Source organism: Semicossyphus pulcher, unplaced genomic scaffold (assembly GCF_022749685.1).
Source record: "Semicossyphus pulcher isolate SPU_LCO1_2020_fin unplaced genomic scaffold, fSemPul1.0.p SCAF_11, whole genome shotgun sequence".
In the NCBI taxonomy this organism is placed as follows: domain Eukaryota; kingdom Metazoa; phylum Chordata; class Actinopteri; order Labriformes; family Labridae; genus Semicossyphus; species Semicossyphus pulcher.
In genome coordinates, this window is record NW_027211615.1 from 12,667,361 (window position 1) to 12,730,333 (window position 62,973).

Consider the following 62,973-nt stretch of genomic DNA (forward strand, 5'->3'; position numbering starts at 1 on the left):
ATGGAGGATCTGCTGAATGAAATAAGCTTATTAATGTCCATTCTCACACATATCGGTCTGTCTGGACAACGTGTACACTCCAGGGACAGTGTCTCCATTGTCACTTATGCCAATTTGGAGCTCCTATCTAAATGCATGAATCATAGCCCATTATTGTGATGAATTTTAGAACTTCGTCACTCAGAGTGAGATGCATCACTTTGTTCTGTCGTTACACAGAGAGAAAGAAAAGACAGGTTGGATCCATCCCTTTACAAAGCCCCCTTTAGTCCACTTTTTGTCCAAATCATCTTGCTGACACGTAATAGCTTTGTAATCTCTGAATAAAGAAACACATTGTTGATTCCTCGACTGCATAGCATATACTTACTCTTTGACTTGATGACCATCTCGGTCCTGTTCACGCTATGACTCATCTGTCCTTATAGAGAGAGAGGAGGGGGTGTTGGAAGGTTGATGCAGAACGTCCCCATGAGTCCCAGTGGGAGGTTTTAGTAGCACTGCAGGTGGCGAGTCATGTAGAGGACCCTAAGGTCATGTGTACGTGTTCTTACAGAGGCTCCATGCCTTCTTTCATGCATTTGAATTAGCAATGCTGACAGATGCTAATTGACAGGTTTGTGTTTTTATTATTGCATAATTTACATACATTTACATGACTCATGTTTAGAATCCTTATGTTTTTTTCCCCCCAATAGAGTGCTGCCTTATCCTGCTCTACTGCCCTCTGATTGGTTAGCTTTGCTTTGGCTAGTAGTCGTTACTGCAAGTCTGCACTTTTGATCAGATGAAACGGCTAACAGAGTACTATTTGATTGTGCATATTCATGTTTCCTATAAAAAGAGAACTCGAGGGAGGGTTATTAAACACACACAAGCAGGTTCAAAAAGCTTTAGACCTAGCTAAAGGATGTGGCGGTGCGTACTCACTGAACGTGAAACGACGATGCTATAAATTCAACCTCATTCATTGTTTATTGCGAGCAGCTGATTCGCTACTCAATGCATGCTGGGATACCTTGCAACGCGCACCATGTTGGGGGCGTCACATTTTGACGGCTTGTTGTCATAATCATCCATTTTAAGAAAGTACCGTTATCCAGGGACCCTGTTTGGACTGAAAAGACTCTTCAATTCATGCCAACAAGTGACCAGCGAGGTTAGGCAGGTGCAAGTGTAGGCGAATTGTGAGGTCACATTGTTCTTCCAAGTTTGCCTTCTCAACTTCCTAATTTCTCTCTCCCACTTCACCATGACATAGCTGACTAATAACTTCACCAGGAAGTTGTGGCTGTGGCTCAGTGGTAGAGTCTGTCGTCTCTCAATCGGAAGGTTGGAGGTTTGATCGCTGAGGTTTGAACTACAGACACTTGTCGAAGTGACACCGAGAACAGCCCATTTACCATTTACCAGGACAAAAGAAAGAGGCAAACAATCCAACATGGTTCCAATGTGCTGACATATGTGGCACCACTTGGAAACATCCCATTTTACTGAGGCCAAAAGAAATAGTGTTTGGACACAGTTATTGATTCTCTTTGTCTTAAAATGACCACAACTTTATGAAAAGTTAGCAAAACCTCATTGTGAAAGTTCCTCGCCACAACCACCTAAAAAACTGCCTAACTTGCGAAGTCACCAAGAGAGGGCAAGCCCTTTGCAAGAGCAATTCTCCTTGAAGGAAGTAACACTAGGCAGAAAGGGATGTTTCCCTTTAACGGTCTCCAAATCCTCCCTCGAAACAGATGGAATATGGACGTGTGACACCACATGTTGGAAAAACCCTTAAGATATTCCAGACCATTATCTTCAGGCTCTCCATGATGCTCTCAGCTTTGAAACTACCACAGGAGACAAAAGTACATGGGCCCACGGAGCACTACCTGCCAGGTAGTTGCCCAAAATCATAACTTCTATCGTCAAGTAGATATGCAGGGCCTACCAAGACAGGAACCATGCCCTGCACAAGTCTAAATCAAGCACAATATTATGGGGTGGCGCAGGAATTAAACCCAGCTCCATACCCTGCATCAATACTGATTTCCCAGAGGAACAAGCCTCTTACTACTAACCAAGGATACATGAACATTGGCAATGAAAGGCTTAAAACCAGAACCAGTCTCGAGAATACGGTCAGAACCAGTACCCAACTCACAACAGAATGGTCTCTGTCACAAAACTGGAGAGCAAAGCATTGCTGGAAAAAACTACAGTGAATGATTGAAGGTGGATTACACTTAACTCTGGGCTTCAGCAGCAGACACTACGGGTCACTTCCAGTGACCCAGTGACCCTCACTCCAAGAGCAAGTTTTTGAAAAAAAAAAACATACATTACATACATATATTTACATATACACTTCTGAGCTCTCCCATTTGGGCTGCGGGTATTTGTTGCTTCCCAACACATTCAAAGAGAGTGTAAAAGGTATTCGGGGCTGGCTCTATAAACCTCTGCACCAAACTTAGATTGGGAAAACATAAAACAACACCACCTGGTGCACAACCAACAGCAGCACAATCCTCCTTACCAGACACTCCCTAGAGAATTCTTGCCCCCTCTTACTACGATTATGAGCACTATTATAAATTTAAGTTAAAACCTGTTCCAAAGGGGAAACACACCTATAGCTTAACTGGGAAATTTCTGTATTCAGTGTTTCAAGACTGTTATGCCCAGCTCGCTGAAGAGCATAACAAAGAAGGGAGATCCACACAGTAGCAGCGTTTTAAATAAACAAATGATTTATTAAGTTTAAATCAACCAAAGGTGAGTCAGCAATTAATTGATATTTAACAAGTAACAGAAGGAACCAAGGCTAACCTAAACATAATCAAACCAAACAAAAGCCAAGGTGGGTGCCTAAAAGGCACCAGCCTTCCAGGAGGGAGAAAGAAGAGAGCCATCTTGGATTCTCCAAGCTTTATAACATACTCAGGCCCGAGACAGGGAATCTGCAATTACATTCTCCCTACCCTTGATATGACACACATTCAAATTGTAGGGCTGTAAGAACAATAACCAGCGCATCAGCCTTTGATTGTTGTTCTGCATGCTGGACAGAAAAGTCAAAGGGTTATGGTCAGTGTATATTGTGACTGGCGTTGACCCAGAACCCACATATACCTCAAAAAACTGTAAAGTCCCCTCCCCTTCTTGCAGCAGCACAGCACCTGCACCAACTCCACTCACATCCACCTGAATTTTAAAGGGCTTCTCAAAGTTTGGAGCTGCAAGGACAGGAGAACAACATAGCAGGGTTTTCACAGTAACAAAAGCATCTTGACATTGAGGAGACCACACGAATGCAGCCTTCTTACTCAAAAGGTTTGTTAGTGGGGCTACCACAGAGCTCTGTCAGAATCCCCGGTAATACCCCACCAAACCCAAAAACCTCCCCAACTCCCTCTTTGTTTTTGGCACAGGGTACTTATCAATTTAGCTCTTACAGGTCGAACTTCCCCTTGGTCCACAATCTTACCAAGGTAAAGGCCTTTGCAAATTCACATTTTGACGAATTTATTGTCAGATTGGCCTCAGCCAGGCAGTCAAACAGGGCTTTGAGACGCTCAACATGACAATCCCAAGAGTCACTGAACACAACAACATCATCTAAATATGCAGTACATCCCAAAAGATCATGCAAAACCTTGTTCATTAGCCGCTGGAACATCGCAGGAGCATTCCGCAACCCAAACGGCATGACCTTGTATGCATACAATCAACTAGGTGTACTGAACGTACAGACTTCCTTTGCTCTTGGCGTCAATGGTACTTGACGTTAACCTTTCAAAAGATCCAGTTTTGTCACACACTGAGCACTGCCTACCTCATCCACACAATCTTCAATACGCAGCAATGGGTAACAATCTGGCTTCGAGACAGCATTGACTTTCCAGAAATCAGTACAAAATCAGAACGATCATATTTGGGAACCAGCAAACATGGCGACGCCCATTTGGATGAAGCTGGTACTGCTATGTCAAGTTCTATCATGTACTCAACCTCAATGATCAAAAAGATCCTTCATCTTTCCTTGAGCTACACCAAGCTTTCTTCGGGCAGTTGCACAGGCAGTATACAAATGGCATTGGAAATCATTCACATCACTCAAAATATTTTCAGGAGGATCAACACTTTTCCTGTGGTCACTTAACACTGCTAAAGGACCTCGGACAGTATGCCCAATTGCTTGCAGTGTAACCATCTCCTATATATAGCTTTACCCTGAAAGGAAAGGAATGACTGTGGTGTCAATCTTTTCATCCTAACAAGAAAGTTTGTAAGTGTCACGAATCAAGGCTGAACCCAGATACAGACTGACAACAGGTAAGGTTTCACAATGGAGGTTTATTTGGAAGTCTGAGGTAGAGGATGGTGAAGGAGTTGCTAGTAGGGCTCCTTGGCTGAGGAGTGGAGGAGTGATCCAGAGAGAGGTTGGCTGGCTGGCGGGCTTGGTAAGTGGCTGGGCTGGCTGGCAAAAGGAGGTCCTGGAGACAGGGAAAACAGATGTCAAAAAGGGTGGCAGGCAGGCTAAAGGCTATAGTTGAGCTAGACTTCTGGCACATAAACAAATTGATGGCACAATGATCCGGCAGGGACTGACTGTCAGTGCAGGGTTCTTATATGAGGTGGTGATTGCTTGATGGCTGGCAGGAGTGCTGATTGGATATCCAGAGCAGGTGTGTGGAGAGTGAAAGAGACAGAGAGCCAGGGGGAGGGGAGAACAAAAACACACCAAGCACTCCTCACTCACACTAAAAACTCTGAAAGTAATCAAAAAACACACACACTTACAGGCACACAGATGTCATGGAGGAGGGACTGTGACATTAAGTGTATTCTACAAAATATTGTCATTCCCCAGGAGGAACGATACAAGCCTTCTGCTGGCTAAACTGACAATTATTTAGCGAACATTAGATAGGCTACTGAAGACAGAAAAATTGAGGCCAACTAAGTAAAATTTTCTGGATTTTTCCAAAAACATATAGTAATTATACAATAAATAGTTTTAATGTATAATATATTAATATATCTACGTGGTCACATGGTTAAATGGTAAATTGACTGCAGTTATATAGTACCTTTCTACCAGGATCAGGTTGTAATCAGGATGTAATCTAATCATTCAATCACACTCAAATAGCAATTGCTATTTCTGGTTTCAGTATCTTGCTCAATAACACTTTGAAATGTAGATCAGAAGAGCTGGGAATCGAACCATTGGGCCTCCAATAAGGTATGTGTATATGCTTTGTGTGTACATGTGTCCAAATGTTGTTCTTCCATTGCACAAATACTATTAAATTCCCATTTCCCCCAAGCCACATAGTCAACAGTGCGAGAGATGAAACAAACTATTGTTGGTGGTTGATTGTGTTTCGCAGGATAACATCTGGCTGAGGAAGATGGAAGATGAAGAAAGAGAGGATTGTGCCGGAGGATGATGGAGATGGTGGAGGCTGACTGGCAAATTTTTTAACATCACAAGCCTTTTTTCTTTGCTCTTGTTTTGGAGAAATGTCTTCGTATTCGTCTTGACCGATGAGTCATCATCCTCATCTTCAGCTCTTGTCCAGGATTTACATGTCACATCGGGAGGCTCTGACCAGCACAACGTTTTAGCTGCCATGTTTCTTTCTCTAACTCTAACTCTGTAGCATGTCATCATCTCATGTCAGGTATATGTTAATCTTATACTTTGTACTTCTTCCTTTTCACCAGATCCCCTTTAAAGTATGGTATCTGATCTGATCATGAATGTGAAGCAGAAGCAGGGGCGGTGCAAAGGGTGGCCACAGCTGTCATCAAAGTAGACAGATGGCTGCTGTGCTTCATTATCCACAGGTGTGTCTGTGTTTATACTAACAAATTCACCTAAGTTAAATGACATTTATCAGCTAATTGGGAATAGAATTGTTTTGATTTCTGATTTAAGAAAAAAGTGGTAACTTTACAAATATATAGCAAACGTTTGGAAAAACTTACAATCTTCACAATCTTACTTTTAGGGAACAGTGACAAATTAAATAATATAATAGGCAACTTATATGTTGCATAAAACACCAAAGAATAAATAATATGAAACTGTAAATCTCACTTACCCAGAGCAAAATAAAACGTATTTGGACACTGAACGAAATTTCAGTGCAACATGACACATGAATTTCACCAACCTGTGATCTTTCAGCTGCTATAGTTGCCACATTTTGCAAGCTCATTGTTTTAGATACCACAGGAGCTTAGGTAAAAAAATTAAAATGGCATTGCTCAAAGCAGAAAAAAAACATCATAACAAGCTACCAATAGAATAATTGTTTAATCAATGACACATTATGAACAGACTACTTTTTCTTTCTATATGAAACAGCAAAAAGCAGGCTGGGACTGCTGAACCCAGATGGGCAGACCCACCTACTGGGCCACACTGCCACAAGGCCGCTTAAATGTTGGAACAGCCCATCTGGTTAAGGGTTACATGATCCTTAAATTGTCAACAGGCAACTACTGTATAATGAATGGCAGGTGCAGTGGTACAGACCGTCATTTCCCCCCACCCCTTTTAGTGGCTCCATCCGTGAAATGTCAGAGGTCAAGAGGTAATAAGAAAATAAAATCAAGACAGAAAAAACAAAGATGGATGATAAATACAGAAAAAGTGGAAAGAGGAGCAGTAAAGGGGGGACATTGTCAAATAGTAATGGCGCTAATTTAGATGAAAATTGCTAGGTCCAACTTTTGTTCCCAGGTCAACCCTGGCAAAAAGGCATTTTACTTTTATAAATCAACATTTGACATGTTGCAAATGGTGTACTCATTCTACACAAGTATAGACTTAAAACAATGTCCAACAACTTCGTCCTGCTCCCGTCTTCCCTCGTCTTGTCAACTTTTCTTATACCTCCATATTTTACAACGTGTACTCCCACCATGATTGGCTATTTGCAGAAAACAAGATCAAAGCAGGATGCTACTCCGCAACACAACTCCTCTTCCGCACTGCGGGCAAACACTGCGGGACGCCTGCTCGTCTCCTGCACATAAAAAAGTAATGCACGGTGCTTTCTCATCCAGCTCTCTGTCAGTGCTGCCCTGAATCTGCTGAATTGGAGCTGAATGCCCCCCACTGATCACCGGGGATGGACCACAGGAACTTGTCACCATGTTTGACCCTCACATGGAGATGCGACGACCCACTCAGAACGGAAACTACAGTAATGGTACATTATGAGGAACCTATGGAGGATCAAATGTTTTTAGATAACGTTCTTATTCAGTCATTTTGAATTCAGTTCAATTAAATATGTTTTGCTGTTAAGAATGTAATAGCTCAATATGGCCAGAGAGTCAAGTTCTAATGAGTCTGTGAAGGTTCTCAGTCACAGGTCGTGGGAATTTGAAGCTTAATCCAAAAAGCAACTTGACTTGGTTGAAGTTCTTGTAGATGTTTCACCTCATCCGAAAGGCTTCTTCACTTCTAAACTGACTGGTTGGCAGGGCTAAACACACAAATACTCAGGTGCAGACCTCAAAATACGTCTTTGGATCTGAGAAATGTTATCTCAGAATGATACTCAATCAATGTCTCCCAATCAGTCATTGTGTTTGTTATCTTTTCTCTCTGGGTTGGGTTGGAGCCTTCCAACGGGCTTACTCTTTGCCCAGTTTGCCAGTCCATCACCAAAGAGAAGACGGAAATTACTCACCCATGCAGACGATTACACCCACATGTCTGGGGAATGTCTGGGCACAAAGAGGATCACCATTAAGAGATTGAGTTCAGGCCTCTGAGAGCCCATGTTTCTAACACCCCTCATCCATGTTGGTCCTTAAATTGTTTCAGTCTGCTCTGCTTACATCTCAGGCATCACATGATGATTCATACACAGGTTTGCCGACCGATTCTTTCAAACATTGCTCTGAAAATAATGGTGTAGTCCCGTCTTTCTTTCCGCCGGTGCCCCTTTTGCGTCAGCAGCCATGTTTGCTGAGGTTTCCGTCTGAGACGAGGAGACTTTCTCTTCCTGACGTTTCCCCTGCAGAGACATTTCTGTCACCGGGGTAATTTCCCACTACGTGACAAAGTGTTGTAGTTTATGGGTGTTTGCTTAACCTACAACACCTCCTGATAGCGCAGAGGGTGTTCACCGGCTGCAGACGGAGATGAAAGGAGAGATGAGAGGGGGATGTTGGGACCTCAAAGGCCAGACAGAAAACACCAGGACTTTTTTTTTTCCTACTGAAGAAAAATTTTCAATATTCAATGATGGGTCAGGATGAGACACTCCAATAATGTATTTACCCATTCATCAGCCACACAAACAAAGAAAAAGGCTTCAGGCTCTGACATTGCATCTGATGTTCTTTGTCATCGAGCCACAGAACAATATGGTCGTGTGCTTTCCCCACGCAGACGCCATAATACAATTTCAAAGATAATAGAATTTGTGGGAAAACGGTCACCGTAACTTTCTCTCCAAATTCAAATGAATGACTGTCAAAGAATGATGTCACCGCTAATGAAATAAAGCAAAGAAATCGTCTCGATACTATGAGACCTGGGACGACGTATGATGACTCAGATAAAACAAAAAGAAGACGGCAGAGACAGAAACACGAGGACAAAAACATACATCAGCCTTCAATCTTTAATGTGTAAGGCTGTTGGAGCAGACCAGTATGATGTCACTGTGCCCTTTGATAGTGATGTTTTATTGATGAATTACATTTAATGATTCTCCATACACGAGCGCTTACAGTATGCATTTCAGCCTACGTGCATTTTGTTAACCTGTACTTTAACCCGTATGAATTTTTGATACTCAACAGCACTACTTTCTGCGCTGTAATGAGTTCAAGCCTCAAAGGACTCAACATCATGTTGTCCACATGACCACATGTCCCTGTAGACAAAGCATAAAGCGTACTGTCTACTGCTGTTTAGTGTTTACCTGGCTGAGAAATAGTTTGTAATCTCATACGGTCCAACAAAAGGCTTGGATTTGTTCTGTAAAAATGGTGCAGGTTGAAGTGTATCTGTTGGTCAAATCAGTGGCTGTAACTACGGTAGCCCGGAAGTACAACATGCAAGGTATTCCTGTTGTTTTTTGACTTTATTTCGGCTTATGAAGCATGTTTTATACAGCATATTTATGTTGTTGTATTTGAAGCTGTGTTATCTTTTTCGTTCCTTGAATGTTTCATTTGAATGATAGAGGCCCAAACAAGGGTGCAGAATTGGGTAGGGACGGGACATCTCCCATCTAATATCCAGAAATGTCCTTACAAATTATATTGTCCAAATTACACTTGTTGCACTTACAACCAGCAGAGTCGTCGTTTATATGAGACAGCCGTCACTCTCTCTGTCACCGTAAAGAAGGACTCCAGTCTACAGTTCACACACTTCACTAAACTGAAAATGATACAGCTGAACATGTCTCAGAATCAAATGACCAGTTTTTGCGTCGCATTCTGCGCTGTCCATATGCATGCGCACTCCCTAGCTCTCTCTCCCTGGATGAGTGCAGTTTGTTTAAAGATTATAAATAATAATATTAATCAATACCGCTGCCCTGAGTCGTTTCTTCTTTTCAGTCTAAAGCATGAATGAAACAATAGTCACCTGATTGTTATTTTTGTTTGGAAGTTATAAATCCTTTATAAGGCAGGGAGAGTGCAGCTGTCCAGTGTTACAATGAAAACAACACCCTTTGGCCCGAAGAGGTCTGTTTTGAAACAATCAAAATCAAAGAAAAAATAATACCAATAATTATGTGTAATAATGTTTCTTTCTATGATTTAGGCATTTACTTTTAAATTCATACAGATGAAAAATAAATGCTGAGGTGTAAAGTTCATTCTTGACATTGGATACAGAAAATACTCTGGAGCTGTGAATCACATCACAGAAAGCTTGTTCAGTTTTCAATTAAAATTAAATTAAAATTTTACTTAAAAAAAAAAAGACCTCTTGTGCTCAGGAAGAACATCTGGAAAAAACCTTGTGAGATCTTTTTCTCAACATATTTCAATTATTAAGATGAAAGATTGATCGCGTTGAACTGGATCACTTCTTCCTCCAAGAAATTCCATAAAATAGTCACGTCAGACTGTAGCGGCCATTAGAGATAAGAATAATAATGATCACATGAAAGGCCTCTTTCATTCAATGAGCTTATTTAAGTAATATGTTGATCATTAAAATACACGTGCCTTATCATGAGAGATTTCAGAGAAATGTTTTGAGGTTCAAGCTTACTCCCCTTCTTGTAATAAATCATGTGACTTAATCCTCCATCAGTGGTGGCTCAGCTCCTGTCCTTTAATATCTCTCCTCTCACTTCATACAGCTTCCTGTTATCTCTTCAAGTCTGAAAGATGTGAGCAAACATCTGTCACATGTTCACATGTTTATTGTTATGACTGAGAAAGACGTGACTCCCGGCTTTTAGACTGTCAGACAGACAGTTTGTCCGTGTGACATGAAATGTCTTTATCCTCCCTGCACAATGTCTCCTCTCGCCTGGGCCTCTGATCTCTTGGCTCAGAGTGACTACATTAGCAGGAGGAGGAGGAAACAGACATGAAAAATTGACTTACTAGAGAAGGAAATTTAGAAGAAAAAGGCAAGGTGGGGTGAGTACATGTATAAATTATGAAAAAGGAAAAGGCCAAAAAGGGCTCAGTACAACAAAAGCTGAAGTAAAGCAAGCAAAACTCCAAACTGCATCTGTTCATGAGTTAGACCACCAGTTTTGCTATCTTTAAAGGAAGACTATGTTTTAACGTTAAAAGAAACAACATAATCATCCTCTTAGTTGTTAAATTTATGAGCAATGAAACCCAATCAAACTCAAATTAACTTTTCATGGTCACAGTCCTACTTGATCTGGTTTAATCAGCAGCTAACGTTGGCTAATGTTAGCTAAAGAGGCAAACTTTAGAGACCTGCTGTGTAATAGACATTACTATTTGTATTACTTTGCATTTTGTTACATTCCCCAATTATTGAGCTGCTAAAAGACAATGGATTGTGAACATCAGGAGGTACATGGGGCCATAACTAATGATGTCCAATTAGCTATATTGCATTAGCTAGCAAAATAAATCTTTGCTAACATTATGTTAGCTTAGAATTTACGCCCTTTCTATTGAACTGTCCTATTGTTCAACACCATGAAACTATAATATTCCCTTTCAGCCACTTCCTAATGAATGGTGATATTAGCTAGTAAGTGGCTGAATGCTATGGTTAGCTGTTGTCTGACTGTAGCTAATAGGTTATGAGAAATATTGTTTGAACTTGAAATATTACCAGATTTTCACTCTTCATTGTTGCTGATGAAAAGAATGTTGACATGATAAGGATTAGTCGCATAGGCATCAGTTATACGATTTACAACCCAGAACATAGCAGTATGACATTATAACAGCATTTGAGTTTTCCACCCTGAGCTGAGCGTGATGTTAGAGGGAAATGGCCGCCTTGGTGATTAGCTACTGTTAAATAAAAGCTGAAGAGCTAGCATAGCATGAAAGGAATTTAGGAAATAAGCTTATTAGCTTTTTTTTTGTGCTTAGAATTTGATAATAAGATCAATAGCCTACTTCTCTCACATCTGTCCAAGATAAAGATAAAGCTAAAAACCAATTACCTTAGTGTAGCACACAAATGCTAACAGCTAGCTTGGCTCTGTCTGCAGCTATTAAATTCGACCTAATAGCGCTTAGAAAGCGTACTTATAAATAATTTGTAACTTGCTTGTTTAATGCCTACAAAACCAGAACAAGAATGATCTAGTTTTACATTAATTCATTCTGCCCTATTTAGAGATTTGCAACAGTTAAAGTTTATCAAAAAAAATCTTCTAACTTTTAGATGCTTTTTGATATTTCAGCAAACTATTCCTCCTTATGACCCATCAGTCTAAAAGCAACAGTATAGATAACACCCAATATATTCGTGTTTCAGGCAATACATGTTTTATTTCTTTCTTGTTGCTTTGCATTATTCATCTTCTTACAACAGCTGGCATTTACCTGACTTCCTGAAGTGGATTGTTTGTGTTCTTCTTTTTTTTCCACCTGTTCATCAATAAATAATGAGGCATTTTGTTGGGCTTGCGCTGGTGGGGATTCCAGGGGACATTGCAGTGTTTTTTATATCTTCTCAAACAGGAAAATGACACGACAGACAATGGTAAATGGTAAATGGACTGTACTTATATAGCGCTTTTCTAGTCTTTGCGACCACTCAAAGCTGCTTTTACACTACATGTCACATTCACCCATTCACACAGTGATGGCAGAGGCTGCTACGTAAAGTGCCCAACTGTCAATCAGATATCACATTCATACCCGTTGGCTATGCCACCGGGAGCAATTTGGGGTTCAGTGTCTTGCCCAAGGACACTTCGACATGTAGCCTGAGGGAGCTGGGGATCGAATCTCCGACCTTCCGATTTAAAGACGACCGACTCTACCACTGAGCCACAGCCACCACCACAATGAGGACAAGGACAGAGAAAACCTAGACTCTTCTTACGTTACTTACATATAGGAACATATTGTCATGAGTCATTCTAGTTTAGTTATGTTTTTGTCTTGTATTTCGGTGTTCAGTTATTATTTCTTGTTTTACCTTGTCACTTTGTCTCCCTGTCATGATTTCTCATTGTTTAGTTTTGTGTTTAGTGTATTCCATGTTCGGTTCACATGTGTCTTTTTGGTTAGAACATTTCCTGTTTTACTTTGTCACCTTGTCTCTCGTGTTGGTCCACTTCCTGCCTTTGTGTTTCCCGCTTGTTTGATTATGTGCCGTGCCCTGATTGTTTTCACCTGCCCCTTGATTGTCTCACCTGTGTCTGATTAGCCTCACCTCCTAAGTTTATTTTGTCTTTGTGCTCCCCTGTCTCCTTGCGTGTTCATTGTCGTCCATCGTGTGTGAGTCTATGTCCCTGACCTTTTTCTGGATTATCTTTGTGCCTCCCCTGATCCCTCCTCATGTTCCCTTGGATTGCCTTTTTCCCGGTTTTGTTTGTGCATTTTTTGCTCTGTTTTGTTTGTGCATTTTTGCCTTTTATTTAATTAAATCCTTATAAGTCTGCTTCTGGGTCCTCACCTTTTTGTTTAACTGGAAACTGACACATATCTCAAATTTTTATTGGATACTGTCATCACCAAAATTTAACCATAGAGGTCGTCTGTACAACAGCTTAGTGACCCATATTTGTGTTTATATAGTACTGCAAAAATGATGACAACACAAAGCCAGGGGACAGAATAAAAAGCTGGAATAACAAACACAAACTGGTGTTCAAGTGCACCGTTAAACCAAAAGTGAACATTAAACCCTTTTAAGCCATGTGCAAATTATCAAATACTCATGATAACACTCTTAAGGTCAAGAACTAAAGTTTGTGTACTTAAGTTAATTACTTCTTGTATGTAACGTAAGTCACATACATAATTTAAATAACCTAACTAGTGTACTTATTTTAACACAAACTGCAATCATTTTATTTAACCCAACCCAGTAGTTTTTGTGCCTATACTTAACCAATCTGCAACCTTTTCACAATCATGTGTTTGTCTGGTACGGGTCATATTAGAGGACTTTTTGCCTGTCACCAGAAGGGGCACTAATAAAGGACTTTAAAGGCTTCCTGACCATCGGACAAGCATTTGTGATGGAGTATACTGGCCATTTAACAGTCCTACAGTGCACTCTGCTGCATTTGATGGATGTTAATTTTAAAGTTAACACTTCAACTGCGGAGATGATGGAAAATAACGATTATGCATATAATAAGGATGAGTCACAAGTGTCCAAAATCTCAGTTTATTGCTTCATAGAGGAAAACACTGTCAGCTATGTGAATTAGGGGATAGTGAATGATTGGACGTACTTCAAGACTTAGTATCTCACTCAGTTCAAAGCAATGTCCATCAATGATTTATAATAAGTCACATTTATTTCTCTCTCTTTTGAAAACATCTGAGATGGAAAATGAAATGACTGTGTAAATAACAGCCACGGGATTTTAACTAGCTGTGATAGATGACTAAACCTCCGAGGAACCTCATAATCGGCACTGTTTTGGTTTTAAATCTGGTTGTCTTCTTCTCTACCACAAGTAATCTGATTAAACAGCAACAGAATCCATAAAGATTAACCAGATGTATTTTCTTGGAACATTTGGCAAATACATTCACTGTACCTGCCAAAACAAAGGAACATTTTAAGTTGTATAAATCCCATAATGCCTGAGGTATTATCTGCAAACATTAAGACAAAGCTGGTGTGGTTTTGAAGAGCTTTAGTTGCCAGAACAAAAAATGCCAGATTTGCCAGTCTTTTATGCCTTACAGTTGCTCAATCTTAGACAACGAAAATGTTAATGCATGCTTTCACTATGATGCCTGTGCATCTATTTATAATGTACAGAGACAAACTGTCTGACTCAATAAGCTGTAAATGTCAATGTAAGGCCTGACCAGACAGTTCCATTATAATCATCTAGGAAAACTGCACATAAAATACAGATGGACTAGGTATGAAGTACAACATTAGATTTCATAGCAGTAGAAAATAGTCTCAACAAGCGTATCGGAGCATATTTGCCAAGCGTTTGATTCTAGTACTGAAGGTGTTTGTGAGTCTGTAATTATGTTGGGCAAAGCATTACGTCACCATGTGGCCCACAGCTGTCAGAGGCAAACCTTTAGGTATCTGAATTAGTTTTGACTAGGTATATGGCTATATTTACCAGCCAGTGTTAAAATACAATCTATCAGCTTTAAAAACTGCTATGCCATCATGGTTTCTGTGGCTGAAAATTTACTCATGATTGTGTTTCTAAGGAGGACGCCCCTCAGCTCAGTCTGCTGGCTGCTTTGAACGCCAGGTTTCACACGGTTTTTTTTACACGCCGCACTTTGATGTCACAAAGTGCAGCCTCAGCAGGCTTCAGAGAGCTGGCCAATCAGAAGAAAGCGGGCTTGTTGGGGTTGGGGAGTCGCTTCAGGCAGAGGCTGTATGAGGGCCTACACAGAACACCAGTGTGGGGAAATTGATTTTTTTAACTGTAAATGATGCTAAGCCACTCCACAAGTATCACAGAGTGAAATATGAAACTTTAAATTAATACCTCCCCTTTAAAGTCAGGGTTTTCAAGTGGTCTCACTCCTTAAATGAGTATGTTAGCGCCCAAACAGGAGGTTTTACTGCCATAGCTATGTGCAAGACATAATGTATATAAACAATAATGTAAACGGAAAAGTCTTGCTCTTTTTTAGGTTTAATTCAAAACTACTGTTAATATTCATTTAACAATAACTGGGGCATTCATTTTCTCTCAAAATGTATTTGCTTTAAAACATTTGTAGGATACAAAGGTGTTTTCTCAGAGACAGGACAGGCTGATAATTAGGCCTTAATTAGGCCTAGATACCCTGCATTCAAAGCCATTCACGTGAGGCTCCCTTTGTGATGACCGTGATGATGTCATGTGACCAAACAGTCACTGAATGGTTTGAATGGGACACAAAAATTAAACCAAAGACATCCCACTCACTGATTCTGACGCCCAAAGAAGACCTCATTAGACACTCTGAAGTGGTGACTCAGCGATTTGCATCACCATTGATCAGTTTCTGGGTATTTTTTGTTAAAGGTTGTTCTAACAGAGGTAGAATTGACGTCACTGTGCCCTGAAGCAATACTGTTTATTCACCTTTACTTTTCTGTATTGGAGGACTTATAATATGGCTTTTATGTTGGACGTTTTTGAATTGCTGTTTTATTATTATAATCTCATTGTAGCTATAGTTGGTTATGTATTTTTTTGGGTGGGTTCACCAGTTTTAAGGCAGTATTGTAAAAAGTATGTGTGAGTTTGTGTAATCTGGCGTGTGTCCAAGTTATATCACTCTCAAAATTTGAATTAATTTAAACTCACTTTGTGATATATCAGTTTTGATGTTACATTCATAATAAAGCCATCGCATTTACTACGGTGGGCAGAAGTTGGCAAAAGTTTTCTCACACTGCCATTTTCAATTGTCATTGAGTGTTAGAGATGGCAGCAAAACCAATAAAACTCGCAGATCTTATTTCAATACTTTTGAAGAAGCCTTGACAACAATACCACAAGCAAACTCTGGTTCAAACCTTTTTAAACCATTAAAGTAGCAGTTACTTTTACATACGAGAACATAGTTTTGCAACTCATTTTCAGGTTGAAATCTGTTGCACACAGAATAAAGATGCCTTTGAAGAACATTCCGGTTACTCCCTATAATTCTTGCATTTAATTGCAAGCCTTTAGTCAATTCCCTTGTATTATCATGTGTATGTCTCCCACTCCCATTCTCTACAACCTGCTGTCCTTTCACAGGCCTCTCCCTGAGACAGTGTGTGTGTGTGTGTGTGTGTGTGTGTGTGTGTGTGTGTGTGTGTGAGCGTGCGCGTGCTTTGAATAAAATAGGATAGGTCAGAGGAGGCTGTGTATATCAGGTCTGATAATGATCCACCATTCCCAAGATAATGAATTAAAGAGGACCTGGAATTGTGCCCAGGGGGATGCCAAATTATTTCTTGGGTGATAAAAATGATCTTGTATGTTGCCAAGATTCAATGTTCCACAGTAGGTCTTAAGAACAATAACAACGACATAAAAATGAAAACACAGATGTAAAGCATGTTTCTTTGATTCGTGTTTCTCTGTACTGTACTGTGCTTTGGTCTGGAATTAGATTGAATATCATTGTTATTAGTAATGTGAGTTCAATGAGAGTTCAAAGAATGGGCTGTGTATTTATTGTCCTCAAAATTATTTAGACTAGGTTTGATTTTTTTTTTTTTTTGTAAAACAGTTGATTTCAGAGATAAAAAGATTTTCTTCGAAACTTAAAAAAAGTTCAATTAAGGAGAGGCCATTGGCATGGGGACAGAGTTCACTTAAGTATTAAATCTTATCTAATCTCATTAAAAGTATGAAAACTAAATTTATATCTTGAAAATGTGCTGGAGTTTGTAATCTAAAGGGAATGACTAGGGAGTTGCTATGATGGAAAACAGCCCTGCCGAAAGAGAAGCTGTCAAAGCTGTGCATTCACAGGAGATGACAAAAAAAACCTCTAAGCTGTCTCAGAAAATCTTGTATATATAAAGTATAACATGTTGGTAAATCCTAATTTAATATTTTAAATATATGATTTTTTCTTTTCAGTTTTCATCTGGTTATATTATTGGTGTAGACCTATTTAAATATGTTCCAAGTGAATTTAGGACATCAGTTTCCAGCTGTCTGGCATATTAATGGCTTCCAGGAGGAGCTGAGACCTGCTGAAAGATAGAGTAATTTTCTGTCATGGAATGAAAGAAACCGTCAAAATGTTACACCTTGGTTATCTCAGCAGTGAGGGCAATGAAATTATCACATAGGCTGTAAATTAGCCGTCTTCTCTACTTACTGTGGGTGTAGGTGTACAGCTGTGAAGCCAACAAAAACACTTGCAAGTCTGAAGACAGCAGTTGGCCTTCAGAGTCTTTACTTAACAGTTGTGAAAACAGTATTGGACAACACGGTTCATTATAGTGATGACAAATCTGAAAAGAAGACCTTCCTTCTGGTTTTGGTTGACTTCCTTGGAAAGGAGACTCTGGCGTCAACATCAGATGCACGGGAAAGAGGTGGACTTCATCCTGGTGGTGGAGCAGTGGACCAACTCTTGCAGGGCTACTGGGGGGTCATGGGAGTTTGCTCATCCAGTCTACATGTGTTTTGCGGACTTGGAAAAGGCCTACTCTCCCAGGGGGTCATGTGGGGGTACTGTGGGAACTTGGATTGCCGGGGCCATTGCCACGAGCTAACTGGTCCCTGTATGACCAAAGTGAGAGCTTGTCTGCATTCTCGGCACTAATTCAAAGGCATTTCTAGTAGGTGTTCGCCTCAGCAGGGCTGTCCCTTGTCACCGATCATGTCTGTAATTTAGTGGACAAAATCTCAAGGCACAGCCAGGGCAAGGAGTGTCCAGTTTGGGGATGTCAGAATTGCATCTCTGCGTTTTGCAGATGATGTGATTCTTTTTGATTGATCAGGCACTGGAGGGGTTTGCAGCCCAGAGTGAAGGAGTTGAGGTGAGAGTCAGCATCTGCATGTCTGAGGCAGAGTGGGGAGTTACTGCCTCAAGTTAAGGAGTTCAAGTATCTCCGGGTCTTGTTAACGGGTGAGGGTAAAACGGATCGTGAGCTTGACAGACGGTTGGTGCAGCATCAGCAGTAATGCAGGCGTTGTACCAGACAGTTGTGTTGAAGAGGGAACTGAGTCATGAGGCAAAGCATTCAATCTACTATTCTAATCCTTATCCAAATGGTAACTGGACTTGGATGAAGTTCTTGAAGACCTGTCACCCACATACAATGCAGTGTTGAATTCTCTGCGCAAACAGCTGAAATCACACTCAGACTTGGGCTCTTTTGAGCCTAATGACCCATCAACACCAAAGGTTACTAACAATGCTCGTTGCCATTAGGTCAATAGCCCAGGTAACAACTCACCCTTGATTACACACCTATTAGCATACTAATGACCTGACAGAAGCTTATATTGCTAGCTCTGCCCACTGGTCAGTTTAGAAATGAAGAAGCCTTTCAGATGAGAGATGAAACGTCTTCAAGAACTTCAAGCAGGTCCAGTTGCCTTTTGGATTAAGCTTTGAATTTCCATGACCTGGACGACCGAGAAACTATCTACTTTCCGACTCTCACCTATGACCTCTTTGGCACCCCCGTTGGAGTTTAAAGGCCACATCCACCTGGAAGGAGACCCCGGGGTAGACCCAAAGCTTGCTGGAGGGATTATAGATCCCATCCAGCCTGGGAAAGCCTTGAGATTCCCCAGGAGGACCTGGAAAAGGTTGCTGGTGAGGTGGACATCTGGGTTAACTTGCTTAGCATGCTGGATAAGGGGAAGAAGATGTGGTGGATGGATGGACTTCCTTGGTGCAATATAGCTCGCCTACATATTGCCAGGAGATCATGATCACCAGCAGACAGCTGCACAGTGAAAGCGAGGCTTATAAGGGATCAAATTTAAACAAAACTGGTGTTATTATTCTTAAGCAATTAAATTGTGTCATTATCATTTAATTCATAATGATAAGTTAAAGCAAAACCATTACCATATTGCCGTCAAGCCAGTTGTCGTTCAGCCAGCAAACTGATGGAAGACTTGAAAACATCTTTGACGACAGTAACGACCATGCAAACAAAAAGTTAAGTATTAGTGAGTGAGTGTTATTGTCATTTTGGATAGAAACAATAACCACAACTATACAAAAAATGTTAGATATACATTTTCCCAGCGTTAGCACTAAGGAACAATTCACTAATGTCAATATTATCTTCTAAACATATATTTTCCTTAGCGATGTTACTTTGCAGGGAGGTCCACTGATGAATCTCTAAACAGATATTTTCTGGCCTCTGTAGTCGCACACAAATCAAACCCCACAATGCCCTTTGACCGTCTGTCCTCACTGCTCTCTTCCCTTATCTTGTTCTCACTTAGTTCTCCTAATTTTGTGTCTTCCCTCGTTACATTTTTTCCTTTTCCCATTTGTTGTTACAGGGTCTCTCATCAGATATTTGACTTCACTTGGCTGTTTGTATATTTCCTTTTCAGTGCAAATATGAAAAGGAGTCAGTTTTGATTAAGCCACCTAAGAATAAAACAGATGGCTGTGCAAAGTGTAAGAAAAGCAGGAATAATAATCGTGCAAACTCTTCATGTATTATGCTATTATCATTCAAAGTAGAACGATGAGTGTGTGCTTTCTATATTTGTGTGCACACATCATGTCTGTGAATCTGCATCATGCTGCAGAAAAGATCCTGTTACATGCCTGAGGTCAGGTTATCCTGCTCTGCAGATGTAACGGGAATACAGCACACACTGGTCATGTGACTAGGGAGAATAGTACCGACGAAAACAGAAGGATGATGGGAATTGTGCGTGTGTGTGTGTGTGGGTGTCTTTTTGTGTGACATAACATAACAGGATCATATACTTAGTGTACTTTGAGTGTAGCTGGTACACAGCAGAACTCCATGCTTTTAAACTGAAAGGATCAGTTACTTCCTGAGGAATGAGCGCTTAATGAGGGTAAAGTCAGTTTCTTTTTCTCACCAGACAGATTACCATGAACGTGACATCCTGACTGCGAACTCTTGGAGACCCAGTAGTAGAAGTACCAGAATAAAAATGGAAGATCCTTTGGTAGCCAAAGTAGTGCATTCTGGGTATTTAACCGAGACAGTCTATCACTAAGAGGAGTAACTGTGCTCTAACAGACTTTGCCATAGGATGGAAAAAAGTGGGAAAAAAAGGAAAGTATACATAATTAAGATCTATCAACATGGGTTGCAATCGGAAAACGTACACACGTTACTAAAGGACGGCTGGGTGTTTTGAAAATATCATGAGGAGCTTCATGGAGTTTCTGAAATAAAGAATTAGTAATGATTGGGGGGCGGCCGTGGTTTAGTGGTAAAGTGGGTCGTCTCTCAATCGTCAGGTAGGGGGTTTGATTCCTGACTGCTACAGTCACATGTCAAAGTGTCCTTGAGCAAGACACTGAACCCAAAATTGCCCCCAAACCCCAAAGTGTGTGAATGTGAGTGTGAATGGGTGAATGTGACAAAGGGTCGCAAGACTTGAAAAGCGCTATGCCAGTACAGTCCATTCCATTTACCATCAATAAAATCAAGAGTGGGATGGGGGCAGGGCAGAACAACTGGAAAAGATTACAAAGAGCAGCAACATGTAGTAGTCAACAGCTGTATTTTCACCTTTAGTTCAATTGTTTTAGTCACAAGTCTAATTATTTGATGCTATACCATATGTGATGCCAAGCTGACCATTTTATTAACATGTAATGTTAGTTATGATTGGAAAAACCCAATAAAATGTAGTTAAAAAAAGAAAAACTGGCATCAAGCAATCAGTTTGTCACTGTGTCCAGCTTTATATTCACTCAACAATAATGTTACAATAATCAATAGAAAAGAACGGACTGTCTGAAGCTTCTGTTGGTTTTAGGTTTTGCATGAGATGTATGAAAAACTGCCTTAAAGTGAAAGGTTGGTCATCATTTTTTAGATTTTTCATAACTCTGTAAAAGCATTGCAACTTTGATTAAGTCCATAAAACACCGAACAGACACGCGCAAGACGTCTGCTACAAGTTAAAACTCGGTCAAATGTAAGTGGGCTGACCATGAACCCTTTCTGGAAGTGGCCAGCTACAAATAACTCGCTGCTTTCTATAATCCCTCCACAGGGGTCACATGAAACCTACTGTATAGACAGGATTATGACATCACACTGATCTGGCTAATATTTTCTGGCATGTTTTTGTATTTCTTCAGTAATTAGTCCATAGTTCAAATTAGGATAAATTCTCGCTCCTCCTCATGAGAGCACACGGTGAAGGATTAATGGTTCCACTGTAAGCAGACCTTTATGTACATGTGGAGTAAAATAATGTCATCATGCATTCATAGATAATGGTTTAAGCGCCACAGCTCTTCCAAGGAATTGTCTCCCTCTCGATGGCTGCAGCTAAAGTAACTGATCCGTGCCTGAGTGCCTTTTCCGCACAGTGATGACGGGCCTTTTCTACAGAACACACTGCTGACAGGCCAGAGTTTTCAAGGAATTAATTATAATTTCTGCTCAAACAAATCTAATACTAAATGTTGCCCATGGGAAGGTTTTTCAGTCGTATTTCTGTATAGAAACTGTAAGTCTATGACTGTAACATTTTAACCGCTCAACATATGGATGCATGCTGGAACACTTTCCAATGTAATCCGATAGAAAAGCATACCATTTATCCTCCCAGGGGGGATGCCATGTTCAAAGCCCTCACTCTCTCAAACATATACAAACACTGGGCTGATGCAACCTCATTTCTCTCCCTCTGTAGCTCTTAGATCTCACAGCAGTGATGCTGAGTGGATCTGGGCCTGCAGGAAAAGTGCGTTAGTATCAATTGCTCCTGGATCCTGGCTGTAAGACAGAAGTGCAGTGCAGGTTTTAAAGGGATGGTTCAGGTATTTTGTGGGGGTTGTATGATGTAATAGTCAATGCATGTACAGCAGAATTCATGCTGCAAGGCCCCCTGCCAGAATAGTTACATGGAAGCTAAGCTATGGACCGAGGTAGAAGCAAAACTTGAGCCAATTAAAATACGTCCAGCCCTAAAAATGGTCATTAATTATACGCTATGTTTGTGAATATTTTCACAGCTTTAGCTTGAAGTCAGACAGCCCTTTCCTTTGGGACTACGTTTTGAACCGCACAACGTTCCTGTATCCCTACACATGCAGCGCAGGGTATCAGCTGTTCAGGTCAGCGGTTTAAAGAAGAGATGAATAAAAGAGGATTGAGGATACTTTAATGAAGAATACACTTATTACATTAAGTATTTCATAATATTATCAGGTTACTATCTGATTATTTCTTAGTTTATTTGGTAATTTGTTTCATCTATTCTAGTCTCTGAGTTCTCCTCTCTATGAGCTGTCTTCAGTGTTGCTAACCACAGCTGTGTGAGGTTAATATCACTCAACAAAACACAGTGAAATCAATATGGTTGACCACAACACTCTTTGTTTGAACAGCCTGAAAAAGCACCTCCCTTCTTCATTAGAAAAGGGAAGTTTGGGACGCCGGTTTGAGCATAGCGGTTTAATCGAACGTCTCGTGTACACAGGCTCAGTCCTTGATGCATCGGCCCTGGGTTTGTCTCCCACCCTCCGCCCTTTGCCGCGTGTCGTCTCAACGCTCTCTTGCTTTCTCAAGTAAAGGCACAAAAAAAACCTCAGCTGATACATAGCGTTACACATTGTGTGGCATACGTTGAAATACAGAACCCTTGTACAGCTAAATTCATAGTGCCAAAGGAAAATATAGCCCTCTTCACACATCATGTTTTTGTTGTCTTGTTTAAGTGGCTAAAATACATGTTTCTCAAGGCCCCGTGTAAAACAGTACATATTTTAGCGTCCATGTTGGTACTCCGGCCGGCTTCTCCAAACAGGGGCCATGCTGACAGTCAACTACTGTACTTAGTATACTTACTATCAGTACCCATACAACCCCACTTTAAAAAGTCTATCTTTCTAAAGATTATTTTTTTGGCTTATTGCCTTTATTCGATAGGAAAACTGAAGAGAGACAGGAAATGTGGGGAGTAGAGCGTGGGGGCTGACATGCACAAATGATCAGCAGACCGGGAGTCGAACCTGCGATCAGTGCAACAAGGACTGAGGCCTCTGTATATGGGGCGCCTGCTCTTCCGACTGAGCTAAACCAGCGCCCCTAAAAAGTCTATCTTAAAGGCATGCTACAGCAGAGTACAAAACGCCACCTAGTTATCTTGACCTTCAGGCGACTTAGGATCATATGATGCAGCATGACTAATCCAGTGTCAGCACTACGGGTATTCCATCAGCACATTGTTCTTGTCACAGCAAATCTTCCCGAATATCCCCTCTAGGGATGAATAAAGAAGGATCTTATCTTATCTGTAGTTGCGGAAACTGATTGCGGATATCCCCCCCAAACAAACAAATTCCAGTGATGTCTCATTCGCTTTGTGAGCCTAAACCAACAAACTCACCGCAGCTCTCGGCCATCGCACCCTTACTGCCTTACATACAGATGTGAGAACTTGCATCAAAGTTTGTAGCCATCTGCATTACTAATGCGCAGCAAGCATATGCTCTCTGTCGGCCATGACGTTCCACCCTTTGGATCGTGCACTTGGACTCAGCTGGATAATAAGTAATAATAGAAAACACACATTAAGAGTTAACATGCAATGTGAGGATTAGAGTAATTACCTGATGATCAAAAGAAAAAAGGCAGCCAACTAAGACAAAGATTATTTCCTTCTTTCAAATGTTGTTGTTTTGGAGCAGCGTGGCCGTGAGAACATGAGGGCCTGGAACAATTAAGACTTTTTTATAGGTTAAACCTACTATTGTATTCAATACTCTGTGACTGAAGGTCCCAAATATTGTCAGCTTGAATCCACTTATTATCTTAATATTTAAGAATTTATTCAGTGCACCATTTACCGAACACACAAATGTTCATTTCAGTAGCTTTAACCAATAATGCGTATCTTTATGTAGGTTTGTTGTGACGATTCTCCATCATCCAGCCAGGTAACGGTGAAAACAGAAACAGTAACTCAACGTCACTACAAAACACCAATTTTCAATTAATTTTGTTGCCTACTCTTGAGTCTTACAATGACCTTGCTTCATGACACATCTCTGGTTTATCGGCCTGGTATGTTCCTTCTCTACCACTAAGACCCTGCTTGTTACTTCCAGTTTGTTGACTGGTGATTCAACTCTCACTATTAGAACCACCTGATCATTCAAGTGTCTCTAATTCGTCAAACTGACCTCTTGAAAGGTTCACTTTGATTCACATTTTCTTTTTGTTCTTACTCATTTAAAGATAATTGGTTCATTTATTCATTTCCTGTGCGTTCTTCTCCGAAGACATTATTCTTTTATTGTCCTTTTAACTGCTTTGATTGTTTTTTTCTTTTCTTTTGTAAAGCACTTAGTAACATTGTAAGCAATAAATTCAACTGAATCATTATATTGGATGGGATGGTCTGTTTACATTTAGTAACCTCATTAAGTTCAGCTCCAAGGATAAATATGTTGACAGCAGACATTCGGTACAGATGTGGTTGACGGCTGGAATAACAGTGAGAAGTTCCCAGTTGGAGCCAGTCTGTAGTCATGAATTAGCAATTAATTAGCTAAATTGCTAGCTTAGTAATTTAATTAATAACTACAATTAAAAACTAAAAGATTATTTTGAATTTAGTTTTTAAAATTAATAAAGTTCCAGGGTGAAGTACACGGTTTAGAAGAAATAAGGAAGAAGCTTATCAAGCTAGCTAGAGACTAGCATGGACTATCATGTATACAGCTGACTGGAGAGGTAGTAGTTAGATGGCACATAGAGCTCTGCCTATCCCAGTCTCCTGTGCTATGATTGGCTGGTATGACATTGCTGAGATTGACTGGTACTAACCAATGACCATCTGCTCCCATTGTACATAATTGATGCCAAAATAGCCCCTGTGATAGGCGCTGCCATCTTGCGATGGTGACGTCATAAGGAGCCAGAGTCTGCGCAGTAGAGATCGGAGAGTGAAGCGGCCGTAGCCACTTCCACTTACCCAAACACACACTTAACTTAACAAAAAAACAGCAAAGATCCCGCACACCGGCATGAGAACAGCTTCTCTGTGTTGGTCTGAGGTTAACGTTCACAGGTATGGAAACTTCAATGACTGTAGTGATTGTTTTAGTTACGTTTCTACTCGCGGATCGTCCTCCGCTCTGCTCACCCGGAACTGACTGGCTGCAGGAGCTGAATTTGTCAACAGAGCTGTCAATCATCATTTTGACAGCATCAAATAACTAATGAAAAATAAACTTGTCAGAAAAATGAACACTTGGACGTAAATCAGCATGATAATAAGAACTAACCATAATGACAGAAACAAGAAAAATTAATTGGGCGTGTATTTTGATGTTATAGTTTGACTCATGTCCCATCTGTTAACATGGAGGAGGCGGGCTTTATGACCTATACTGCAGCCAGTCAGCAGGGGGCGCCTGAAATGTTTTGGCTTCACTTTTAGGGAACTAACGTGCTAGGATTGGCTAGTAGCCCACTGGTTACCTTAATGTTTGCCTTCTGGGCTTTTGGCTAGGCTTGTTTCATCAAGGAATAAAGGTGCAAGTCGTACGTGTCCCATTTATAAATCCACGTTGACTTATTATTGACCAAACCATGAAGTTTCTCTAAATCTCACCAAATAGAGTCAACTAACCAAACTGGACTCTTCCCAAGGTTTATCAGATTTGTTTGATTTAGGAAAGACCATTGTTTGGGTTTAAGAATTACTATGAAAACAAACAGACGAGCTCTGTAAGTAGACACCACATCCACTTACAAGAATGAATTGAAGGCTTATTTCTGATATCACCGTGCATTGTGACAATTTTAAAGTTCATTTTATTTCCTTCTCTCACGATCTTGAGCTCTTGTTCTCTTTATAAATGAGCTGCTTAACAAATGTAAGCTTTTTCATGCGCCGTCCAACCTTTTACTTCCATATCTATTATCATGCTGCCTTTGCAGGTGGGAAGCTAAATGGTCACTAATTATTATTTACAAATGATTTGAGTGATTAACAAAATGGTTTGGGAAATTGTTTTTTCACTGTCAATCACAAGAACGACTTTACATGTCAGATTTCAAAACAAGTAAACATTCACTGTTTCTCCAGGAGTTGGTACATTTTTGTTGTTTTAGGCGCATGAAGACTCTCTGATTGGACTTCCCATGAGCATCTCCACAGCAATGCTGACAAATTAACGATCTGGCGAGGACCTCGATCACAAATATTTTGCTTGGACAGAAGATATAGAGAAACCTGTTTCTCCCAGCAATACAGCTTTTGCACTACTTGAACTCTCAGGCCGCCGTTTACACTTCTCACAACAAAATCACACAAACACATGGATGAGTCATATGGCGCCCAGCTCAGGCCTCTCCCTCTCCGTCGGCCACACAGACTGAACTCAACGTACAGCATGTGTGGAAATGGCTGAAATTGTCGCTTTACTGAGACTAATTCCAGTGTAATTTCACCTTCAGCTGCCATTATCCCAGGGGACAGACCCTGCAGAGGCTTTTTCCACAGACTGTTACTGATGTAGACGCATTTTGGAGGTAAACATTACGTATGAGTTACAGAAAGATGGATGCATTTACACCTTTTCAACATAACATCTGGCGAGAATGCGTCCCACTCCCATAGCAGTTGGCTTTTTCCCCGTTTTGAGTGCTTCTTGGATGCATTTATGCTTTTTGCTAGTTATCAGATCCACCCCTGATGCACAGTGTGATTTCCAATTTGAAACAAGGGTTCTGCAACGCATGCTTTATTTAATATCATAAAAATATCAACCTATGTATAGATCCACATTCTCGGCCTTGAGGCAGAATTGTATTTGCATAAAACATCCATCCATCCATCCATCCATCCATTATTTATACCACTTATTCTGTTCAGGGACGCGAGGGGCTGGAGCTGATCCCAGCTAGAGGCGGGGTACACCCTGGACTGATCGCCAGTCGATCACAGGGCTGACAAATAGAGACAGACAACTTTTCACACTCAAATTCACACCGACAGGCAATTCAGAGTCACCAATTTACCTGGTGAGCATGTCTTTGGTCTGTGGGAGGAAGCCGGGGTACCCTGAGGGAACCCACGCATGCACGGAGAGACTCCACACAACTCCACACAGAAAGGCCCACTAAGTCTGAACTAGGAACCCTCTAGCTGGGAGACAACAGTGCTAACCACTGCACCACTGTGCAGGCCTGCATAGAACATAATTACATTTGCACAGAAATGACTAGAAATTACATAGAAAGACAAATTGTCTCCCTATCCCATGAAGTATGGAAGCTTTTGCATCCAGTCTGCAGGTTTTTCCTCTCATGGCCTTGATGACAAATTACAACCTCCTGTTTTACAGACGTTTACGAAGGAAGACAGGCTGACCCCAGTTTGCTTTGCCTGTAATTGTGTCAGTACACTCATGCATGGTTGCAACAGAAAGAAACATTACCACATTTGTTTTTGTTCATTTCCAGCCAGAGTTTGACAGATCAATTTACAAAGCCATCCTGATCCCCCGGCTCCTCTTCAACAATAGCAATAACATGTAAGCAACCAAAAAGGCTGTCCCCAGCAACTGAAGGTCTCTTTAAATCTGCAAACATCTCTGCAACGCTAACAGCTACAGTGTCATTCCTGAGGAGTGAGCTGGCCCGCTATGATACAGAGAAAATAATAGTTCCCACGTTGCACTTAAAATTCCATCAATCATTCTCACTCCATGTTACAGTCCAGAGTTTGGATTCAAACATTGTTGTGTGTTTTCATGCAATTTGCACGTTCCCTTCCCTGATCATGTGGGATCAACTGAACAAGACGAGTAATGTTTGCAAGACTTGACCTTGGATGTCCTTTCAAAAGCTCTGAGCATGTGTTTTTCCTAGTTGCAGTCAGGAGTGCAATGGTTGGCAAACACATGGAGATTGCACAAGTTGTGCTGACCACAGCCCAGTCGGTTTCAACCCTCAAACATAGTAACGCAACAGACGACAGACTCAAAGTGTGGAAGAAGAATATTTTCACTCTCACTTTATATCATTTGGCTCCAACTTCTAATGAAGAACATATGGAGGAAAATGTTTTACGATTCTATGGTGAATAGGGAAGTAGGATGGTGTGGTTTTGATTTCATATCAGAATGAAGTTATTTGAGAACCTAAAAAGGAGAGAGAAGGGGGACTGTCTTTATTGGGCGCGTGAGCATGTGCAGTCAATTTGTATGCAATTATTTTTTATGTGCACTCCAATTCTCTGCACGACATTTACATTGTGTCTTGATGTTAGAGACCATTCACAAAAAATACTTTCTTGTGCAACACAACTGTCGCTCAGGACTCTGCATGTGTGAATCTTACAACAGGTTGATAACCCTTTTTAAAACAGAAACTCCACATGACCTCCATGGTACATCTTTTTTAAAACTTGAATAACAGACACATTTTCTAACAATAAAACATGTGAAATGTTTTTGTTAAAGCAGCTGTTATAAAATGACTTGGTTTCTAATGGATCAAACAAGTATAAATTGAAAGTGATCACTTGTCTTGATCTACTCACAGAGAATTACCGGAGATCCCTTCTCCATGGAGCAATTTAGCACCCTTTAGCTGTCAGTGCTTTTGTTTTCTGGCCCACAACTTGACTTTTTTGGTTCATTCTCTTTCAGCTCCTTCAAGGAGACAAATAGCTGGAAAAGGAATAAATAAGTAAAAGGTGAGCACGGAAATCGGCACCAAACAGCAGACAAACACAGTAAGCCATAAGCAGATGAACATACTGCAGCGTTTAGCGGGGAAATAGCCGGACATTAGAGGGAAAAAGTAGAAACAGAGCTTAAATATTCTAATCATTGCACCTGTGTCTGCTGCTCCTCAGCTATATAAGCCGCTGGATTCAGCCAGTCTTGCTCTCTCTTTCTGGGCATATGGTTTGTTATTTGGGTGAGACTGTTTCCTGATTTAGTTTCTCACATTACATTCACACTCGTTCAACACACTGGACATTACTGATAAACACGTTTAACATTGGTAGAGTTCGACTTATCTTTGGTTAAACAAATCTTTGGTTAAAAGTAATGTGTGGTCCTCTCCTTCTTGTCCCTCCCCTGAGCCGGGCTGTGACAAGTGGGGGCTCGTCAAAAAGGTTTTTGGTATTTTGTTAAATTGTTGTTAAGTTAAAAGCTGTTTTTTGTTTGTCTTGGTTAACTTGTATAAGATACTTTATTTTGGGAGAGCATAACAATAAGTTAAACAGTTAATAATTTGCTTTGAAAGGTGACACCCAATTGTTGGCTTTGTTTAAACAAGACTCTCTCCTGGTAGGTTTAGCAACAAGTTCTACTTGGGAGCTTGTTGCAGGTTATTGGTTTAAAGTGGCGGTGAAAGTGGGCAGGGCAAAAATGCTCGGGATCACGTCCGTGGGGTCCTGGCCGAGGCTGCGTAGCAGGTGCTGTCCAGTCCCGCTGGTTTCCTGTGAATAACAACCACTCACCAAAAAAACGAAGACTAGGGTTGAGTTTACTTAGTCAGTTAGATAGGTCATTTAGATAATTTGGGGAGGAGAGACTCCTGTGTGTTTGGCCTTCTTTGATTGGTTAGTTTTGGGTTTTGGGTTTAGTGTATCATGGCTTATGTGGTAGATTGTTTTATTCAGGATCCTTCTGAAACACGGTTGGAACAGTGCACAAAAGAACAGTTGTTGAAGATTGCTGACCACTATAACATCGAGAGTGGGGCAAATCGTTTAAAGGAAACTGTGAAGAGCATTCTGAAAGCAAATTTGATGGAAGAAGGGATTTTGGTAAGTGAAAAACCTAAACAATCTACGAGTATGTCTTTGTCTTCAGTGACAAACTTAACATTTGAGCAACAGAAAGAGCTGTTGATGATGCAAATGCAGCATGAAAAGTTAATTCAACAGAGGGTATTGGAAGTAGAACTGACCAGTCTGTAGTTGTCACACCCTCTGCTCCTCGATTTGCTGGTAATTTGAAGCAGCTACCTAAATGTAATGATAAAGATCCAGTTACATTTTTTGGTATGTTTGAAAGATTTGCAGATTTTAGGACCGCACCTTAATGTTACAGTGTGTTTTCACTGGAAAAGCCCAAGAGGCATATGCAGCTCTATCAAATGAAGATTGTAAAGATTATACTAAGGTTAAAGCAGCAGTTCAAAAGGCCGATGAGTTGGTTCCAGAGGCTTACAGGCAACGCTTTAAAACTGGAGAAAGTCTGACAAGCAAACACATGTGGAATTAGCAAGAGACTTGATTTGCAGTTTGGTCGCTGGTGTTCTGCATCCAATGTTTGTACATTTGAGGAACTATGCGATCTAGTTGTTCTTAACAATTTAAGCAATCAGTGCCTAACGATATTGCAACATACATTAATGAACGCAAAGCAAAAAGTCCAAATGATGCTGCTGTCCTTGCAGATGAATATGTATTGACCCATAAACGTATTTTCGGTGATCAGAAACCGAGTGACGTTGGTCCAAAGGATACGGTTTGAGTCCAGTCTGCTCCAGGCAAGGTCCTCGTTTGAAAAATGATGTTTGCAATTACTGTCAACAAACACTGGAAACTAGAAAAAAAAAAGTCCTTCTTTGAAGACAAAGCGAGATGAGTGACAAGTTAAGCCTACTGTGTTGATTGTGCCAATTGCCTGTACAAGTAGATTGGCGTCTCCTTTCCAGATGCAAACCAAAACTTTGGGTGCAGCAGAGATAGAGGACGGTTATCCACCATTCATTTCTCAGGGGTTTGTATCTTTAGTTGACAGTGATGAGAAAATGCTGTGAGACTCTGGTGCCTTGAATACTTTTGTACGAGAATCAGTTTTGCCTTTTTCTCCACTGACAGACACAGAAAGTTGTGTTCCTGTTAGGGGAATGGGTTTGACAACAATATTTGTTCCTGTGCATCAGATGTTTTTGTACTCTAATTTAGTACAGGGCAATGTGGAGGTAGGGGTGCGTCCAGACTTGCCTGTTGATGGAGTGGATGTCATTTTAGGCAATGACGTAGCTGGTGCACCGATATGGCCAGACCATTCAATGCCGGAGTATTTAAGGGTTCCAGTTGTGGCCTCCAATGTCAAAAATAAGGATATTCCAGATCAGAAGTTGTCTCCAGTTTGTGCTGTAACACGCTCCATGACTGCGTCTGCTGCTGAAGTCATGTCAAATTTGCTTTGTCCTTACCTGACGAGCTCTTGTCTGTGTCACATTCAGAGTTAGTGGAGGCGCAAAAAATCGATTCTTCTTTGAGGCAACTGTTCGACTGTGTAGTGCCATTGTCTGAGGTAGAGTCAGGGTATCCAGTATATTTTCTACAAGAGGGTCTGTTGGTTAGGAGGTGGGTACCTTATGGGGAAAAGTTGGCTCGTGGGTTTGTGGAGCAGGTGGTTTTGCCTGATAGACAGTCAGTAATTGAGACTGCACACGATGGTACAGCTGGTCATATGGGAGTTAGGAAAACCGATGATCGCATTCTGAGGCATTTCTTTTGGCCACGCTTAAAAAAGGATATTTCCACCTACATTAAGACCTGACTTCAAATGAATCTTTTATAGTCTGCGTAATATCAAAGTATTTCAAAATGATTACATTTGAGTACCAAAGCCGATTCATAAATACTGAAGTAATATTTAAATTATGTGTTCGAATGGGGAAAATTGGAAGCTGCTTGATGCAGTTCCTATGAGGTAACTTCTTTTTGTTTGTCATCGTGGTATCGCAGTGGTTTATATTTCAGTGTCCTCATACACGTGAATTAATCCATACTGTGTCCTAATGATGTGTTTTTGATGCAATCTCATTTTTACTTTTGCAACTTAGGAAAATGGTCCTTCAAGGTTTAAACAATGTGATAAATTGCATAAAAGTAAAATTGTATAGAAGTCTAACCTTCCCACAAGTAAAATGTGGTCTAGACTCGGAATACTGTTTTACTCTTGTCCCTCACTTGTGATTCAATTTTAAAGATGATCAAGAACACTATCTATATTAACTCATCGTAACTCATCAGCCTTGGAGATGACTCCACATGCCTGCACACTCATAGAAAGGAGGACTAATCAGATAAGTAGCTGGCAGACTACCAGTTCATTGGAAATTAACTTAAATGAGCTTGCCTTGAAGCTCAGGCACGCACGGAAGTGGTTGTATACTGTAGTTTCATATACCATGATTTATCCATGACCATTATGTTTCATTCTTCCATCTATCATCTAGGTACTCATTCACTCTGCTTACTCCAGACCCTGAATATCCCTGCTCCAACAGCATTTAAATGTTTGGTTTCAAGAAATGTTTCATTTTGTCTTCAATTTCAGCGGGACCTCCGTCGATTTTGCCCATCCACGTTTTCACAGGTTTTGGAGAGAACAACTGTAAATGGGAGAACATTGTAAAAACCCCTTTGTGCCTCAAGTGATGTCACTTGAGGCACAAATAGCATCAGGTTATGAGTGGGAGGAACAATACACTGAATAAAAAAGACGTCATAACTGGTTCTTGTTGGAAGTGCAGGGAGCAATGGAAGAATCACGGACCTCAGGAAGACTCCTGGAGGAAGGGTAGCAATGGAGCAGGAAACATCAGGAAGGCGGCCAAGAGACGAGGCAAGGACAGGTATGGAAACTGATGATCCAGCAGCAGGTCAGGGAGGACAGGCAGAACAGTGGACAGCTGAGCACTTGGCCAACGACCTGAGCAGGGGGCTGGTGGCTGGAGTGCAGGATGGGCATCAGCTGTAGTCAATGGCTATAAGGTATGGCTTGGCATTGATCCACTGTACCATCTAAAGCAGAGCAGGAGGCTGGCAAATGAAGAACTGGGAGGTACGGCTTAGCATCACCAGGGACGGGCGAAAGGGAATCAGTCAGGGTGCTGCTAGGGATGACCAAATGGGGGTCTTGGAGTCCTGGCTAAGAGAGGCCTAATGAGGCTCAGAGAGTTCAGACAGTCTGCAAGGGGATTCACCTTGGGGTCGGAGAGTTCAGGTCAAAGGAAGTCAGGAGGGAAGTCTCTGTGGCACTGTTGGGAGAGCTATCGTGTTTGACAGGAAGGCAGCAAATCCAGGACTTTTTGACTGGTCTGGTTGCTCGCAGGACAAAGGGAAATTAGGGAGTAGCTTGCAAACAAAGGCGCAGCTTGAAAGCTGGCAGGCTGGGGGTTAACAAACTGTTAGTCAGGGTTGTTAATGGTTAAATGGCAAATAGGACTGCACATATTGGTAGTCATCAGACCACTCAAATTGTAATACACTACAGGTAAAATTCAACCAATTCAAACAGTTGCTATTGTGTTCATAACTAACCAACTAATTCACACACACCCACTCAACAATGACTATGCCTCTGGGAGCAATACAGGGATCAGCATTTTGCCCAAGGACAATTGGAGACTGGAGGAAATGGATATTGAACCACTATTCTTCTGATGACTGAGCCACCCACTCATCTTTCTGAGCCACAGGGGTAGTAATTTCTTCACCCCATATTCAAGTCATCCCTGAAAACCAAAGGTTGAAGGTCACCTCTTGGAAAGCAATCGATCTGGTGGGTCCTTCATTGCTCACTCATTTCTGTCAACTTTGGAAGTGCGGGCAGCGAGGGAAGAACCACTATGCACACATCCCTCAAAGCGGGAGATTTTCCTGTAGGACGGACACATGTAATGACCCCTCAATGTGGTGATTGACTGATGAGGGAATGAGGTACAGTTGGTGTGGAGAGGGGCGGAGAAGGTCTGGTTGGAAGAATAAGTTTATTCCATGGCAGATGGGATTGGCAGAATCTGGAATGGCAGGGGAAAATTCTGAGGGCATCAGTTGGACAGGAAAGGATTAGCGTTGAAAGGGCCTGGGAAAGTGGACATGTGGCTTATGGGAGGAACACACCGGACATTGGGAAACAGTTATGGCAAAGTAAAAGACAACCATCTGCTGAAAGTAAGAAAGGAGAGAGAAAGATAAAGAAGCAGTGGAAGATAAACGGAGTGAACAAGAATCTGGAGCATTAGGATTAACAAAGGATCTATTTTATCAAGCAGGAGGATTTCACCTAACCAGAAACACATGGAGAAAGGGTCTTCCATATACCTGCTCCTGACCCGTGATAAATTATTTTAGGTTGGGAAACACATTTGGGAGATTCTCCATTTCATGACTGCTTGTGAAAATCTTATTTAGAAGGAAAGCCTTTTCTGCAGCTGTTAATCAAGCCGTTTTGTTGTGAAACATGCCTTTCAGCTAATGCAAATAAATGTTTCCTATTTTCACATGTATTAAAATCGTATTAGTGCTTGATTTCATCTATTACTTTAAAAGTTACAGACATCACCTGTGTTTATGTAACCCATACAAACAAAATAATTTCCAACATTCTTGATCACAGAAGAAGTTTCCTTTGCTGTGGCCAACATCTGAGAAGGCCTCATTCTTTGAGGAAGTGAGATTTTCAACTTGGACAAGAATTTCAGTGAGCAGGAGTCACGTTCTCGGGCAGACGACCACATCCTTCTCTGAAAAATTAATTAAAACATCTTTCAAAAGAAAATATCAAAGAGTTCAAGAGGAAAAGGAGAGCAAGACGATCAGCGTGTTGAAACCAGTGACCACCAACAGCACTTGTGTGGTTACCACATGTGGTTTATTAAAAATAAATAGTCATGTGAACATTACTCAGAGGCTCAAGTATTAGACAATACAGTTTCACATGTGACTGTATCGAACTTTAGAAAGGTCATACAACAACGGGGGGGAAAACTGGGTTAAATAAGGTTACACGCCTATCCACACTTTCACTTTTGGACTTTTGACTTTCACAAGATAGATAGATACTTTATTGATCCTGAGGGAAATATAAGCATCCAGTAGCTTACAAGACATATGACATTACACATCTGTCACCACCACCACCACCACCACCCCCAGTGGCTGAATGGAGGAAGTGCACATTTAAATATGATGAGCATTTAGTGCAAAAACAATAGATGTAATGTGACATGCTTGTTGACCTTTCTTCAATACTTCAATAAAAACAAAAAAAAGACAATTTTTTTCAGTTGTTTTTTGTGTGTGTTCACTTTGTCACTTTATAGAGTGCGCACAAAATAAAGACGGTGTGCAGCACTCACAATATGAAAACAAACCAGTGGATTTCATCGCAAGAAATACACAGTTAGAAGGTTTTCTTTCGGCATAACTTACCTGCTCGTAAGACAATTTACTAGAAAGCAGACCATTATAAAACCGTCCGTTATCTTTAATGGCCATTTAAATTGATTCATAAATAATTACTTGTTTCTATTTACTGAGTGTCAGTCAGATCGATCTTGCAGCTGCTCCTCTTACAAAAGCATGTCTCCCGAACATCTGATGTTGATGACGCGTTCAGCACTCATGGCCCTTTAACTTCATTTTGTGGTTCAAATTGAGTACGTTGGTTTGTGTAGCACAGCGATGGTTCATTCCTTTTCCGACCATATGGAAGGATGTCAAGCCTCAAATCCAAACATATTGCTGGCTAAGTGTTATTGTTATTATTAGCAAGAGGCCTTAGATAGTTCAAATATGAACATTTGGAGGATTTGACAGTGCAGTAATTGCAGAATGACGCCCCCTGCTGAGATTGCTGCCTCTCACTACTGAACATTACAGTGAAACATGTATTTATTCTGATGTTTAAGTGATGAAAGGCTGATGTTACAACGAGTATTTGCTCTTTAGAGTTCACAAAATACATACATTTGCCTTTTCAGGGGGAAATTTAAATATTAGAATCTTAGATTGATGAATAATTGTGCCTTCAATAATCTTACAAGGTTTAAAATGTATCGTTTTTTGTTGTCTTTCACAGGCAAATCAGAGGTCAGGCTCTGCTCCAGTTGTGCTATCTCTTTGTAGCAATCTTCATCAAGCACCAGCACTTTCTGGGGAATGTACTCTCTCACCTTCCTGCTCCCAAAACTGGAGTCTGTTATGTTTACTATGCTAAAACTCCACTGCTTTCCTCCAATCAGACAGCAGCAAAAGGCTTTACCCTTTTTAACCCACACAGACGCGCAACGTCCTCATACGTGTTATTTCACCTGCAAAAAGTTGGATCCATTCTGATCTACAATAGTCAAGATAAAGTTCTCTCATGTGAAGCAACAGGGCAACAAAATTCGCCCGTTTTGTCATCGTTTCGAAACTAATCAGCGTAGTTTGTATACATTATACAGAAAGGCACGGCGACTAAATTGCTTCTGAGGTAGTAAGACAGAGCATCGCTGGGTAGGAGAGGAGGTTTGGAGCTGGGCTCTGACAGTGCGCGCTGTCCTTTCAGCACCAAAGTTTTACAGACGGTCACAGGAGTAACTTTGCAATGAAAACACCGAGGCTGTTGGTTACAAAAAGCCCAGAATGGTCAGATAATGGAGAAATTGAATGTATAGGCCTATTTGATGTATTCCTGCGAATACTGTTGTTTCAACTAAGTTTTAAGTCGTGTTTTGATATGATTGTTTTTTTTTTACTTGTATGGTAGTATTTACTTTATTTCCGTAATTTGAAACATGATGATCTCTGTGGGGTTTCACACTTAACTCTCGAGCCTCACTGGTCAATCAGATATGAGGGGGGAGCATGGGAGCCAATTGCACACCCTGACTTAAAGAAAGCTGTACCAACCCATAGGCTAGAAACAAACTAATCTCATATGACAAGGAACCTTCTGTAAACTTTAATTATTCCCCGTTTAGTCGTTTGTCTGACCAGAAACTTCAGTAAATTACTAAAAAAAACCGTGCGGGACTCATTTTCAAAGAGTCATCCTCAAACGGTGCGATCGTGTTTCTTTTCCCGTGATGGATGTTAAATGCGCAATGGCTCTAAAAAAAAGTTATGAGAATTACAAGAAGGACACAGGAGCATTTCCACTAGGATGCCGGTATGTGTGCTGTATACTGGGCTGATTGGGAATTTCAGTGGAAGTGTTAGTGGGAAAAACGCTTCCTGTAACTGCGTATCGCACAGATAAATGGAGTAACGGAAAGGAGGGAGGGGGCGCAGAAAACTTCGGCTCTCAAGTGATGGTCAGTCAACTCCAGTGGACTTTCCGCCTTAGGGATGCCAATAATGCGTCCAATTATCATCCCAGACACGGCGGAGTAACCCACAAGGGACAGGTGACCGCGTCTGCGAGACAGAATAAAAAGTGAGCTTCACTCCAGGGCGACTGATCTGAGACTTCAGCGAGGACGCACACGAGACCCGGAGCACAGGATCCTTGAGCTACTTGTCCACTCGCTCTACTTTACTGGGGATGACCACGGACTCTCAGCGAAGACTCATCTGACTACGGAAGATTTTATTGTTCCTTCATAAGAGCAGTTAAGGGGACATATTTTTGACCGGACAGAAGGATCTAAAGTTGCGCTCAGTCCTTTTTTTAAAATCCATTTTCATCATTGTTGGACGCACGGGACGTTTTCATTCACTACTGGTCAAAGCTTTAAAGACCGAAAGGTAATTACATTCAAACAACCCTTAACTTATTCCTTACCGAATAACTGTTTGTTTTTTTTATGTCTTGCTCGTTTAATTTATTCTCATTTCTTTCTCGGAAGGGAAATCTTGATTTCATTGAGATTTCTTGGATAGCTGAAAAGCGAGAATAGTGTAAACAAGTCAGACTGCCCAAACCTGTTGCCTCCTTATATTGATTTATGGCCAAAGTAGCATCAATAGTTTAGCTGGAAATCGTTTTGTTTTTTTTAAAGAATGTGTAGTAAATCTGGCTAAACTATAATATGGATTATCAAAACTATAATGCGGGATGTGTGACATGGGAAAAGTTAGTTTGAAAGTGGCTGCAAAAAGGGCTGATTTTTTCCCCCTTCATTTTTTTTTAGTAAAATAAAGCATAAAATAGATTTTGACAGCATTGTAGCCATATATATATATATATATATATATATGTATATATATATATTCGCAGACATATAATTCTTAACCATTTTCAGGGCGACTAAATAATTTGAATGCATATAGGCCTAAAAAACACTTATATTTGACCTCGGTTCTCGCTCTCTCTTACAGGTGTCCGGTTAAACTTCCCCCCCCGCAGAGGCTTTGGAGAAGGAGTTCACTTTCTTTACGCACTCCCTGGAAGCTATGAGCGGACTGCGCAGGCACTTGAGCATGGGACTGGTGCTACTGATGTGCACGCTGACCGATCACTGCAGCGAGAGCGCGCCCTCGGTGGCACCGCCGGTGTCGACGGCAACCGGCAAGGACAAACAGCAGGACTTGAGGCGGATAGTAGAGATCGTGAAACACGTGGAGGAGAGCCGGGGTCGACACGGCAAAACGGAAGCAGCGTTAACATCAGGGGTGAAGGGTTCTCCGGTGGAACCAAAGGATTTACACACCTTGAAAACGGACAGAGGGGATCAGGTTGTCGGTGAGTGACAGCTTGTTAACTGGGTGTGACCCTTGTGTTGGACCTCAAGAGGATGCTGTAGCCTTTGATGATGGATTTAGCCTACTGTGCTCTGTAGTCATAATGCACAGTCATTGTAGAGCGATGGATCGAGTGCTTAGATAAATTAAAGAGTTACTGCACCCACCATTTCCAATTATGTTTTCTGATAGCTTAAGTGCTGTAGTCATGCAGATATACATTTTAAACCATAAGTCTCAGAGGTATGTGGAAAAATAAAACCAAACGTATCTCAATGGCTAGGTACAACCAGAAACAAGTGGGGAAACATGTCTTTTTTCTGTATTTGGATGCACCTAGCTTGTAATGACCTCCGAAGAATATTTATTTCTAAATGAGGTGATGGATGCCCTCTTAGGGTTTAAAAAGAATACAATACCTGTGCTATTTAAGGTTCTTATTTACACAGCTAAACTTGGTATCTTCTTTCTCTCCACAGTCGTATACCCCAGAGATCTCAGAAAAAAGGAGAGATTGCTAAAACATATAACAGGTAAGTTCTCTTCGCAAACCTTTATGTCCCTGGTGCTTAAGTGTCCAGACTAACAAACAAAAGACAGAATATTACAGGAGGGAGAGAAGGTAGCTAAATGTGAATGCTAGCTTACATAGGAAACAGTTGAATGATGTTAGCGCATGTGGCTGTGGAGCTGTAAATGTTGTGCTCTCTTCCCCCTCAGGTCCACTCTACTTCAGTCCCAAGTGCAGGAAGCATGTGTACCGGCTCTACCACCACACCAGAGACTGCACCATACCTGCATGTAAGCTGCAATTACACTGTGAGGAATGATCTTTGTTAATCCACTGTCAGCACACTCCACTCATCTCTCTTTCATCTCTTTTTTTCCTCAGTCTTCAGAAGATGTGCGCGGCTTCTCACAAGACTGGCCGGCAGCCCGCAGTGCACGGAGGGGTAGCACACACAAGGTACGGTAATATATTCACCTCTGATTCAAACGTACATGTTTCATGCTACTTAGTTTAAAGAGATATACACAGGGTATGAGGTTAAAGTGCTGTGTGTTGTACAAGTAATAGAAGCCATTGAGGACAGAGTATATGACAGAGTGTGTAAGTAATGCAGGCTGATACACGAAATGATTCAAGTTTCAAAACATGGCAGGCAGGGGTGTAAAAGTTAAAATACAATGATGTTAAACGGTTCTGTACACGTCCTGTACTGAAAATAATATTTGATTTTAAGTATTATTAGTAAAAAATACGTACGTAAATAAGTACTGGATGGTGCAAAATGGCCCCTTAAGGTATTTTATCATTATACATTAATGTGCAAGTAGCATTTACTTTTGTATCTGTTGGATGTGGAATTAATTCGAAATATGATCAATACTGTCATTCATCATGTTTTAAAGGCTCATCATACGCTTTAAATGTAAAGAAAATGTAATGATAAGTTCAGACCTCAGTGCAGTGGAGTTCAGGTATAAAGTGTAATGAGTCAGAAATGCTCAAGTAAAGCACAAATACCTCACATCTATACTACAGTACAGTAAGTACTCCGTTGCTGCAAAGTGGTTGGTACATGTGCAATTTGTAAAACACAGCACATTTACTACCGCACGCAGTGGTAGAAAGTAGCAGCGTTTTATCTTGATAAGAAGTCACTTTCACTGTACTTTGATTGAGTATTTCCATGTCATTTATGTACTTGAAAGTTCAACAGAGGGAATTATCTTTATAGTTACTTTTCAGGTAACAATTTCACACTAAGAATTTCAGACTGTGTGTTATTGTCTGTACACTGCACTATTTCTAATTTTATACTGAAAGCTTTTCACACTCACCAATATCCTGCACTACTGTACAGTTTTTAATTACACCTGTTGTAAATATTTTGTATTATACGTACTGCTTTTTATATTTTTATTCTTATTGCCTATTTTTATCTATTCAAGTCATTTACTTATTTTTATTCTGCACCAAAATCACCGACACAAATTCCTTGTATGTGTAAACCTACTTGGCAATAAACCCTGATTCTGCTTCTGTAAAACATTATCACTTTATAGAAATGATGCATTTTTTTAAGATTAAACTATACCCAGCATTATTAATGCAATAATAATTACATCACTTAGAACTACAAAATAATACTCCAAAAAGGGGCCAACCTACATCTTCAATAGTTTAAAAACTTACTTTCAACTAAATGTAATTCTGAATGAAGGACTTTAACTTGTAGTGGAGTTTTTATATTGCTCTATTGCTGCTTACATAAAAGATCTGAGCACTGAGAGTGAAATATTAAGACGTTCATAGTGCAAAGATCACGTTTTGAAGACACCGAGACGATTGTTCACAGAGTTGATACACCCCACTAGCAATGGCACAGCAAGAGCACCAGATTTTTGACAAATCAAGCCTCCTAAATGTACTGTATGTAATTCTTTTTGAAATGGAAAGAATTTGTCAGGTGTGCTGAATTTCTCTTCACCTTCATTGCAGGTTGAAGCCTTATACAAGTTCTCCAGAAGAAAAAAACTTGGTAAAAAAGTGCCTTGGACAGTAAGAGGGAAGCCTTAAACACTCCGACCAGCCCCAACTGATGAATGGCACCGTTTTGCCCTTCAATAAGGTCTGTTCTGCTGAGGCGTGGATTACTGCCACACCCTTCTTTGGCTGGGCCCTGATGGTTGGCTGTCCCACGAGGAAGAACCAGACCAAGATACAGATGGCGGAAATGAAGAGTGGAGAAGAAATAAGTGGCTGAGAGAGACACACAAATGGGGCCTTTTTCCCCCTGCTGCCATCCAAAAAGTTGTTAAAACAAAAGAAAAGGGATTGCATATTTCTTTATTGAGTTCTTTTCTGTAAGAAAAGAGCAAAATCCAAATGTAGCTACTGTTTTTAGCATGACTAGAGGGCCCTTCCCTTCTGCTGCACTACCCCTAACGCAGACAAAAAGCTGTCACAGACCCTCGGCTGGCAGTCTCAGCATAGTTTCACCCACTTGTGCTCACACTGAAAAAGAACTGAGTTTCAATTATTGACTACATGAACATGTCTCTGCGCCTTTGCAGGGACGTGTTCAAAAAGAAGTGGTGGTTGTAAGTCACAGCCCTCCTGTGGATCTTTGTAGAGCGTGGTACAGTCTATATTTATATATTTGAGTTGTCACAAAGGTTCATAATGTACAACATGACCACACGAAACAAGAGTAATATGTACATACTGTAAAGCATAAGAGGAATCCACCTGTCTACCTTAAATTAAAGCGACCGGCATTTATCAAATGGCTGTTAAATACATCTATATATATATATATATATATGAATATATGAAAATGAAATATATTTAAATAAATTATAAGATTGGTACAAATATGAATTGTCTTTTTTGTCTCGTGCTGAATTTCCTCCAACATTCCCGTCTTGAAATGTGGAATGCTCCCTGAACGAGCGCATGACCGGGCCGAGTCGTTGCGAAACAGATTTCAAAGTGTTTAAAAGGGGGCAGCTTAAAGAGAGTGACGTGTTGTTGGTATAATAGAAGTTATGGAAAAATTCTGAACATTCATATGCAGGTACAACTTCGCTTTAAAGGGTCAGTTCACCCAATTACAAAATAGCTCATTTTCCTCATTTGATTAAAAATGTGAAATAAGTGTCCGTAAGATTTCTGCCGCCACACCAAAACAATGGAGGTAAATGGTATTAAATTTAAAGCGTCCACAGCATTCAAATTTGATGGCCTTAAATGGCCCTCCTGGCTGGTTTTACAATGTGTAAAAATGATCATCCCAGTTCGACTCGTTCTCCAACTGTTATAGTATCAAAAATGGCTAAAATGTCATAAATAACTTTTCTTTTTTTTACAATAAGAAAGAAAGAAATCTACAATTAAAAAGCTCGACTTCTCCTCACAGAAAAGGTTTCCTGATTAGTCTTCACGCTAGGCACAAAGAAGTGTTTACTACTTTGTACCCAAAGATGGTTTCTATGGACATTGTTGGCAGCATATTCTGAGGATTATCCAGTGTAATTGGGACACCAAATTTTGGGTTACGTGGGAGATTGTTCTCTGTAATTTGAGTGGAATGATCATTAAGTACTTTGCCCTTTTGAGGTGCCCATTTATGCTTTAATGTGATAGTAACAGAAGAGCGGTATAAAATAAGTATAGATCTGTAAAAGCTGGACTCAAACCAGGGATGCCAAGCAGCATGGTTGGCGTCTCAAAACGCTAACTCAAACCTAATTTCTGACCCTTTTTGTAGTTAGAGAAGTGGTTGTTGAATAACTTCATGTCGAAGTTCTGAATGCAGTAGGAAGTATTGTGGAGTAGGAAAAAAAGACACCAGACCCTGACTATGGTAGATTAAACTGCTGAATAATTATCTTTTTATAGGAGCAGGTATTTTTTTAGTGACATAAATTGTATTTGGTTAAATAACAAGCAATGGGTTCTGAATGGATTATACAAGGAGATATAACCTTGCAAAAGCGTTAGATAAACATGCTCAGAGCTTTAGAGGTGCTTAGACGGATTTAGTTACCTTCAGACAGCGAGGCCAGGGGTTTTTCCTCACTTTCAGTCTTTAAAGCAACATTATGCAGGAATTGGCATTTTTGCAATTTGGCCTCCGTACTGTTTGTCAGTCTAATTAACTTTCTCGCCAAGAACTTTAAGCTAGTCTAAGCTTTTCCGGCCTCTTGCTCCGTTACTCTCTCTTTTCCTCTTATCCAATAACGTCCTCTTCAGCCTCTACATCCCTTCCATGATGCCTGTTTAGAGAATACTAAGCAAAGACTAATAACCGATAAACCCAAGATACGTGAAGAAAAAACTGGTGTTTGGAACGTTAAGAGGGAATTAAAGAGCTGTCACTTTCTTTATTTCAAGTGAGTAAGCAATCAAAATCATTTTGATGCTGTTAATTTAAGGTAGAACAGTTGCATAATGTCGCTTTAAGCTAAGCTCATTTAAGTGGTTTGTGCATGAAGCTTCATATTTAATGTATAGACGTAAGTAGCATCAATCTTCTTGTCTAAAAATCAGAAGGAAAGCTAATAAAGATGCCAAACCCTTTCTTTAATTGCGAGGTTTGTCACATAGTGAAACAAGTCCAGAAACAATGCTCATCTCCCACTTTTGAAGATCTCATTTCTCTCATGTTCACGCAGAAAGGTCATTTGTATTGGCACTGATGAGTCCTTCTTTATGGGGTCACCACCATTTAAGTAGAAGCAGTGATCGGAGCAAAGTAGAATAATGTTTTAGCGCAAAGTGGGGAGACGGATATCAAAGGAAAAAGCGCGAGAACAGATGTTTTCTTGTTTTAAACAACACTAAATATAAACTTGGCATCTGAAACTTGAAAGAATAACTTGGGTCAAAAGGTCAGATCAAAGAGGTTGTATAAGGAACAAAAGCAAAAGCTATGACAATAAGTTAACCATCAAGCAGCACGAGATACCTTCATTCATTAGCGTATTAAAAAATAAAAAATATAATATTTGGATAAAAATAAATCTCAGAAAGTCAGATTCATTTATCTGTTTTATTGATCTCCTGAATTTACAGTTGAGCATCCACGTGTCCACGTAGCATCTTGCTAAAAGTACACAACATGTAGTTTGTGTAACGTTTACAACATTGAAACAAAAAGTTCTGGTTCTTTCAGTGACATCCCCAAGAGAGTTATACAGGTAAGTGTTAAAGTGAAACAGTTTGTGTGGTTGATTTTTAAAGTTCATCTAACACATGAAGCAAAGATTGTTTAAGGATGTTGTTAGGAGTTATTTTCCAGGAATGCTTTGCAGCAACGTACACACTGTTGGTACACCTTCTCAAAGTCTTCGTCACCCCCCTACAAAAACACAAAAAGAATTCAAAGAAGCTTTAGACAACTACTCAACAGGTTATAAAAACATAATATATTGCCAGTTTCGTACTTAACCCATAAACTTTTTAGGTACTTAAAATTGAGAACTCAATTGTTTAGCTGTTAAAACAGTAGGTTGCAAATTGTGTCAAGAAATGACAAAACTAAAAATGTTAAGGAAGTACTTTTTGGTGTTTGGCCGCGCTGTGAGTTCTTCATTTTATTCGGTCCAAACCGTTTGGACCGGAAACTTATGTCTCCATGTGTCAAGACACATGGACAGTTACTGTCTGGCTCCTCATAGCTCACTTTAATGGCATGCTGTGTGGTTGCTGGCAGAGGAAACCACGATCCAATACTGTCATGTGTCCAAACCCCACTAACTGTTCAGAGTATTCATTTACCCTTTCTTTTTGCAAAAAGAGCGACAAGAAGCAGATCACCACACAAAGAAAAGTGGTCTTCAAAGTGGTGTTCAAATCCAAAATCTGAGAAAAACTACACTAAACGAAAACATTAACAAACCTTTTATTCAAGAGATGAAATACAAGATCAAAGACTTTTGCTACGTAAACAAAGGGCTTTGTGAGCACTGGATAATCTTCCTGACAGGTGTGGCGAATTAAGATGCTGATAAACAGCATTATTATAACACATTTATGCTCTGCGCTGGTCACAACAAAATGCTCCTCTGAAATGTGCAATTTTATCAAACAACGTAAAGCAACAGGGGTTAAAAATTGTGAGTGAGCTTATAACTGGGACGCTGAATGAAGTCATCTCCGTGTGTGGATTAATTTCTCTGTCATAAGCCATCTCCCATATTGTTTCGAACATCAGACATCAAACTGCACTTACAACTGCAGAACATGTGTGACCTCCTCAGCCAAAGACCTCCACATGTGGTGTGCTGTTGTGTGGGTGGTTTTTTGTAATGTCAACACTATGAGCAGAGTCGCATGGTCGCATTAATATTCAAAGTGATGCGTGACGACTTTGTGTTGGCCTATTACAAGATCTGTACACTTAAAGGGAAGCTGAAAACAATTGGAGCGGCTTGTACAACAGCCCATTCCCTCTGAAAAATAGCTTCTTCATACATCCAGAGAAAAGTCACAAACTAGCCGCAGCATTAGCTGCCATGGTGACTCGTCTCAGAGGAACTTTGAGGTGAAGAATCTGGATGTGGAGGTACTGAGCTACAAAGGTTAAACATTGTCTGGGGTTGTGGTTGGGTGTACTGGCGAGTTCCTAGAAACAACATTGCAGACAGCTTGTGGTAGTAAAATAAACTTCAATTCATGTCTGTGGTGGAGACTTCAAATTCCCTTAAAAAACTTGCGACATTTGTGATATTGGGACACTTGAAATGATGAAGGCACTTGAAATTACAAAGGTAATTAGAAAATGTAAACCGTACTTTGGTGTTTCATTTTTACCTCTTTAGATTTCACTAAACTTTGATTTCCTGATAAAGAGGAAGATCTTGGGTTGATAAAAAAGATAAGAATAAATATTAAACAAAATGTAAATCATACTCCAAACCTCTCTCAACTAAATCAGGTTTGAATGTGAATCAAACACTATTACTAAGCTTGTTTACGAGATGTGGTGTCAATGCTGATCTATAGAGGAGACCATAAAGTGCATTTTGGATGTATGGGATTAACAACACTGAATGGAAAAGCTATTGACTCTTCCAGCCCATGAAGAATTCATAAACAGTCTCTGATTGATTTGGGTCACACTCAAACTAATGGCTCCCAAATTGAAACGTTTCGACTGGACTGGGTGTAAAAACAGCAAATTTGGCCTTTTATTTTGATCAGCTCAAGGCACACCTGTGTAACAATCAGGATGTTTCATCAGCATCTTGATTTGCCACACCTATCAGATATAAGGAGTATCTTGGCATCTTGCTAAAAAAAACAAACCCATATTTCAACTAAGATCTGACCAAAATTTGAGAGGAACAAGCTTGTATGTGCAAAGTCTTTAATCTTTTCTTTCAACTCATAAAAAGTCAGAAATATTGTCAACCGCAATTTCAACCACATCATCACTTCTGATTTGAATAGTAATTTAACTTCGGATCCTGCAACCACCATATGTAATAGAGCACTGTAGTTATGAACAAAGGCATTATTATGAGGCCCACAGAGCTTCAGTGGCACATCATTTACAACCTCAGACGGGGTTTTCTGCATTAGTTTTAATTTAAACACATTTGATGTCTAGTTAAAATGTTTCAAATGTATTTTGACAACTTATCACGAATCAAAATTCCAAACTTCATTCCCTTAACTTTGCTGCCAAGGCAACACATGTCCAAATCATTTGGCTCTCAACTTTCGCCTGCAGAGAAAGCACGGGAAGGAATAAGATGTGTGGGTGAGCCACGGAGTGGGAAAAGGCTGCTTTTATAGTGTTGTCCAAGTAATCAAATAAGAGTTCCGCAAAAGCTTTTCATTGTGTTTTTTACTGGAGTGGAAAAGTTGCATAGAACTTTATTGTAACCATTTAGGCAGTTATTCAAAGCAAGTGTGCTGCTGTGTTCTTGTTACATTCCAACGTTTTGATGCTGTTTATGTTGCGGAACGTGTCGGGGCACGACCTGATCGCTCCCTGTGGAGGGTAAATTCTCTCCAGATCTCACACAACAAGCGTGCATAATTCAAAGTTCTGGAGACTTTTCAGCATTTCCACTCAAGTTTTTAACGCAAGAAATTGAAAATACACATAAAAACTGGTGTTTGGAAACCCCTCTTATAAACATGGTTAATAAACAGTTAGCTAAATAAATGTAATTAAAATCAATGAGCTGCTTTAATTTGCGAGTTTTGTGAAACGTATTCATTATTTTTTTACTATTACCACAGCTTCCCTATTACTATTCAATATATCATCCACATATTGGGATCAGCTGAGATCAAACATAGAGGAATCACGTTAATTATGCTTGAAGATTTACTTTAATACTTACATAATACGGGTCTTTGATGATCCTCTGCTTCTGAGGGTCGTATGAACCAAGAAGCTCGATCTTTGCGTTGGTGTTTTTCGCCAGTTTGGCTCTTCTCTCCAACTCGCTGTGAAAAAAAAAAACACGTTAAGCGCAGGGAAAAGAAGGAAAACACGTAAGCCCTGCACCACAATAAAAAGTGCTCACTTCAGAGTGAATACAAGTGATGATAAACAGGATGTTTCTCTGCAACTCAGATGTGAGGTGGGAGAGATGATGTAATCCTATCCGGAGATGTCATGTTTACTTCCAATAATAAACATATAATAACAACCCACACTTATGACATCCATGTGATTTATTTCCCACTAAAGCAGAAATAAACAGTAATACAAAACTGACAAGGTATTTTTATGTAGTTAAAGTACAGCAAATCTCAAACTTAAAGTCTAACATTCAAACTAAAAACTTTACAACAATGACATGGTTTTGTTACGAGAAAACCAAACAGTGACCGAGTGCCTTTTGTCTGGGACAGGGTCTCATTTTCTCAGTCTCGTCAGCTTAACGTTTGCGAAGGGGGAAAAAAAAACATTATGTGGGAGAGAAAGGGGAGGAAAAAACTGCCCAAAGAGCAAAGACGAGGCATCCAAAGAACTCAGTAAGCTGCTTACAGATCAGATCTGCCACAGGCATGTGATCTCAAAATGATCCCTAAACGTTCAAAGTATCAAAAAATATCCCTCCCCCTGACCTTTGGAAGGAGCTTAAGGAAGGATATTGCTCATTAAGGGGAGGCCTTCACCTACACGTTAGTCATAGCTCAATGTTACCACCATGTTCATGTGCATGTGAAGGAGCAGTGCAGATCGCTATCCAGACAGTTAGCAGGACAAGCTAGCTTGACCCCTTCAAAGGCAAATGTTTTCTTTTTGATCCCGGGCAGCCATTAATACGTAAGAAAGGACGCTTAACACACCAGTGGTTTAAGGGAGTGTGTGTCCAGCTGCTGCGATCCACACTCGCTTAAAAAATCTAAACTTCTGATGCTGCTGCCTGAAATAACTTTACCTCAAGTTGCTCTCGTCCATGCAGAGAATGTACTCAAAGCTCATGAAGTCGTCCTTCGTCACCTGGAAGTGAGAACAAAGCAAGCATTACTTTTGGCTCTGTGTGAAAGCACAGTGTGGACAGTCCTTCAGAGAGGACACAATCTGAGGTACTAAAAGTCAGTTTGCAATACAACAATAATGCACAGTCTGGTCTTTGAACTACACATTTAATATATTCACAAACTCAAACCCTGTTTCTGATAGCATTTCTTAAAGGAGCAATTCTCCCCTGGAAAAAGCCGCTGTCAGTCAAAGCTGGTGTTCTCTGTAATCGACAGAAGCAATATTTGAAATTGGCGCCATAGCTGTGGAGAAAGTTGTACCAACAGCTCGTGGTTTCACCCATTCTACATTCCTACAACACCCAGCATGCATTGCGCCCCTCCCTCTGAAAGGAACGGCCCAGCGAGAGACCCTGCAGTGAAAATACATTTCAAACCTGATGATTTTGAACGAGACATGACTCGGTTATAAATGTGGACTGTCTGAGAGGGAAAACGGGAGAGCAGGCAGCTCTTTAAGGCACCTCACGGTACAAATGATTACATTTTACGGTTTGTGTTTTTTTCAACAAAACACTGCAGACATCGGAGGCGGGCGTCCTAGATTGAGGAAGTGTAGTTTAGCGAGCATCCTGGCCTCCGCCAGATGACGCGTTTTACATAGTCTGGCGGAGGTTTTCCAGGGCCCATTGGAGAAGTGGATAGCGCCCTCCAAAGGCACAGAGCCAAACTCCATTTTTTTATACCATAATAGCATTAGCTCCCCGTAATAGCATGATAGGACTGAGGTTGAAAATGGCTAACTGGCCCTTTAAAGACAATGTATTCACATCATGTAATTATCTTGCTACATAGTTTGTGGTGTGGTCCACCATTCCAATGCTAGACTGCATTTCCCTTCACACGCATGGGGGATTAACAGGATAGGATGCCCACAGGTAATTCACATTTTATGTTTTTAATTGCATCTCAATGACATCAGTCTCACAGTTTATTGCTCACTCTTTTAACACTTTAATTGCACCTGTATTACAGTTTTCCTGGAAGGTCTTTGATCTCTAGTAGCACCACGGAGCAGTATTTCCATGAGTTGGTCCTGGTTTTGTTTGTCTCTTTCATTCGCACATGTTGGTAGAGACAGTCCAGCCTATTGTTTTCACACATGCAAAGTAATTTGGGGAGATAATGTGCCAAAAAAGGTACGTGAGACTGTAAGCTCATAAGCTCATAAGTAGAGAACGAAGGATTTAAAAAAATCCCTTTTAAAATACTGGTGCAAATGTTTTATAAGGTAGGAAACTAATTCAACACATTTGTTAGACCTCAAAGATAAACGCTACGAGATTGTTCTTGTAAACAACTTTTAGTTGTCTACAAATGGACTCCGCAAGACACTTCAAAGTTAGGGGCAGGCAATTTACCACTGCTGTTGTCGCTGAGACGTTCCACTCTTAGATGTAAGGCAAGGCAAGTTTATTTATATAGAACATTTCAGCACCAAGACAGTTCAAAGTGCTTTAAACAAGACAACAAAAACAAAGACACACATTATAAAATGAGACATTAAAAAGTAAAGTGAAGATAAAATATTAACAGTCAAAACAGAAAAAAAAATGCTGTAAACTAAGAATGCTTTCAAAAATATAAATAATTGCAAAATGATAAGTGAGCGAACAAAAGAAAAATCTAAATCAAATCAATATTTGGTGTTTCTACCCTTTGCTTCCAAACCAGCATCGACTCTTATAGGTACACTTGCACAAAGTCAGGGATTTTGTAGGATTATAGTCAGGTGTATGATCAACCAATTATACCAAACAGGGTTGAAACACAGTCATTAACTGAAACAGAAACAGCTGTGTAGGAGGCGTAAACTGGGTGAGGAACACAATAGCCAAACTCTGCTTCCAAGGTCAGGTTGTGGAAGACAGTTTCATGTCACAGGTCATACACCATGGCGAGACTGAGCACAGCATCAAGACACAAGGAAGTTATACTGCATCAGCAAGGTCTCTCCCAGACAAAGCAGAATGGGGTTTCAAGATGTGCTGTTCAAGCGCTTTTGAGGAAGCACAAAGAAGCGGCCCATCTTGAGGATTAGAGACGCAGTGGTCAGCCAAGGAAACTTAGTGCAGCAGATGAAAAACACATCAAGCTTATTTCCCTTCGAAATCGGAAGATGTCCAGCAGTGCCATCGGCTCAGAACTGGCAGAAACCAGTGGGACCCAAGTACCCACATCTACTGTCCAGAGAAGTCTGGCTAGAAGTGGTCTAAAACTATGCACGAAAACATAGGAACTGGGGTGCAGATAAATGGCAGCAGGTGCTCTGGACTGAGGAGTCAAAATAAGAAATATTTGGCAGTTTGTTCACCGGAGGGCTGGAGAGCGGTACAATAATGAGTGTCTGCAGGCAACAGTGAAGCATGGTGGAGGTTCCTTGCAAGTTTGGGGCTGCAAGGGTTCTAAATTCTTGTTGTTATAATCACACAATTTTTGTGATATAACCTTTGTGAAATTTTTGGTTTTAATTCTATACCTTTTCTTTCTAAATCGCTGAATGCAAACAACTCTTTTGCATAGTTCAAAGTGTTTCTCTTTAATTATAACTCGTCTGTTATAATTTTTTCCTTAGTTTTTAGAATTCCCAGAATTCTCTCGGGTCTCAGACCCTGGAGTCTCAGACTCTTACTAATGTTTATGACATAAAAGCTACTTAGCACAAAACAAACAGGGTAGCTTTGACTGTGAAGCATTCACAGGAAGCAGAATGTATGATTGACCATTTTGGCTTTGATTGGCTGAAAACAGAAAAAATACTTTTGTTGTTGTGTTTACTCAATTTGTAATTCATGGTTACGGCTGTATGTGTTCCCTGCACTGTTTCTCCCTTTTGCCTTTCTGTTGTCTTCCCAGCTCTTCCCTGCTGATTGCACAATGAGGTTCACCTGGTCTTGGATGTTTAAAAACCCCAGACATGGCATCTGAAGGGGTGAGGCTTCTGGAGTGGGGACTGCTGTGGTTCTGCCTCTCAGACTGGGATTTTGTGTTGTTGTGTTCTAGTTGCTTTTGTTAGCCTTCAGTTAATTTGGTTGTTAGTATTGTCTATAATAAATCCCTTGGTTTTTTAAGGTGTTTCCTGTGAGTTTGTTGGGTCAAATGTGGATAGTTGTTAGCCCCATAGGGCCGCCTTAGGGTGGGGCGTAACAATGGGGTATCAAACCACACTTACTGTTGTTACCTCAGGCCTTACCGAATTAAACAGAGCTGAAATATTAAAGTCATAATCTCTAAGATTTTCATTTAAATAAATGTCTGTTAAGTTACTATCCATCACCGAGTGAGATAACGCAATGGTGATTGAGCCCACACTGATGAAAGCCTTTACATTTGCAGTATATAGTATTATTATTGACTGGGTGTCTGTGGCGACTTTCGAGGAAAAAAATCACAAGCGGCGCCCAGTTAGTGACGCGTTTTCCATCAGCCAGCAGTGGTGCGGCTGCTTTTCCGGTCTCTGCAAGTCTTGCGAGTAAACAGTAATCTACTATGGCTGAACAAACAAAGAAAAGATCGATGACTACAGATACAACTTCAAAAAGAAGTGAAAATCCAAAGAAAAAGAAACAAATTGGACGCTCAGATGAAGGCAAACAGTCTAAAAAGGAAAGCGACCGTCAGCGAGGAAAATCAAGAGTTACAACCGGAGCCAACCGTGGACGTCACACATGCAACACTGTCTGGATATCTGGGAAGTGTGCTCCCGTTTATCGCCATAGGTGAACTGAGATCCTATAGATCACAACTTTAAAGACAACAACAACTTGATTCTTAATTTCAGAAAACTGGGTTATGAAAGTGATCCGAGCTGCATGTCTGTAACCATGTGGAGGGGTGTTAAGCAACATGCTCAACATGTGCTTGGTAATGATTTAATGGAACAAGCAGCAGCAATAAGAAAGAGAATAGTTTGAGAGTCAACATTTAAGAATGTTAAGCTGACGGCGAGCACAGCGGGCGAAAATAAAAAGACAAGAGAAATAAAAGAACAAGAAGCAAATAAAACTCCTGCAATGCTCCAGATGTGGAGAGACAAATACACAGTCAATCACGGAGACAGCTGTGGCCAATCATGTAACAGCAGAGGAACAAACAGATGTTTATTATGACTGACTTTATATTCTTAGAGTGTTGAGTTGTATCCCGGCCCCGATCTCTATATAATCCATTTCTCACACCCTTTCTTTCACATAGGGTGGTTATCTGAAGTTCTAATCACAGCGGCTGTTGCTCGCCCTGCTATTATCTACTGTGCGCTCTCACACTCAAACTGAAGTTGTGGTATTCCCCGGATAAAAAAAGAGCTCATGCGAGCCTTCTCACTTGGCTGAAAGACATTGGTTTGATTTCTGACACATCTGGCTGTGAGCAAGCTGGGAGGCTGTTGCTGTAAATGAGGAATGATTGGGGAGGAACACGAAACTAACTTTGAGTTCAAAACGAGATAAAACCCTGAGAAGACATGAAGAGATACTGTTAAATGGACAGAAAATAACCAATAGAAAGGACATTTCTTTTTTGACATGTCACAGTAGGAAGAGCACAGGTGAAAATACTAAACTTAAATTTGTAGGTAGCTGCTTCTGCTCTTTTTACAGGGACGTGGATATTAGGGACGGCAAGTGTTCCGGTTTCGTTTGTACTACGCTTGTAGTCCGAGTAATACTGACCAATCAGGTATCAGCAGGCTGCAGCATTAATCTTTATAAACAGACATCTGCATGTAAGTTCAGCTAACAATCTGTTCTAGATCTAAAATTCAAATTGAGATAAATTCCCTTGACGGTGTGTCACGAAAGCCGTTCAGCGTTCAGATTTCCTGACTTCCTCGAATGCATCAGATCGATCCAACCTCCGTTTAACAAACAAGCATTTTAAAAGTCGTTTTCTTCTCCTCATGAGGACAGACCTGACAAAGCTGCATTTTTACTTTGTACAAATCTGCATCTTGATGTTGAAATTTCAGCAAAGGTTAATTAATTAAAGTAAATCACAAGAAAAACGGCTTCTTATAAACAATGCAGCACGCGGAAAAGGAAGTCTTGACTGGAAGTTGTTTATCGCTAACCGCTGGCTACACACCCTGCATGTTCACCGCTGTCCCCAGAGGCTATATCGTCGTCAGGCTATAGCCGATGGGATCCGAGATAGGGGTCCTGGTAAAGTGCAAAAAGGCCTTTTCTCTCAAATAAGTTAAATACTTTTTTAAAAGGTCCCCTTCCTTAGCATGAACACCAGTATATAGCCATTTAACTAATAGTTTAATACTAAACTGTGGTTATAAGAAGATATAAGCGTTTATTAACATTTGTCAACAGCTAATAACTCCTCCTGTAGGCATTAGGAAGGGAAGGCTGGTGTATAATGAAAGACTGAAACTAACACAGGAGTGATGATATGAAATGTGTCTTTATAGGAGACAGTATAATTGTTGACAAAGAATCCAATAATAAACACTTAAAAATGTGCTTATATACACGTAAAGTGTGTTATAAACCATTTATTAGACATTACTTTAATGATAACGTTTCTATTTTTCTATGGCAGAAATAGTTAAGTAGTAGTGTGTTTGAAGACAACACTGCTAAATTTCAAATATATAAATGACATCCACACCCATTAAACGAGCGTCACAGAACAACCCTAGTCTGCCTCTGGCTTATGTCACACATGAAAACATTGGCAACACTTACCTAAATGTTGACTCAATGATAACATTTTGATGAGAATGAAATCCAAGTTTGAGCTCTCTTAAATCTAATGTCTGCTTGGCATTTTCTGATAAGGCATCAAACACGCCACATAATTCATCATGGATCACTCTGGAGCTTGTTTCCTTATTAAACAAACACGTTTGTTTGTGTGGAGATATAGTGGTCTCCCACTTGGCCAGTCTGCTTGGATGCTGGCACTGGCAGAAGTTCAGTAAAGTTCACCGAGTAAAACAATTGGGAATGGGGGGAAAAAGAGGAAAAACAGAGGGTGGGAGCAAAAGCAAGTAAGAGAAATGACAAGTGGAAAGAGCAAAAACTCGTCAAAGCGCATTGTGTGGATTTGGCTGGGTTTAAGCCAAGGGTTTGAGCCTCCACATCCCTGCTTTGAGGAGATTAAACGACGGTGTGACTGAACAGTTTGCAGGGAGACAAACCAACAAGACAGCAGATCTGAAGCACAGGGCGAAACCCCCTGAGTTCTATCTGGGAACATGAAAAGAGTGTTTTAAGGGCACAGGGGAGTGGGAGTTGCACTGAGGATAAGCCAGCATAGCGTAAGACCTGAAGGCCCTACATGGACACACATCTTGGTATAATTTCAGGCCTGTTTTGGGATTTGAAACACATGCTGGGAGGTGACACAATGATGCTACAATGACTCAACAATACAGATACCATTCTTTTACACAGCAGTATAGATCAAATACACATAAGAGATATTTGGTGAATAATGACACTCCTGTCTCTAAATTCATACCAGAAAACCTGTGCTTTAAAGAAACGGTTGATTACTAAGGACTTAATATTACTCTGTGTATTTGAAAAAATATGTTTAGGTTCTAAATATGGTTAAAAATGTACACAAACAAAAGCCACTGGGACAGGTCTTATACAGTAGAAATCCAACTTCTTTTTTCCATAGAAGCAAAAACACATTAAAAGAAGCAATTTGATGTTTAAAATGAAACACTAGATCAGCTGCATTTACAGCAAAATGACACCATGTTGTCTGAAATCTCTCTTAAAGCCTCGTGTTGTGTCCTCAGAAGCTGAACCAGCCACTGTAGAGTTCATCCAACTGTCACAAGAGGTCACTGTATCTGAGGTTTAGGCTAAATCTGCTGCACGAGGTTTAACTGAGAGAAGAGTTTAGTATTTTTAGACTCTTTTCTGTCTAGATTGTAGCAACTTTTGCACCCAAAATATATATTTAATCAAATAAAAGACTATAAATTGTAATGTGTAGAAAGACACCAAGTAGAAAGAGTGCAGGAAAATGTTTGTGTTGCTTGGCAGGGGTTACAGGCACCCTTAATAACCTAAAATTGTAAATTAAAAGGACTGTCCTCTAAATATTAAATGTTTGCTGGACCTTACATCCAGATCAGCTGCATTTCAGATGAACCTGTGCTTGTTTTGACAGAGCATTCATTTGGACCCTGTATTAAACTGAAAAAGCAGTAATCAAGTCATCTGCTAAGTGACAGAGCAACAGCAGCACCTGGGTGTCACATCACACTCATACACACAGACGTAAAAGACCTGAGAGGAGCCACGGGACAGCTGGTTGTACCTGTCGGGCCCTGTGGCTCGTCTCAATTCCATGATTCCTTAGACAGGCCAGACCGCGGTCGTCCGGTAAGCTGCCTATATTCCAGTCGGATGTGGCACCACTGTCTATGACCCACTGCAACAACAGAGAACAAAAAAAGGGGACGCTAACTTTTGCTAAGGTGTAGAGGTGAATGTTCGTACCTGCCTGGCCACATGACTCATTGGCACGTCATGCTTCTTCATGCAGGCTTGACCGCGGTGGTCTGGAGAGCTTCCTATCTCATAGGTGGAGGTGGCAGCACTGTCTATCGTCCACTTTGCAGAGCAGAGCACGGGGAACAACAACACAGCAAAAATGATTCAATCTGTTTGGTGGTTATTGCAGCATTTGTAGGGCGATGTTGTGCTCTATAGGAGTGAGGCTTCTGAAGCTTGTTCATTATAGTGCACTCCAAGAGGCATTAAAAAGGCAATATAAAACATTTTTGGACGAGTTTGAACATTTTAATGTTCTTTTTACAATCTTTCTGGCATATTAAACCAATGGAGCGTTAAAATCAATAAAATCATCTCATGCACAGTTAAATCCCTCTAAGCCCCTCTAAGTTTATTTTGGGGTTTTGAGGAGGATTGACTCCAGTAATAAAAATCTAGTAAGGAACATACAACTTTTAAGAACGTCATTGTGCAACGATAAGTGCAAAACATGAGAGAGGACGGAACTCATCATTTCGGGGTTCTCCCAGACCACAACTTCACATCTGCATTATGTCCTGTGTGTTGTTGCAAAAACTGCCGCAACTGCCGACAGACCTCAGAAAAGTGGGATGCAATTCCACTTGGCAAAGTACAGTGATCAAGATATTAAAGAGGTATAATAAGTAGGATTTTCAAAAAAAAATAAAATGGACTTTTACAAATATAATATCACATAAATCAATTATGGGCCTCTATACATGTGTGTTGGTGAGTGTGTGTTCAGACACTTGTGAGACCCTTCCCTCTGCATCTATTCTGTTTTGTTTTAAGCGGGACGTTTTCAGGAGGGGCGCTGTTGTGGCCAATCACAGCGTACAGGTGAGTGTGGGAGTGGTTCAAATTAGCAACTGGGCCCCATACAGACCGGCGAACATGGCGAAAGAGCGATGCAGAGTTGGCCTTCTTTCTGCGGGACAGGTAGGTGCCTCAAACCGGGTAGGACAAGCTAACCGGCAGTTAGCATGCTAGCGCAAAGTTAACAGTGATGCTGTTAGCTCAGCGGGGTGGGCGTGTTTTCGTACGAGAGAGCATCTGGTGACGAAGAGCCCAGGAGGAGGAGCCCAGTTTGAATGTGTCGTTGACAAAATAGAAAGAAAAATCCTACTTTTTATACCTTCAATAAAAAAAACATTATTTATAAATTAAATAATAAAAATTAACCGTGTTACGTTTTTAATGCCTCTTAGTAAATCATTAGGCCTGATATCGAGTGTGACCACTTCGAAACTGTCAATAACTGGATGTTGTTTGAAAAATAGTTACATTATATTTTTGATTATCACACAACTTATTCACTAATAATATTTCTTATTAAAATCTGCCACCAATAATAAAACATTTAAAACTAATGTCATACAACAATAACAAGTGAAGAATGCTTTGAAAATGTTCGGTAGTAATGTTCAGTGCAAGTGAGTTATTTTAAATGCTCCAAACTTTACTTCTGTTGTTAATTTGACTATTCTACTGAATAATCTCATTTTAATAAGCTCTCTTTTAAATATAAACATTAATGCCAGATGTAACATTACCCAATACCAGTAACAAGTTACAAAGACAGTTTTTGTATGACTTAATGATGAAGTATTGATGACATTACCTTGTCAACGACGCCAGCATCTGTTGCCATCTTCCTGAAGACTGCTTCAGCGATGGGGGATCTGCAAATGTTCCCTGTTCAAAACAATTTAACAATAAATCGTAAAACTTAAGGTTTTCAGTCAAGGGTAGAGAACATCAATTAAATATACAATACACAATTTATTTTAAATTATTGTAAGTAAAGGTGCACTGCTAAATTGTATAGTTCACTGACATAATATTTCGGATTTTCAAAGTAAAGTGCTCTAAAAATCGATACAGCATCAGTCAAACTGCATCAACAAAGAGAAAACAGATTTTGCAGCATAATGGTGCTGTTTGGCAAATGCTGCTACTTAACATGCAAACAACCCTGTAAGTGCTTTGTGGGATGACACTTCCAGCTGTGCTTTATGGCAGAACAAAAGGCACTGACTGGGGCAAAACTTATCAAACATGCTATGAATTCAGAATTCAGAATTTGTACTGACAAATTATGCAACATAATGTGAGTGAGAGAAAATTTTGTCAAGCACCAGTAATTGTTTTTGCTGTTAATTCCCAGGTAACTTACAGGACTGCTGCATCATTTGAGTAAGTACTACTTAAACTTTCTAATATTTAATTGACTGGTTTAACCAAAAACAAGGCTGGCAGTTTTACCATTAACACTTTCCTAACTGAATATTACTACTCTTAATACTAGAAAAACTAAAACGAACACTAACACAAAAACTAAATAAATACTAAACTAAAACTCGTCAATTCCTCAAGATAAAAATAAAAACTGCTTATGAGCTTGTAAAACGAACTAAAACTAAACTGAAACAAAAAAACAAAATGAAAGATAGTAAAAAATTAATGAAAATGTCAAAACTAGAATAACTCTGCTACACAGTACACATAGGCCTACACCACGAGACACATCGCCTTATTCATGTCGACCACATCTCATGACAAATCTAACACGCAGCTTTAACGTTGGACTTTGACCAATCAGTAACGGACTTCCGGGTTGCTATCATCGGACCTCTTTGTAAATATCGACCCGGTTACTCAGCGTTTCTACAAAACACATGACTATGTTTTCCGTTACTTTGGGGTCAACACTTACTGAGCATAAATATACCGTGTCTGGTGTTATACTAAAAAGTTTATATGACAATTTACAGCACTCATCTCTTTCATTTAGGAGAGGAACTGAGCGAGCAGGAACATGTTCTGTGGCGCACTCGGGTGACTCAAACAGCATCTTAATTAACTACTAAATAGCTAGTAACCGATGTACTGGTCGAATGTGTGATTTGTTTCATACGAACATATTCAATGATGCGTGCATGAGCTTATTTTGGGATTAATAGACGTCTCTTACCCAAGCAAACGAACAAAACTGACTTCGACCCGGATGCCGCCATGTTGTTGTGAAGGGTCCTGTGTGACGTCGTAGGTGTTGGCCAACAGGTGCCTGAACAAACATTTTGCATGTTATATTTTAATTTATTTAAGAAAACTCATTCGGATTCAACAGATATTTTGATATTGCTATACATTTGATGATTATTGTATTGCAATTTTAAAATCTGTATTTTCTTTAAGTGTAAAAGTTATGTAATATTTAAAATGTTTTGTCCTAGTTATAATAATCAGGTTCTCTTATACCTTAACTTTTACTGTTGTTTGAGAGGTATTACTGTATTACTGACGTATTTGCAGTTCATTATTGACTCCTGTCTCACTCTAAATGTTGGAAAGACTGTAACCATGTACTTTTCCAGTAGAAACTTAGAGACTGTCCTGACATCTGTGGCAAGGGGCAAAAAATTCAAAATGTGGAGGAATTTAAATATTTGGGTGTCACACTTGACCCAACTCTTGATTTTAAAAAGAATATAAAAAAACGTGTGTAACACACTAAAATTTAATCTTGCAAGTTTCAGAAATATAAGAAACTCCCTTACAGTTGAGGCATCAAATACCTATTTAAATGCAATTTAAATGATTCTCTCACATTTTTCATATTATGCGACAAGTTGGTCTCAGGCAGGTAAAACAGCCTTACAACCACTTGAATCATTATATAAAAATGCCCTCAAAATCCATGATAAAAACAATTTATTGTGTTTTTATTAATGTCTAGTCCTATGTGCAATCTTGTGTGTGTTGGGGAGGGGAATGGGGGGGGGGGGGTTCTTTATTGCTGACAATATGCATACTGCAGTTTTACTCTTGTTTCGATTTCTCATTGTTAACCCATACATTGCTATCCCATAAATAGTGTTACAGCACATTCATGTGTTCAGTGGACTGGAGAGTACACTTTCGTAATGACTTTTAGCATGTGTGACCCTGGCTCAGGTTTGAAACACTTGTTTTATTGCTAGATTAGTCTGTCCCAGCTTGGAAGTCTAGATGATAACAGTCAGAGCTACAATGAAAAATCCTCCTCTTCAACTCTATAAACAGTTCTCAGATCTTTCCTTGATGAAATTAGATTCTGGATACAGTCATTACATTATAGACACACATAACAAGTGTAGAAGAAATCGATTGTGCTTAATGAAAGCCACACTCTTTTTTACTGTCAAAATACAATCTGGACTGGAGCTCACGCTGTAAGAGTGCATGGGCCCCTTAATCGATTAAAAAGCTGTTGTCACATTTGCCCCCGTTTACACAGAGTGAGAACGATATTGATACATTTTTGTATTTTCTTTTTAATTAAGTACACTTCATTCACCGTATTTACACGGCAGCCATTTTTCTCTGATGTCATGGTCAGGTTAGGAAGCTCAAATGCTGTTAAAATGAAAGCTGAGCTATGAATGTGGGGAATTTATAAAAGTGATGATTTAATTTCTTTCCAGTTGATCAGCAACTGAAAAGACAATCAATAGTAAAACTTCTGAGCGACTTCAGGCCATACTTCAAGTTAAAACCACATAATTGATAGCTTGTTATCCACCTTTAGACGTCAGTTGATGTTAGCATTCAACCACTTTTTAGCTAACATTTCCATTCAATAGAATAACAGATATGACAGGACAGGGGTAAATTCCTAGCTAACAGTGATTTTAGCTATGAAGTGGCTAAATGCTAACATTAACCTTTGATATTATTATGATATATACAGTATATATGATAAGAAAAGCGTAATTTTGTAGCTAATGGTTATTAGCCAGGAAGTAGCTAAAATTTGCTGTAGTCTGAAAGCAGCTAATGGGTTATAAAATATGTTGTTTTACCTTGAAATCGCCTTGTGTCACTTCATCTCTGACTATTAATTTTCTTAACAGTTGATTCTTAATCAATAAGCAATGGTTTGATTAAGAATTGTAAGATTATCTACATTTAGCCTACATGAATTGCAACCGTGAGCACAGTGTTACAACTTTGTCCTTTTGATAACTGCATTTGAATGGGATGTCAAAAAATGGCTGCCGTATAAATATCGTGAATGGTTCATGATGCAGAAAAAAAATGAGTAAAGCTAACAATTTTTATTTTTTCATCGTGTCATATAGTTTTAGTATACATTTAGACAAAATAGTCTCTCAGTTGGTTGATATCTGGTAGGCAGAAAGACAAAAGAGAAAGTAGAGGGAAGAGAAAGAAAGAGCAGAATTTGAAAAAAATAAATTAGCATGTTTTTTCCAGCTCCGTCGATGGACCAATATCTTAAAATGAAAGGATTGTGTAAGCGGCTGTACTCATTTCTTTTCTCTTTGCTTTCTTTCTTTGTTATTCATTGTACCTCAAGTATCTATTCATCATTCGACCCCACAAAGAGATGTCTGTGTAGTCAGGGTAGGCCAGGCACATTGAGAGAGATGCTAAAATTCATAAAAATGATAATAGGAAACACTTGATATTTTGTGTCTGAAAAGCTGCTGAATGCTGCTGAAAGGCAGAATAAAGTGTTTCGTACATTACTTCATCATTTTCATTGATGAGGTTAAGATGGCCTCTGAGAAATGCCCAAGGATCTTTGTGTCTTTATTATTTATGCGAGGGGGAAAAATACAATGAGATGCTGACAGAGGTGATGCAGAAGAAAGAAATATAGCTCCTCCTTCAATCCTCCTCTCCCATGCAAACCCTGTCCATGCATGTGAATAGAAATGTGTAATTACATTTTATTCATTTCAAACTAGAGCTACAGGTTCTGGATGAGTGACTCTACTGGCTGAACTACAAGGACTAACTGAGCCTAGGAGAAAAGCCAGACATGTCTTTGTCTAATGGGCATGGTAGACACTGCATACTTTATTGGACAACTTCTAGAGTCTCTAAACTAACTGTTTGTTTACTTGGAACTCTTCACCTATCTATCTAAATCTATATTTCTGTATTACTTAAAAAAATAGATTTTGCATTTAGTGTTGCACATGAGAAATGAATAAACATTACACAACATAGTAACTTGTTTACGCATGAGCCAAAAAAAAGGATTCTCAGGACAAATAACAACATGCTATGAGTGTCAATACAGCCTGTATTTATTTCCATAAACATGCTTTTTGAAAATAAAGCAGCGTCATAGAAATAAGTTGAGCCGTTTTGCAAAGAGCAATGTTCTTTTAATGGCTGTCTTAACTGTTCTCAGAGAAATAACTTAACCTTGGAAGAATGTTCCCGATCAAACCAGCAAATGGCAGCTTTTCATCATTGGCCATAACTTTCTCTCATTACCGGGATCACTTCCTCAGAACATTCAGCACAACAACTGTATGTGGGTCAAACTGTTAATGCATTTCCTCTAAATGAAACTCACTGGAATCTGTGAAACTCAGTGAGCATTATTTACAGCACGCTGAAAACCTCTGCATGCCTTTTTTACAAACTGTTACAATTACGATCGAAACCTCACATATGAACACACTTAAGTCGAGATGACATCTGAATTGTCCTCACTTTTGGGAAAGAAAATAGAAACTATGTTAGTTATTACTGTAGCCATTATTTTTTTATTATTTCAACATCTTCCATCAGTGGAAACAACTCAGTGGTTGGGGGCATTGCAAGGAGACTTGCTGTCAACTTTTCACTTTACTCGGGCCTCTTACAATTACTGATGATTTTTTCCCTC

General features: G+C 40.1%; 2 protein-coding genes across 3 annotated transcripts; one reads left to right on the plus strand and one right to left on the minus strand.

Annotated features, from left to right (window-relative positions):
- The first annotated feature begins 38,471 nt into the window (after window positions 1–38,471).
- Window positions 38,472–41,799, plus strand: alkal2a (ALK and LTK ligand 2a). The gene is made up of 5 exons (XM_069657677.1): window positions 38,472–38,760; window positions 39,239–39,292; window positions 39,480–39,560; window positions 39,652–39,726; window positions 41,266–41,799. Exons 1-4 carry the CDS (start codon window positions 38,472–38,474, stop codon window positions 39,714–39,716), a joined length of 489 nt encoding a protein of 162 aa, XP_069513778.1. The 3' UTR covers window positions 39,717–39,726; window positions 41,266–41,799.
- A 2,507-nt stretch (window positions 41,800–44,306) lies between these two features.
- Window positions 44,307–59,313, minus strand: acp1 (acid phosphatase 1). 2 transcript variants are annotated; one of them, XM_069655575.1, is made up of 6 exons: window positions 59,260–59,313; window positions 57,907–57,980; window positions 56,068–56,181; window positions 48,678–48,739; window positions 47,628–47,733; window positions 44,307–44,629 (listed from the first exon to the last, which is right to left on the minus strand). In XM_069655575.1, the coding sequence occupies exons 1-6, from the start codon at window positions 59,300–59,302 to the stop codon at window positions 44,552–44,554; spliced, it is 477 nt and encodes a 158-aa protein (XP_069511676.1). In that variant the 5' UTR covers window positions 59,303–59,313; the 3' UTR covers window positions 44,307–44,551. The 2 variants fall into 2 exon arrangements, with proteins under 2 accessions (XP_069511676.1, XP_069511667.1); XM_069655566.1 differs by lacking the exon at window positions 56,068–56,181 and adding an exon at window positions 56,250–56,363.
- Window positions 59,314–62,973: the final 3,660 nt, after the last annotated feature.

Bases quoted from the DNA above. Each gene is read 5' to 3' on its own strand.
- alkal2a (XM_069657677.1), top strand. From the start codon at position 38,472: ATGAGCGGACTGCGCAGGCACTTGAGCATGGGACTGGTGCTACTGATG. The intron at 38,761-39,238 runs GTGAGTGACAGC...TTCTCTCCACAG, and splicing joins CAGAGGGGATCAGGTTGTCG to TCGTATACCCCAGAGATCTC. The intron at 39,561-39,651 runs GTAAGCTGCAAT...TTTTTTCCTCAG, and splicing joins AGACTGCACCATACCTGCAT to TCTTCAGAAGATGTGCGCGG.
- acp1 (XM_069655575.1), bottom strand. From the start codon at position 59,302: ATGGCGGCATCCGGGTCGAAGTCAGTTTTGTTCGTTTGCTTGG. The intron at 47,734-48,677 runs GTAAAGTTATTT...TTTTTTTCACAG, and splicing joins ATGGACGAGAGCAACTTGAG to CGAGTTGGAGAGAAGAGCCA. The intron at 44,630-47,627 runs GTAAGTATTAAA...GTGTTTTTGTAG, and splicing joins TCATCAAAGACCCGTATTAT to GGGGGTGACGAAGACTTTGA.